The sequence below is a fragment of the Lycium barbarum genome, chromosome 1 (assembly GCF_019175385.1).
Source record: "Lycium barbarum isolate Lr01 chromosome 1, ASM1917538v2, whole genome shotgun sequence".
NCBI lineage: Eukaryota > Viridiplantae > Streptophyta > Magnoliopsida > Solanales > Solanaceae > Lycium > Lycium barbarum.
In genome coordinates, this window is record NC_083337.1 from 2,323,525 (window position 1) to 2,390,701 (window position 67,177).

The window sequence follows — 67,177 nt, forward strand, 5'->3', positions numbered from 1 at the left end:
TCTTTATTTCCACTAATGAAAAAAAAAGGACCAGAATGATCAAACTTGAAAATTGAATTGCCATCATCCATCTTCTTGATAGGATTATTTGTGTTGCACTTGTCATAATCATCCTTGTTTACCACTAACACTGAGTTTGATCCTTTCTTGTACTTGAACACTATCAAAAAAAAAACACACACACAATGAATAATAACCAATAAGATAGGTAACACATAAAAATCACTACTAGAAACATGCAAATTTTCGAGAGAACGCTTTCGTCAAAATAGCATCATAAACTTCAAATTTTCAAAAAGAAGTCATAGCTCCAACTAAAACGTCTGTCGAATGATATCAGAAATTCTAAATTTTCAATTAAAGGTCGAATTTCTTACAAAAACATCCCTTGGAACGATATCAACAATTCCAAATTTTCAACAAAAAGTCATATTTCTGACAAAAACGTCTGGCAGAATGACATCAGAAATCCAAATATTCAACCTATCTCGCAAAATGACATCTGAAATTCAATTTTTTTTATGAAAGGTCGAATTCCTAAAAAGACATCCCTTGGAACGATATCAGAAATCTCAAATTTTAGGTGGATAGTGGAAATCCCGACAAACGTCTTCGTCCGAATGACTTCAGAAATCCCGAATTTTCAACATAAAGAATGTTAGAACTTTTTCAAACAAGTATAACTTTGACAGATTTTGTTGAAAGTTACCGATCAAAGATAAGCATGTTTCTAGTAGTGAATACGATTACGTCTTTCAGATGAGATGATCATACGATTTAAGACAGTACTTACCAAGAGTGTCATTGACTTGGTATCTCATTCGTTCAGCCCAGTGGTTGTAATTTTCAGATGGATTAGGAACCCAACCAGCTCTTCCACCAACATAGAATTGATAAGCATAACAAGAGCTGATTAAACAAGCTAAGAGAATCACTAAAAGATGTTTCTGCAAAGCCATGGATAATTATAACACTTTTTTTTTTATATGATGTGCTGATATAAGAAGATTTATATTACAAAAAAGAGAAGATGAGTGATTGTGTAAACCGATGTTGAGGTTTATGGATGAGAATAGAGTTATATATATAGTCTACACCTCGGGGATGGCGTGGGCCTGGGGGTGGGGTTGAAGAGATTGCCGTTGCAAAGTAAAGAAGAAAATAGAAGACAACAATTTGGAAAAATGTGTTTGGTGAAAAAAATATGTTGGGAAAATGTGTTTGATTGTGGAAAAAAACAAGAGAAAAGTGTGAACGAATTATTATATATGTACACGTGGAGAAAGGTTATGGGCATAACGGTAAGTCAATTTAATTAACTAAACTAAATGGACTTAATATTTATTTAAGAAAAGAGACATCAATTTGGAAAAATGTGTTTGGTGAGAAAAAAATAATTGGTAAAATGTATTTTGATTAGGAGAGTAAAAAAGGACAAAACTATGTATGAATATATTGCAGACGTGGAGAAAGGTTAAGGACATAACGGTAAGTATATTTAATTAAATAATTAAATGGACTTAATGTTTGATTGCCATTTGGGGGGTGAGTTTGCTCAAATAGGATGATTTGTTGCCACAGTTTATATATATATATATTTTTTTAATAAAAGTCCACTAGGCTTTTGGCCTAGGGCTAATTTTATAAATTTTATCAAAAAATCCAGAAGTTTGTACAACTCTAGCCAAAAGGCTAATGAAAATACAAAATTTAAACTAATGATCAAATTAAGACTTATAACTTGTCTTAATTTGATATTACAAATTGTTAAAAAATTACTAATAGAATGAAATTTGAAATAATTGCTCCATAAAGAACTTCTGTTTCTATATCTCACATGCTCTATATTTGACCCTCTATATGCACCAAGGCAGTATATTTTCTATCTAATGACCAGTTCTCAGTAGGATGAGCATCCCGGGGTGCTAATACCATCAACTAAGAAACAACCACTAAATAGAAACTGTATGCCCCACAGTTTATATTGTGTTTCCATCTAAGGAAGTTTTGTGAAAATATCCTTGGCCCTACACAACTGGAACAAAAAAATATTACTGTTGTTTAGTTATTCACAAATTTTGTTGGAGGATTAAAATATAATATTATTTAATTGTTCACAAATTTTATCCGAGTTTTATTCAACAAAGGACTGACATACATTATTCAGTTAGCAATTTAAATTAACCAAAATGCGTGAAGAAAAAGGAGGAAGAAGGAGAACAAAAAGTGGTCATCGACCATTGATTATATATTTGCAAGAATATTTAAAACGAAGCCAAAATATAACATGCGGCTTAAAATTTTTTGCGTTGAATCTGATCATTGAGAATTGTTGAAATTTATATTAAAAGGTTCGATATCAAATTTAAAGTTGATTTAGACTTATTTGGATCAATTTTAAAGTAAAGTGTTGGTGAAATTTTTGTTCAAGTCAAGGTGATCTGCTGGACCTGCGAACAATTTATATTAAAGTCCCGGTGATACCCATAATTTGTGGCAAAGCATGTCTTTACTCATCCATCAGAAATTCCTGATAATTCGCAAGGATTTGTTAACAATTTGTTCTAAAATCACGATACAAATTTACTAAAGTCCTGGTAATCACCAGAACTTATCGTTAGACAAGCCTTTGCCCATCCATCAGCAAACCATTGCGATTCGGTAGGATTTGTCAACAATTTCTTCCAAAGTCGCAACACAATTTATACTAAATTCCTGGTGATTAGCTAGAATTTGTGATAATGCAAATCTTTGTCAATCCATCCGAAAATTCTGGTGATTAGTCAGGACTTGTAGCCAACTATTGACCCGCAAGTTATACTGGCAAGTAGGGGTGTTCACGGTTTGGTTAAAAACCGATCCAAATCGCAAATCAAAACCAAAACTAAACTGATTAAATAAACTGATATTTACTTAGGTTAAGTTTGGTTTGGTTTTGAATTTTTAAAAACAGATAATATTTAGTTTAGTTTTGGTTTGACTAAAAGCAAATCGAAGAAAAAACCGAACCGAACTGACAAATTTTATACATAGTTTTTATAATTATATATACACAATCTATTAATATTTATAAATAATTTCATACTTTTTAAGCAAAATTTTATTAATCTATAATAGGCTAATGAACTTTATACTTTAAGCCGATTTTAAAAATAAATCCATGAATTCAAACTCATTATTCAAAGAAACAACTATATGAGATTTACCTAGATTTATTTTTTGTATTTCTTATAAATTTTATTCACTTAATTAAAATAATAAATCCTAAGACAGTTTCTCCATAATGCAAGAAACTATAACTACCATAATAAAAGTCTAATAAAGGATTATAAGTTGAAAAATAATAGAAAATTCTCTCCTAATTGTAGGGAAAAAAACATGAAAGAGAGAAACACTTTTAATTTTCTTAAAAACCGAAAAACCGACCCAAACCGATGGATATGTATTATATTTGGTTTAGTTTGGTTTTAATAATTTTAAAAACCGACTAGATTAGTTTGATTTTGGTTTTAACCCAAAACCGGCTCATGAACCCCCTACTGGCAAGCAACCTATTCTGGTTAAACTCTTTAAAAGGGGGTCAAAACTTATGTTGCGACGCCATTTACGTAACTATGGGCCTAACTTGGGCTCCCAAATCGGTTGTTTCTTGTGGTTGGCCCAATAGGTACGGATTAGTGATGATACAAAAATGTAGCTTTCATCCTAATAATGTATTCTTCTTTCAATTGGAACTTGATAAATTTGTATAAATCTTGTTAGGTAAGATGTGATTTGGATAAGGAAAAGACCAAATCAACAAGCTTGCAATCAGGATGTTAACAATTCAGCAATGATAAGCTTAATGCTCTTTTTATTTTATTTTGGAGAATATTATTGTTACGGATAGAGTAAAACAATTATATTTCTTTATGAACCCGTTTTAAAGCAATAGTAGAATTACATAAAACGTATCTTAAGAAGACAACATTTTTATTGTAGAGAAAAGAACAAAAAGCCTTATAGTGAATTGATATCGCTCTCCTTACTCTAACTTGCTTTATCATGTCATTAGTGAGCAAGATATGATTGAATGAGGTAATCTTAATGGGTGGAAGAATGACCAATTTACGAAAATTTCAATTTAATCTGACACGTTCATTAAATAAACGATGAAGAGATGAAATTTTATTCATTATTAAATTTAGATTTTAGATTTTGAATTTAATCTTATTGGGCCGCACATAATAAGCCCACAATCAATAATGGCAAAAAGCACACTAGTGGTCTGTGGCCCATAAGCAAGTGATTCTCATGAACTCATGCTTAAGCTAAAAGTTCATTTTCTCTATTGCACTTTGTTGAGGCTTCCACTTTTCCCCATCTGATCAACAATGTCAATAGCAATAAGCCAGTGGCTTGGCAAGCTAGACCACATATCAAGCCCATCCATAAACCCTACATTATATATTTTTTTTCAAAACAACTAATACTTCGATCAATCAACTACAACTCAATTTCTAATTAGTTGCGATTAAATATACCGAAACTCAAAAATGATAATATTAAAGCAATTGAAAGTTTGTGAAAAATGTGATACGAGATACGTGGTATTCCAAGCCTTGATACGAAATAAGTTAAACTGAGCCCAATATTAAGTTATCTGACACGTAGTATCAAACCCCTAAGGTTTGTGAAAAAACATACAATACGAAATATGTTCAATTGAACCCAATATCAATATGATAAAGTAAAAATTTCATGGGGTATTCTATTAGGACACCGTTATTTAATCTGTATCTATTTTTTTTTTTTTTTTGCATGTCTATCCACTTTAGAATAAGTTCAGACATGCGGTGTCTGAAGTTGGCTTGATGTCTGAAGTTCAGGCAAAAATGACTGAAGTCCAGACAAAAATGAATGAATTCAGCCACATATAGCTGAAGTTCAGGCAATATGAAGTTAGGTTTTGTCAAACCTAATTAACTTCAAAACACCGCATGTCTGAAATTATTTTAAAGTAGGTAAACTTATAAACTTTTACGCACTGCAAATACAGCTTAAATTGTGGTACCAAAATTTTGTATGTGTACTTCAGCACATGACAAAAGCAAATAGCTAATTAAGAGAAAATGAGTTGAAATAAGAAATTGAAAGTCAGAAACATGTAAAAGAAATGAATGTAAATGGATGAGGAGAATTTAGAATTGAAGAGGGAATACTAACTAATGCTAGAGAAAAATTTACCCTTTTTTTGTTGCTCATATTTGCTACCTCAACCAAATAAGAAAACGTTAAAAATCTGGAAACACTAATTAATAGTAATAGTTATATAAATTACTCCATATGTTATATATAATAATATAGTATAGTATGTTTGGAGACCATGTGTATTTGGGACCTAAGGCAATTGACTTCAATAGTTTTATCGTTCAGTTGTCGTTGTGTAGCATAAATATATTACGTAAAAAACCACAAATTTTTAACAAATAATATTACGGATAATTGCCTAAATTTTACTGCATAATATGTATGATAACGGATGAAGTCAGCCTTGGTTCTCTCGGTGCACGTTAGCTAAAACTGCGCCATCCATGGGAAAGCGAACAAAGCAGACGAATCCGCCGGAAAATAGTCAACAAAGAGACGGTATGAAGGGATCTAAACAGAGCGAGAGTTCAATTAGTGGAACAGGACTGGTAACAACAAATATGAGAACGAGATCTATTGTTGCGCAAATAGGACCAGTTAAGGGAGCAGATGCGAAGGGTTTTCTGGTAGGGAATACAACAGAGAACACACCTAAGCAAGTAAACCCAACAAAGAGTAAAGCAGTACAAATGGGGGAGCAAATTAGGGCTTGGATGACAGCAACACAGACTCCGGTGAGGAGAGGAAATCAATCGTGGGCAGCAGAGGTGGAACAACACCACCAAGAGGAGAATGAAGTCACAGATCTGGGTAAGATGACTGAATGTAAGGCGTCTGTATGGGACAATTTTGATATCTCAAAGGTTACCAATGCCGGATTCAAACTTGAGTATGTGAATCCGGAGATACAGGGAGACCAATTGATTGTAGAAATTGAGGAGGAGGACTTTGTTACTGAATTGAGTTCTGGAAGCATGCGATTGTCTGCTACGTATTAGGTGCCCACCCTCCATTTACTGTACTTCATGGGTTTATCCAGAGAATGTGGGGGAAACATGGCATTAACAAAGTGGTAATGATGCAAAATGGAATAGTAATGGTAAGGTTTAATACAGCAGAAGGAAAAAATGAAGTCATTCAAGGGGATATCTACCTCTTTGATAATAAGCCTTTAATTGTGAAGTCATGGAGTCCAGATATGGAATTCACCAGAGATGAATTATACTCTGTTCCAATTTGGATTAAAATGCCCGGATTAGATTTCAAATATTGGAGTGCTAAGGGCTTGAGCAAACTTGGGAGTTTGGTGGGGGAAGCCACTGATGGTTGATAGAAATACAGAATGGAAAATAGGGTTGAATTTCGCTAGATTACTGGTGGAAGTGCAGATTGATACCCCATTACCTGATGTGGTCTTGTTAAAAAACGAAAGAGGTAAGGTTATTGAGCAAAGAGTTACATAGATTGGAAGCCATCGATATGCAAAGTGTTTCAAAAGTATGGTCATACTGAGGATATCTGTAGGAAGAATAAGAAAAATGTGCTAGAAGTTAATGAGGGAAGAGTTCATGAGGCAACACAAGTTGTAGAACAAGCACAAGAGGAAGGGGGAAACAAGGTATCGGGGGAAGATGTTAGAGAAGAGGATCCTGCAGTTGGGAAGGGAGGTGGCTGGAGAAGGCCATATAACCAAGGTGGGAGGGGTGGGGGCTGGAGAAGACCATATAATGGAGGTGCTTGGTAAGCTCAGAAATCAAACGCAGATGGCAGAGGGGCTAGTAGTAGTGTTGTACCAGCAGGGGCTACGGGGGAAGTTACGGTCCCGGTCACAAATAATTTTCAACCACTTGGGAGGGAGGGGGAAGTATCTAACAAGGAACAAGATGAAGTTGGGAGGGGTAGTCAAGAGGCTCCTCCGGGGGATGGTTAAAATTATGAGCTGGAATGTGAGGGGCCTGAATGGCCTCAAGAAGCAGAAGGAAGTCAAACTCCTCTGCAATGAATTAGAATTAGGATTAATGTGTTTTATTGAAACTAGAATAAAAATACATAAGGTGGGATCGGTGGTGGAAGGCATGTTTGGAGGATGGGAGTATAGGAGCAACCATGCTGCCTATTATAATGGGAGGTTGTTATTAGTTTGGAGGAAAAACTGGTTCGATGTGGTGATTGAGAGCGAAGCAGCTCAGGCCATGACATGCCAAATTACATGTATTTCAATGCAACTTAGATTTAATGCAACTTTCGTATATGCTTTTAACCAAAAAGAAGATAGGAAGGAATTGTGGAACTATTTAATGCAGCTGAATCTGAGGTCTAGCCCATGGGTGGTATTAGGGGACTTTAATGCGGTGTTGCATGCTGAGGACAGAATTGGTGGTACCCCGGTCACATATGCTGAAATTGTGGATTTTCAACTTTGCTTGGATGCGTGTGGACTAGTGGAGCTCCCAACTAATGGGGGCAAATACACATGGATGGATAATCAAGATGAAAGAATTTTTTCCCGAATCGACTGGGTGTTTGTAAACGGGGAGTGGATGGATGATATGCCGAATTGTAGAGCAAACATCCTCCCAGCAGGTGTAAGTGACCATTGTTCTGTAATGTTTGGTGAAGCAAATTAAAAAGAATAGAAGAGCATTTAAGTTTTGTAATGTTTGGTGTCAACATCCAGATTTTCACAAGGTTGTTGAAGATGGATGGTGCACAGATATTGCAGGGTATAAAATGTTTCAAATGGTTCAAAAATTAAAGATGTTGAAACAGAGCCTCTAACAGCTACATCGCCAACATTTCAGCAACATTGTTCAGGAGGCAAAAAATGATAGGATAGCCATGCTACAGTGCCAGGAGAGATTACTTGCGAATCCTACTGATGCTAACATACAGCAAGAGGATAAAAGCCTTAGATTGAAGTATAGGCAGTCGGCTAAGCTTTCAGAATTGTTGTTGATCCAAAGAAGTAAAGCTACCTGGATTAAGTTAGGAGACGACAACACACAATATTTTTTCACATTAATCAAACAAAGGAAACTGGTACAATCAGTGTGCCAAATTCAAAATGAGCAAAGCCAAGTCCAACATGAGCAAGACAAGATTGCAGGGGTATTTATTAGATACTACCAGCAGATGCTAGGGGAGCATGGGGGGCCGAGAAGAAAGGCATATCCAGGTTTCTTTAATCAGGGACCTAAATTGTCTATGGAACAACAATGCAGGCTGATGAGGGCTTTTACTGAGAAAAAGATAAAAGATGTTATGTTTAGCATTAATATTAATAAGAGACCAGGCCCTGATGGCTATGGGAGTGGTTTTTTCAGAGCGTCATGGCCTATGGTGGGACATGATGTGTGTGATGCAGTATGGGAACTTATGAGGACAGGTAAAATGCTAAAACAGTTAAATACCACCTTGATTTCCCTCATTCCTAAGGTGACTAACCCTGTCAATGCAAGTCAATTTCGACCCATAGCCTGTTGTAATGTGTTGTATAAATGCATTTCAAAATTACTATGTGTGTGACTATCAGCAGTGCTACCAAACCTGGTAAGTGCCACACAAGCGACATTTGTTAAAGGCAGGTCTCTGGTACACAACGTGTTAATATGCCATGACTTACTCAGCAGGCATTATAGTAGGAAGACATCAGCCAGATGTTTGATAAAGATTGACTTGAGGAAAGCGTACGATATGGTGCAGTGGGAGTTTTTGCAGGAAATGTTGGAAGGGTATGGGTTCCCGCAAAAATTTACTCAACTAGTGATGTTTTGTGGCACTACGACTAGTTTTTCTGTGAAGGTAAATGGGGACAGCTGTGGGTATTTTGATGGGAAAAGGGGGCTGCGTCAAGGTGACCCACTCTCACCTTTGTTATTTGTGTTAGTCATGGAGTATCTGAGTCGAGTTTTGAAACAAATGAGACAACTGACTGACTTTCGGTTCCTTTCGATGTACAAAGATATGCAGCTCACACATCTTACGTTTGCAGATGATCTCATGATCTTCTGTAAAGGTAATGAAGCATCAGTTCAAAGGATAATGGAGGCATTGCACCACTTCTCGGTTGTTACAGGTTTGAGTGCAAATTCTGACAAATCAAGCATCTACATGGTTGGTGTGGATGATAAGAAAAGAACAAAGTTGTTGGCAAGCACTGGTTTCAGGGAAGGGTCCTTCCCCATGAAGTATCTGGGCCTACCTCTGTCGCCAAAAAAGTGGACAAAACTTGATTGCCATCAACTTAGTATGAAAGTTACAGATAAAATCAGGTCTGTGGCATCACAACATCTTTCTTATGCAGGTAAATTACAAGTTGTTAATTCAATTCTTTTCTCTCTTCACAACTTTTTGGGGGCAGTATTCATCCTGCCCCAAAGTGTGTTAAAGGATGTCGACAGGAAATGCCGAGATTATCTATGGGGCAACAGTGAAAATGTTAAGAAAGTACCCCTGGTAGCATGGGAGAAGGTGTGTAAACCAAAGAAACAAGGTGGGTTGAATATTAGAAGTTGTAAGAAGTGGAACTTGGCATCGGTGGGTAAGTTAATATGGCTACTTGTGACTGATAACGAGGCTCTGTGGGTTAAATGGGTTCATGGCATCTATATGAAATCTGATGTGGATTTTTGGAGTCATACTCCACCTGGTGATTGTAGCTGGTACTGGAAGAACTTAAACAAAATTAAACTAGGGATGCAACAATGGTTTAGTCAGAGAAGGTACATGCTCACTAAGGATGGCAACTACTCTGTCACGCGGAGCTACCTCACACTGCTGACTAATACAGTAACACTTAAGACACATGATCTGATATGGTGTAAACTACTCCAACCCATGCATAGGTTCGTACTATGGCTAGTTGCGCAAAAGAAATTGCTGACAAAAGATAAGATGGCTGGTATGGGCATAGATGGACATAGGATATGATAAAGCAGCGTGTGTACTCTGTGATCAAGACGGACTGGAGGACCACACACATTTGTTTGTTGATTGCGAATGGTCAAAGGCAGTATGGAGGGGCATTGAACAGTGGCTGGGGGTTCAGGTTCCTCAAGTAGAGGCCAATATGGTGTTGCAGTTTATCCAAAACAAACACTGGTGCAGAATGAAGAAGGAAGTTATAGCTACTGTCCATGGTGCAAGAATATACTTCATTTGGCAAGCTAGGAATTGGAAGATATTCAAAGGAATTGCTGTGAATACGAGCTCAATAGTGCAACAAATACAATTTATAGTGCGAGGAAGAATAGAAATGTTTATAGATACAAAACAGGCAAGAAAATGTATAGGATATTTAGAGGCTCTATGTAACGAGTAGTGGCAGAGACATGGTGTTCTTGACAACCTTTCTGGCAAGGTGGTTAGGAATCCAAGTGCTCTTTTCTAGTTGTTTTGTTGATGGTTGATGGTTGGTGGTAATAAAATGCTTTACAGGTTATTACCAAAAAAAAATATTATATTAAAATTATTATTTCAAAATATAATAAGTTTAAGATAAAGAAAAAGTTTCAATTTTGAATGTGTTTCTTGATAGCTAAAACAAGACATACCAGCATGGCATGCACTTGATATACCTTACCATGTAGGTTGAACTTGAAAGCAAGAAGACCAACAATTGGCATGCCAATGAAATATAATGTAGCCAAGTTGATGCACATAGCCAAATGCTGCCATCCACATCCCCTAGCCACCCCTAATGATCAATTCAATTACAATTTATCCTTTAGCAAGGTCATGTATGTTGAATGCAAAAACTAATGAGTTAGGCCAAATATTTGTTTCCAATTAACCATCAACTCTTTTGTACAACAATATTTCAGTAGACATGAAATTTAAGAATCTAACCTGATAAAATTCCTTGAAAGAAATAGAATATGATGGATATTAAGAGCAGAGGCATCATCGCGGCAAACTTGTTTATTATTTCAGTGTTATCACTGAAGAGGCCAGCCCAGAAATTATGACAAAAAAATAGAGCCAAGTCATCAACTAAAAGAGCAAGAAAAATACATAGCTTGAGAGTAACAACCATAGCATGCTTAGCTTTGCCAGGATTTCCAGCTCCTAACTCATTGGCCACCCTGGTACTGCATATATTTTGAAATGCATGCACGTTAATTTGTTACCAGTAACAGTCAGTGACAGAATCAAGAATCCTGATAACAGAAGAGAAAAAATGAAAAAAAAAAGATATACTATAAAATTTCCTTTATGTTAAAGGGATTCAAAAATTTATATATGTAAAAATATTAAATTTTAGACAAAAGGGATTCTCTTAAAAATATTAAATTTTAGACAAAAGGGATTCTCTTAAACGCCCTTCTTTAAATGTAGCTCCGTCATGGGGTATGGCTTGAATAATTGTTATATTGTCTATGCAAGTCAAACCGTTCTAACAAGTCATTTACCTTATCTTCTAGTAACTAATCTACATTATCATAAACGGTACGGTTACCTGTAATTATTTCTTATGCGACTTAATAATGTAGACGTTCCTATGTTGTTAGACGTCAGTGTATAAGAGTTTATCTCATATTTTTACTCTATCAAGTTACCTAAAAGATATCTACACGTAACCTTCTATAAAAATTGAGATTTAAATAAGGCACATGACAAATCAGAATTTTCGATGGATGTTTTTGTTGAAATTTGGTATTTTTGACGGAAAAATAGTTAGAAACAATTGCAAAGAGTACAATTCGTCTAAAATTTTGATTTTTCTAATAGTGGCAGGTTACCTGCTACATTAGGTAAAGATAACCTGAAATGATATTAGTTGATTAAATTCATAATTTGTATTTCTTTATGTCACACTGTCAGTATATAAAAGTTAATGCTCATGCATGGTACATTACCTTGCAGCTGCACTCAGACCATACGACGCCATGTAGGCAATGGTTTAGTATTAACACTGTAAAGTCACAACCAAAAACAAATAGTGTCAGGTAGACTAAATTTTAGCCTCTAATAATGTGAAAATGCGATGGGTTAAAGTAGAAAAGCTTAATTAATTACCTCATTGCAATCACAGAAGTTGTTTCTGAGTTTGACATCAAACCAGCTAATAACACAACAATCTCCAAAGCCCAGTACTCCAAATTGTATAATCAAATTGCGAAATTATGGGTTCGAAACGCGAGAACACAGGATCAAGCCAAGTCCTGACATGCCTAAATAGAATTTGTATCTTATTCGTCTAGTAAAGAAAATGAGGGGAAATTGACTCTGCCTATTCTAGTACAATTACGTTGAAAGGGTAGACTAGAAATCTCTAGTAAAATGCTCACGCGTAATCCAACAGAAAGTATATTACATAGTCCATGGATTGACGACTTACCTTTTTAGTGGCTCACGCACTTACATTAATACACGAACTCTACGAACAAAGGGTTTAGGTTACGCGTAATTTCAATATAATCAAGTACATTTTACATAGTATAATTAAGGATTGATGACTACTCATTCAGTGACTTTGACAGTAGACATTCAAATCACTTACAATACATGACCTCTACGAAAGAAAGGGTCTAGATTAGGAGCCTTTTCAATATATTTCTTTTCCTACTACTGTGTAAAAATATGAAACGTGCTCCTAACCCCCTGTTTGGATGGTGGTTTCCCGTGGTTCATTAATGTATGATTTTGTACGAAATCATGTTTGTTTCTATTGTGATTAAAATTATGTGGTATGGTGTTGTAAACCCGTGGTTCATTCCATGGTTATATAACCGTGAAAAGTCCCAATTTTTGTAACCACGGATTTGGTGGTTTTTCCGTGGTTACGTATTTCATTTCTCCATTATATCCCACCCTACCCCCACCTTACCACTTAACCCCACCTCACCCTCCACCATCCATCCCACCACACCCAGCCCCACCCCCACCCTACCCCATCCCCGCCCTACCACCCACCCCACCCCCAACTATCCCACTTCTCTACCACCCACCCTAACCACCACCCACTACCCCTCACCACCGCCCAACCCCACCCCATAACAACTCACCCTCACCCTACCACCCACTACCCCCACCCTCATCCTACAACCACCCACCTCACACCACCCCCACCCACTACCCCTCACCACCACCCAACCCCACCCTCATCCCACGACCACCCACCTCACACCACGTACCCCCACCCACTACCTACTTATTTTTTAAAGTTACTATTTTATTCTTTACCTGGGTTTTATTAATATATATAAACTAATTTCTAATTAAGAGTTAGGGGTATTTTAGTAAACTTACAAGTTATTATACAGTACCATACAGTCAAACCAAACAATACAAATGTTATTAAACCACAACAAACGACACAGTCTATCCAAATATGGTGTTCATTAATACAGTACAATACAATATAACACCATACCGTACCATACCATACTGTACATTAATGAACCACGGGAAACAACCATCCAAACAGAGGGTAAATCAACCACAAAAGCTAACTCATGAGGCAAAGATGGTCCAAAATCATATAAGGAGACTCATTTCTTATCTCACCACAGATGTGGGACTTCTAACACCTCCCAGGACCGAACATCTGGAGCTAGCTTAGACTATATAACATGGGGGCCTAATTGAGATTAGTCTTTCTCTGATACCAGGTAAAATAATGGATATTGATTCTAGCTCAACTTCAAAAGCTAGCTCATGAGAAAATGATTGCTCAAGACCATAGAAGGATATCGCAGCTCATTCTCTCAACCGCTGTGAGACGTAAAAACTAGAATAACAAAAATTAACATATATGAGGTTACTCACCATATCATGGCAGCAGAGGGCAAAGCCAACTTCAAGTTTGTAAGGATATGATCAAATGACACGAACGAGAGACCATCCTCCATATGTGACTGAATCTCTTCAAAAAAAAAAACACGTACACTCCCAACATGAGGACCGAAATCCAAATTGAAAGCGAAGCTGCTAATGGTGCTCCTTTAAAACCAAGACTTGTCCAATGAACCAAGCCGTAGGCAATGCCAATGTGTATAACTAAAGATCCAACCGAACACACAACAAGAGGCATTATAATTGATTGTGCTTGAAGAAATGCCAAAACATTTTGCAAGAAGCCATATGCAAATAATCCTGTTATGAGGAATTTCAAGAACGCCCCTGCTTCTTATGCTATGTCAGGATCTTGATGAAGTAAAATGAGAATTTTATCAGAATACCACCAGATAATAGCAATTGTTGTAGAAAATAAGAATGATATGATGCATGATATTTGAAGATGTATCCCCATCATCTTGTACATTTAAGCTCCATACCCTTGGCCGCATAATGTCTCAAGTGCACCACTTAAGCCAACCTTATGTTAGAGATTTCATTAGTAGTGTCGACATCTAAGAAAGTCAATAAATAAATAAATTGAAATAATAATATTATTGTAATAAAATGAAACTCAAAAATATAATATGTCGATGAGATTTTTATGATCTTCGTCTAAGCCGTCATGCACTACTATAAATTGGAACTAGCTAATATCAGTCGCTAAATTCATCACCAAATATATAATCCGTTACAAATAACCAATATATGATATCTATCGCTAAATAGAATCAGTGGTAAATTTTTGTTGTTTAGCAATGAAATATGTCCGTCGCTGACCTTTTTTCAGTGAAAAGTGCAACCAAAAAAAAAAAAAGAGATAAAGAAAGTTCCTAAGGTAGTGCGCTGGCCATTTGTTAATATATGCAAGGGAAAAGGGTCAAATATACCCCTCTACTTTAGTTTATTGGTTAAATTTGTCCTTCGTTAGTCAAAGTAATCAAATATACTCTTCTGTTAGCCAAGTATAGACGTATACCCCTTGAATGGAAATCCCAAATCAGCCAAAATTACTCAATTTCAATTAAAATTATCCGACCCGTCTCTTATAACCCGACCCGCGACCCCATCTCCTCTCCCTCACTGTTGCTTGCTCCATAGCCATCATTGCCGGCGAGCTCGTGACACCGGAGCTCCGGCGAGCTCGTGACACCAGAGCTCCGGCCACTATCACATCAAAGCATAGGTAAGAAAGAGGCGGGCAAACAAATGGCTCCGAAGAACTTGACTTTCAAGGTTCATTTTTTCAACATTCAAGAGCACAATGTTCTGTTCTTATTTGAAAGTGAAAGCTTGTTTTCAACATTCTTTAATATACTGAATTTAGTAGTACTAACAGTTCCATATGTTGAATTTAGTAGTACTAACGGTTCCATATGTTGAAAGATAATCCTGGGTTCTTCCTCCATGGCACGTCGAAAAATTCTAGCTGACATGGGTTATGAATTTACACTTATGGTACGTTCATTCTAGGAGATTCTATATTTTTACTACAACTCGCATTTTCTGGCCAGTTTAGGTTTTGGACCTTGTTTAAGAAAATGTTCTGGTGAAGATGTGGCGTGTCATTTGCTAATCAAAGTAGGAGCAAATGATGTGATAGTGGCCGGAGCTTGCCGGAGCTCCGGTGTCACGAGTTGGCCGACAATGATGGCTATGGAGCAAGCAACAATGAGGGAGAGGAGATGGGGTCACGGGTCGGGTTATAAGAGACGGGTTGGATAATTTTAATTGCAATTGAGTAATTTTGACTGATTTGAGATTTTCATCCATTCAAGGGATATATGTGTATACTTTAGCTAATAGAGGAGTATATTTGACTACTTAACTAACGGAGGACAAATTTAACTAATAAACTAAAGTAGAGGGGTATATTTGACCCTTTTCCCTATATGCAATGCATGCTCCAGAAAAACTTGCAATCTCTTGTAATATTTTATAGGACCATAAGGTTAGCAAGTAAATATTGATCAACAACATATACATAATTATGGAAGTAATTATTGTTATTCTTAAGAGGAAAAAAGTAAGTCACATAGATTGAAACGGGGGAGTAACAATTAATGAAACTAATAGTTTTAGCAGCTTAAATCCTCATTATGTGTAGCAAAGTGCTAAACCAAAATGCACAGTAAACAGTTTTCTAAGGCACTCCTAGACATTTATTAAAGGATTTAAGTTATATAAATAAATAGTGTAAAGTATTTTGTATTATTACGACAATTTTATTGGTTATACTATATTATTGCAGGTAAATTTCATCCGATAATGTAAAAAATCTATAAACTTTCAGTGCACCAATCTTCAACTCTTATTGATATGCAATGCACCAAGAAAACTTGCAAACTCTTCCACATTTAGAACCTCTCTATAACAGTCATCCTTTGAAACAACATTTTACTATAATGGTCAAGTTTTCTCTTAAATCGATTTTAATTTTCATGTTATATTAAATTATATGTTTAGTATAACAACAAAAAATTATCCACACAAACAACGTCGTTATGGGAATGTTTAACTCAATGTATAAATAAATCATGTAATAAGAGGAAATAATATTTGGATGCATACCATGAAAGACAAACCAGAGACCTCAGCCCATGAATTACCAAGATTTGATGCAGCAAGTTCAAGTTTACCAAGATGACCGACAAACATGACAGAGACAAGGTTAACGAAGTAGAAACAACTAGTCACAATAATCATTGGCAAAGAGAACAATGTCTGTTTCTTGGCTTCTTCAACATCTATTGCCTTATTAATAATAGAAATAATCCACCATTTGTTTGTGTCCAATGATGCTTGAGGCAACATAGGACTTTTGAGACTACTTGTTGATGAGCTATCTATGGTCATATAAATATCTCTCTCTTATTATGATTGAAGGACTATTCTGTTTGCTTCCTTGTTCACCACTATCGTCTTTTATACTTATATAAAGGGTAGTCCGGTTCACAAGCATCCCGCGTTAGCATGGCCTGAGGAAGGGCGACATCCAAGGGGGTGTGAGACAGCCTAATCTAATGCAAGTATTAGTAGCTGGCTACTTCCACGATTCGAACCCGGTCACACAGAGACAACTTCACCTTTGCTCTAAGGCTCCCCTCCAATTTTTTATTATATATAATTAATGTAATTTAACTTGTTATAGAGTAGCACGTTACTTGTCATTTATTTTAGGTTATCACTCAATAATATTAAGAGCTTAACTTATTATATAATTTTTTTTATATATTTAATGTTGTAGTACGCAAATTGCTTTAATCTTAAGAGTATTATAAGACTCAGTTTTTATGGAAGGTCATATATAGATATGACAGTGTAGAATTTTTTTTACCCCTTTACTTGTCACAGCAAGTAACATATCTTATTTTCAAGATTACAAATCACACATTTTATATATGAAGCGTTATCGATACGCAGTACATAGAATTAAAACTCGATAGAATTACATGCAATTAGTTTTTAAGCAAACTGTTTATATATAGATTTTCTTATACCATCATGAAATTACATGCAATTATTTATTATTTGTTGTGGTAGTCATTGAAGACGTAAGAGGAAGCGAATTCATTAATGACATGATGGTAACGATTGTATGTATAAAGCCACGCGAAGAATTACCTAAACTGCCCGATTTTAGTTATATTTGTAGTGTATATTAAAATGCAAGTTTACCTATTTCGGAATAATTTCAGATACACAGTGTTTGAAATTTTATATGGCTGAAGCTTATTACATATAATTAAAATTCACTTATTTTTGCTTGAAGTTCTCACACATATGACAAAAGATTGTAAGGGATCGTTTGGTTCATGGCATAAGGTGGAATATTCCAGCATTAAGTTTGATGTTAAATTTATACTCTCTCTGTCTTAAATTATGGGCAGCGGATTTTGAGAGTCAAACAATTTAATTTTGGCCGTTAATTTGGGCATGAAATCTTTAAGTATTTTTCAAATAAATTTATACATTTGGAAACTACGTAAAAAATACTATAAGGCACAATAATTAACAATTCAAAATATTTAAAATACATATGAAAAAAAATACGGTAAAAAAAAGACTTGTTTAAATCTCTAAATCCGAAAGGTACTGCAACATATATATTGGGACGGATGGAGTACTTTGTTTGGTTGGAGGTATAAATAATTCAAGAATAAATTTATGCGGGGATATCCTACCTTACTCCATCAAACTTGTTGTTATTTTATTCCAACTCCTAGGTGGAATAAATTAGTCTGAAAATTATAATCTAAAGACTATAATTCCGGGATAACTTAGCCCACAAACCAAACGGCTCCTAAATAGTTTAGTCTGAGAATTATAATCTAAAGACTATAATTCCAGGATAACTTAGACCACAAACCAAATGGCTCCTAAATAGTATTACTAATAGTTACCAATATTTGGTATAGCAAAAATACAGAATGATCCTGGACTTAATGGCCAGGTAAATTTGCATCATCCATGTACATACAAGCACTATTTGATATATATCTGCCTTTACGTACAGTATCGTAAGCAAATACCCATTTGTTTCATTTTATTTTCAAGAAGTATAGTTTTGATTATACAATTATCTCGCAATGAGAAAGGGAAAATCAAAGACGTAATTGCAGTAGTAATTTCTGATCCCAATATTTTGCACATTTGTTAGGACATGTTAGGGAAATTGGTAGAAGGAGAAGGAGAAAATCCCTTATTTTTGGAGGTAGATTCAAAAAAATCTCTTAAAAGCTCATTTGACATGAATTTAAAATAGTAATTGGTTATACATTAGACTATTTTTTTTGAAATTAAGATGAGTTTCAAGTTTAAAAGAGTGATTTCGATCAATTTTTCAAGTGATTGTTTTTCCCGTCACTAAACTTGAACATGAGGATGCAATATAGACAGTCTATCCTGAAGCAAGCATCAGTAGCTGATTCCACGGCTCGAACCGGTAAAAAAAGTCGTAAGAAATTTTTTGTCAAAATTTCAGAAACCGCAACATAAAAAAACTACATCATACACAAAAAAATAGACCAAAATAACAGAATTCGCACCTGAAAAAGTTGCAACAGGCTCTTGAAATAGATCAAAAATAGCATAAACTACAAAATCTATACTTCAAAATGTAAGTTCCTGTTAGATATTTTCTATTTTCACAGTTCCGATTAATGACAATCAGAACTTAATAAATAGACGACAAATAAAAAATGCTCATTTTTGATAAACTTATAGGACCAAAACTGTTCGAGGAACACTTAAAAAGACGATTTTTAAACCTAAAACATTTTTGTCATTATTTCTCACAATAATGATATTACAGTTTTCTAGTTCACTTTTGGTAGGCAAGTAAACTCATTTTTTACATTTATCTGATGCAACTTTCCCCATCAACCGGCAGCAAATTGGACCAATCAGAATAAATAAATAGTACTCCAAAAATTCGTGTGCTCCTTTTACTAGTTCAAGTATTACCGATTTTCTTAAAAACCATTTGTAATAACCATCGTGTCCTCGTTTTACCAGTTCAAGTATATGTGTGTGTTGAAGATAAAACCCAATGCAACAAAGAAATGTTCGATCGGTAGCGATTCTTTTCATCTATGAACTATTCAGCTTGACTACTTCTTTGTTTTTAGATATTTCAACAACACAATTTAAATGTGAATACGAGCAATACTTGCTATGATTGCAAATATTTCACGGCTTAGTTAAGAAACTAAGGCCTCCTTCTTCCCACCACATATATATTAAGAAGTTATCGAATAGAAATAGTATTTTGTAGAAGCTTTATAGAAATTCGACCAATATATGCCTTCCTTAAGTAGTTATTTCATCTAGATCCAATACATTCATCAAGTAAAAGAATGAACGGACGACATTAATTCTGTTTTTTTTCTTGGGGAATTTTCACAAATAACTATACTTTGTGTGTTTTTTTTAGGGATAGCTACACTTTTGCTAATTACATTTCGTAGCTACAATAACATGTATTCAAATTCGGTTGTATTTCGCTGTATTCAATTCGGGTGTATTCAATTTGGATGTATTCATTCGTAGCTACTTTTACAATGTATTCAACTTATTGTATTTAAATTCGGTTGTATTCAAATAAACATAAGTGCAAAAAAATATAGGGATATTCAGTTGTATTCAAATTCACTATATTTATTTTTATACAAAAAAATCTCCTTCGAAATACAGGCGAAAAATACATAAAGAAACACTGAATTTTACACTAAAAAAATAACAAATACATTCAGATCTGAGATAGAAGAAAATAAGATATACTCATATCTGAGATACAAGAAATAAAATACGCTCAGATTTGAGATACAAGAAATAAAATACACTCTATGTAAAATACACCGCCGACAACGACAACAATCTGCTACAGCTATGTTGTCGCGTCTGCCCCTGCTTGTCATCGTCTCCGTCGTTCAGTAAGGATCCAACCAAAAACCATTTCTTTCTATATATTCAACACAAATACAAATACATCTCAAGCAACAACAATGATAATCTCTAGCAGGCAACTCCCAAACTTTTGATTCCGGCAAATACGTCACCGGAAAATACACTCAGATTTGAGAAATACACTCAGATCGCGTTTCCAGAGAATACACTCAAATCCTTCGTGGAGGGCAGTACCCAGGCTGGCGGCTGTGGTTGCGCAGAGACGGAAGTTGCGAAAATGGTGGAGGAGGAAGAGGCGGAAGCGCCACTTCGATTGATGAGGAGTAGAGGAATTGGGAATTATGGGTTTTGAATTTTGATGCAGGGAAAGGAACTGTATGTTGCTGTATTAGTTACCTTGTGTAATTGAAATACAATATTTAGCTACAAGATGTAATTAAAGTAAAGTTTAGTTACTAAATATAAATACCTCTTATATGTTCTCTACACCACATAAATTTCCCTTTTTTCTTTGACCTAACCTTATTGGGCCGCACATAATACGCCCACAATCAATAATGGCAACAAGCCCACCAATGGCCAATAAGCAAGTGATTCTCATTAACTCATGCTTAAGCTTGAAGTTCATTTTCTCTATTGCACTTTGTTGAGGCTTCCACTTTTTCCCATCTGATCAACAATGTCAATAGCAATAAGCCAGAAGCTTGGCAAGCTAGACCACATATCAAGCCCATCCATAAACCCTGCATTACATTTTTTTTTCAAAAAAAATTAATGCAAACTTACAGATATAACTACCTTCTATGAGGATCTTACCATTAGTAGCTACCATTTTTCAAATTACAATTCGTAGCTTACTTTTATACAAAAGGTATTTCGTGTGTATTTTGTGTATTCGCGTGTATTTGGGCGAGACTCTTCCCTTGCCCGCCCAGGTTCGAACCTAGCCAACAACATTAGGAGAAGAAGCTAGGGAAAATATGTAAGAAAAAAAATGCTATTGGCTAGGTTTGAACCTAGGCGGGCAAGGTGAAAGCCTCGCCCAATAACCACTTCAACTACTCCAACTTTATATATTTTGGTGTAGCTACGAATGGTAATTTACAAAATCACTGTAGCTACTAAATATAAATAAATTAAAAGGTAGTTATTATCAATAATTACCTCTTAGAAGAAGAAGCTACACCAAGTAAAAATTCCAAAAATTAATACTTCGATCAATTAACTACAACCCAATTTCTATTCAGTTAAGATTAGATATATTGAAACTCAAAAGGATACTATTAAAGCAATTGAAAGTTTGTGAAAAATATGATATGAGACACGTGATATCACAAGCCTTAATACGGAATAAGTTCAACTGAGCCCAATATTAATTTATCTAACACTTAGTATAAAACCGCCGAAGGCTTGTGAAAAAAACGTATGATACGAAATAAGTTCAACCGAACCCAATATTAACATGATAGTAAAAATATCAGGGACATCCTATTTGGACACCATTATTTAATTTGTACCTACTTTTTATTAGAACTTTTGCACGTCTATTCACTTCAGAATAACATCAGACATCGCGAAGTTGGCTTGATGCCTGAAGTTTCATATGGCTGAAGTTCAGACATTTTTGCCTAAAACTCAGGCAAAAATGACTGAAGTTCAGATAAAAATGACTGAAGTTCAGACAAAAATGAATGAATTTAGCCACATAGAGCTGAAGTTTAGGCAAAAATAATTGAACTACAGTAATATGTGTCTAAACTTCAGCCATATAAAATTAGGCATTGTCAACCCTAACTTTAAAACACCTCATGTCTGAAACTATTTCAAAGTGGATAGACTTGCAAACTTTTAGGCACCGCGGATATGACTTTGTGTTACCAAGATTGTAGCTATGTACTTCAGCCCATGATAAAAGCAAATATCTAATTAAGAGAAAATGAGTTGAAATCAGAAATTGGAAGTTAGAAACATGGAAAAGAACTGAATGTATATGGATGAGGAAAATTAGAATTGAAGACGGAATATTAACTAATTAATGCGAAAGAGAATTTTTCGTTATTTATTCGATCATCTGTACGACCTCAACCAAATAAGAAAATATTAAACTTCTGAAAACGTTTATTAATGACAATAGTTATATAAATTATATATTATACTACTCCTATATAATAATATAGTATAGTATTTTGGGACCTTGAGTATTTGGGACCTAAAGCAATGGCTTTAGTACTTTATTTATCGTTTAGTTTCACTGTGTAGCATAGATATATTACGTAAAAAACCACAAATGTTTTAACAAATACTATAATCTGAAATTATTAATTCAAAATATAATGAGTTTAATATAAATAAAAAGTTTAAATTTTAAATCCATTTCTTGAGAGGAAATAGAAAGCCTATCAGCATGGCATGCACTTAAATTACCTGAGCATGTAGGTTGAACTTGAAAGCAAGAAGGCCAGCTATTGGCATGCCAATGAAATATAATGTAGCCAAGTTGATGCACATAGCCAAATGCTGCCATCCACATCCCCTAGCCACCCCTAATGATCAATTCGATTACAATTTATCTTTTAGAAAGGTCATGTATATGTTGAATGCAAAAACTAATAGTACTCTCTGTCATTTTGTATAACAGTATTTGACTAGATATGAAATTTAAGAATCTGACCTGATAAAATTCCTTGAAAGAGATCGAATACAAAGGAGATCAAGAGAAGAGGTGTCATGGTGGCAAACTTTTTTATTATTTCTGGGCTATCAGTGAAGAGGCCAGCCCAAGCATTATGACCAAAAAATAGAGCCGAATCAACTATAAGAACAAGAAGAACAGATAGCTTGAGAGTCACAACCATAGCATGTTTAGCTTTGTCAGGATTTCCAGCTCCTAACTCATTTGCCACCCTGGTGCTGCATGTATTTTAGAATGCACATTAATTTGGTGTTAACAACAGCTGAGCCTGAAATTCTAATAAGGAGATTGAGAAAAACGAAAAAAATGATAGTACTTTGAAGCTTACTTTATATTAAAAGGATTCAACAATGTTTATCGATGTACGAGAAAAAATATTTTTACCTACTTATAAATTTGATTTCTGGACGAAGGATTCAATGAACACCCTTAATGGTTTACCTTTAGCTCCGCCATTGCATTCATCGTAAATAATTGCTACATTATTTATGCATGTTAATCAGTTGTAGTATGTCACCCACCTTATCTTTTAGTAAGTATCTAAAATTATGATATAGGGATACCTATCGTTATTTCTTATGCGACAAGACAACGTAAAAAGTTCTCTTATGCTGTCAGAGTATAATAGTCAAGCTCATTTTTACACTATTAGGTCACCCAAAAGATCATATAAATTGGGGTTTGCAATCATGAAATTAAGGCAAAGTCACCTGCTACAACATGTAAATGTGGTGTGGTAGTGTAAAAAAATCTTTATACAATCAGTGAATTATATGAGTTAAATTCATAATTGTTTTTAATACGACACTATCAACATATAAAATGACACTATCAACATTCATGGTCACATTACCTTGCAGCTGCACTCAGACCATATGACACCATGTAGGCAATGGCTTCAGTATTAACACTGTCAAGTCACAATCCAAAGAGATTGGTGTCAGGTAGACTAAATTTAGCCTCTTAGAATGTGAGAAAGTTATGGTCCAAAGCAAAGAAGCTTAATTACCTGATTGCAATTAGGGAAGTAGTTGTTTCTGAGTTTGGCATCAAACCAGCAAATAACACAAGAAGCTCAAGAGACCAGTACTCCAAACTGTATACATCAAATTGGGAAATTTTGGTTTCAACCCAAAAGAAAATAGTTAGAAGCACCTCTATTTTAAATAGAATTCATATTTCATTCATCTGGTTGAGAAGAAAGCGGAACTAGCTGCTTATTCTAGTGAAGGAGAATATTTTATTCAGAATCTCATAATGCTCTGAATATGTACTACACAATTATCCACTGCAAGAAAATAGGTAGAAGCCCCTTTAACTTATAATAAGGCGCATAATCTACTTTAGCTAAAAACTGGAAAATCTATTCTTATATTTAACTATACAAATCATATTGAGACATGAAATAAATAAACTAATAAGACATAACAAATTAAACGTAAACAATTTTGGTTTCCTACGACTTTGAATTGATCTTCCAACATCTAGTACATTTACATTAAATTAGAAATCATATATACAAGGATAGACTAGAAATCTCTGGTAAAATGCCCGTGTATAATCCAAGAAAAAGTACATTACATAGACCAATTAGGATTGACGACTTACCCTTCAGTGAGTTTGATAATAGACATGTGGATCATGCTGCACGTAAAATACATAAACTCACGAACGAAGGGGTTGGGTTAGGTGCGTTTTCAATATAATAAAGTACACTACATAGTCTGATTAAGGATTGACGACTTACCCATACAATGACTTTTGTAGTAGATATTTGGATCACTTCAAATACACGACCTAAGGAAGGGTTTGGATCGGATTAGGAGACTTTTAAATGTAATTCTTTTCTGTATTTGACTTGGATAGTGACAAGTTTTACTAGTGTAAAAATATGGATCGCGCGCTTAATTCAACCATAAAACCTAACTCATGAGGCAAGGATTGTCCAAAATCACATGAGCGACTAATTTCACATCTGACAACCAATATGGGGCTTCTAACACCACACACACACACCTCTAACTAAACATCTTGAGCATAGACAATATAACATGGGGACCCAACATAGAGGAGACCAAGAATTGAGATTAGTCTCTCTTTAATACAATGTGAAGGAATGAATTATATAGACCTAATTCAACTCTAAAAGCTAGCTTATGAGAGGAGGATTGCTCAAAACCATAGACCACAACCTATTCTCTCAACTGCTATGGGACTTAACAACTGGGATAACAAAATTAACTTATATGAGGTTACTTACCATATCATGGCAGCAGAGGGCAAAGCCAACTTCAAGTTTATGAGGATATCATGAAACGACACGAACAAGAGACCATCCCTCCAGATTTGACTGAATCTCTTTGAGAAAAACACGTATACACCCAACATGAGGATCGAAATCCAAATTGAAATTGAAGCTGCTAATGGTGCTCCTTTAAAACCAAGACTTGTCCAATGAACCAAGCCATAGGCAATGCCAATGTGTATAACTAAAGATCCAATTGAACACACAACCAGAGGCATTATAATTGATTGTGCTTGAAGAAACGCCAAAACATTTTGCAAGAAGCCATATGCAAATAATCCTGGTATGAGGAATTTCAAGAACACCCCTGCTTCTTTTGCTATGTCAGGATCTTGATGAAATAAAATGAGAATCTTATCAGAATACCACCAGATAATAGCAATTGTTGTAGAAAATAAGAATGATATGATGCATGATATTTGAAGATGTATCCCCATCATTTTGTACATTTTAGCTCCATACCCTTGGCCGCATAATGTCTCAAGTGCACCACTTAAGCCAACCTATGTTAGAGATTTCATTAGTAGTGTCGACATCTAAGAAAGTCAATAAATAAATAAATTAATATAATAATATTATTGTAATAAAATGAAACTCAAAAATATAGTATGTGTCGACGAGATTTTATAAGCTTTGTCTAAGCCGTCTGCACTACTATAAATTGGAATTAGCTAATATAAGTTGCTAAAAAAAATACTATTTAGTGGTATATAAATTTGTATCGCTAAATAGTATTTTTTTAATAATCCGTTACTAATAACCCCTGCTAGTCGGTAAATAAAATTGGGAAATCTACATAATGTAGCTAACATTAGACCTTATTTTTATCTAGTAGCTATACTTTAATTAATTTACACCTCATAGCTAAAAGGTGTATATCAATTACACTCCATAACTAAAACATACAAAATAAAAAAGCAACCCTTGTATCCACATTTTTCTTTCTCCTCCCTTCCTTCTCCCTCCATTCTGCTCTCTTCCATGAAAAATATTCAATGTTCTTCAAGTCCACTACTTCTCCCTCCCTTCTGCTCTCTCTTCCATTTTCTCTCTCCTTACCGCCACTCCACTGCCATTCCGCCACCACCATGGCCGACGTCACCACCATCCTCAGCTCCTTCCCCTTCTTATCGATCTCAAGAAATAAGGATGGAGGAAAAAGAAACAGAAGTTGGGGAAGCTTACCAGAACATGGAGAAGAGGAAAATGAGCCATTATGTATCAATTAAAAAGGGTCGAATTAAGACACACCACCTCATTTTTCCTCCAGATCTGTCGCCACCATCGGCACTGCTCATTCCCCTTCTTTCTTCGGTCATCATCTTCTCCTTCCTCCAGATCTATTGAATTTTATTTTTTATATTCAGTATTTGAGTGTATTCATTAATGTTTTTGGGAAAATTCAACTCAGTTGTGCAAGTTGAATACAATTTTTTTTGTATTTATGTTGTTTGAATACCACTGATTTTAAAATACAATAAAGTGAATACAATGTAAAAGTAGCTATAGATGAATAAAACTGAGTTGAATACATTTGACATGAATACAGCTGAGCTGAATACATATGACTTGAATAAAGTGAAAAGATTTTTTGAAATTTTTTTGTTCGCTGTATTCATGAATACAGCTAGGCCGTTTTATGAATACAGCTAGGCCGTTTTACGAATACAGCGAGAAAACCGTAGCTACGCAATGTAAATATTGAAACTGTAGCTATGGCAAATTTTAAACCCCCAAAGTGTAGTCATTTATGTAAAATTCCCAATAAAATTAGTGGTAAATTTTGCTGTTTAGAAATGAAATATATTCGACACTAGAGTGAATTTTTAGTGAAATGCAACCAAAAAGAGAAAAAAAAAAAGTTCCTAAGGTAGTGCTTTAGCGATTTGTTAATATATGCAGTTCTCCAATAAAACTTGAACACTCTCATACTTTAAGGGTATAACGGTTCCAATTCCAGAGTAATTCATGTACTATGTGGTACTAATGCACAGACGTACTCTACTCATGCCTTTCATATCCATATCATGCCTATGTTAGAGTTTTACACTCCACGCTTGAGATACAAGGATTAAGACTTCATATGATAGTAAGCTATGCAAGGGAATGTCCTTTCATATTTCGCACATCAGGTGTGCTCATGTCTAAAGTTAAAAACCGCATTCAGGTCTCACGTATCTATCATGCTTTTATACTCATCTCCATGTTCTAGCATCTAAGTGCTTTTCAAATCTGATAATGATCTTGACCCCTATGATTATGTTATCCATGTTACCACATACTCGTGCCCCAATCCATTTCGTTATGCATCCCATATATAGTGGTATCGTAACAATGATGTTGTTAGATGATAATGAAGGTGAACCAAGATGGATGTCCTACCCATAATTCTATGTAATTTACGCTTATGTTTCTTTGACTAATGTTTTAAACCATCTTGTAGCTTGGCACAAAGGATGCCCTTATCTTTTCCGAAGTGCCTATGCTATTTTTATGTTCAAAGTGACTTTCTACCCATGACTTAGATGCTCGAGGAACGAATTATTCATGCCTATCATCTATTTTTTCATGAGCCTTATTTATAACAAAGGCAATTACTCATGGTGATAAGAGTAAGCTATGTTGAATCATGTCCCATCATTTCAGTATATCTAAGTTCTAAAGGTAATACTTTATCCATGCCTTACGTCTATGAGTACCCAATAGTTAGCCTATAATTGTACTCCACGCAAGTCACACTTATGCCTTATTATTAGCTCAATACTCATGAAATTAGGTCTAGATCCCATGATATGCATCCATGATGTACTCATATAAACGCCATATTTTTCATGGTCCCATGCCCCATGTCATGCTATTCACGTTTCATGCCATATGAATCACGTTCCCATGTACGCATGTTCCACGTTACGTCCTCCATGTACAATGCACCATGTCATGTCTGTTCTCTAAAGCAAAGTATCTTATATGAATAGTACCAATAATTCCTTTTCTCTCAGTCCTCTATAATTCGCTCACGAGAATGAGAAAGATGAGCTAAGGTATTCATAATCATGATTAACAGCTAACAAGATAATCAGAAGTAAGGTGCATTCCTATATTAAAATAGATATATTTTCATGTACCCTATGGTACTTATCTCGAGAGTATTCTACTCAGATTCGACGTATTCATGTCATGCCTATGCTAGAGATTTATGAACACCTATGTTAGGATCATATTCTTGTTATATGACTCAAGTCTGTCGCATTCACATCGAGTTGCGCTTACATTCAAAGCCTAAGTCATACTCCTATCTCATATTACCATGGTGACATACGAACGTCTATGATCAAGTCTCTAAGTATTCAAATCCTACCCGTGCTTAGTATTCAACCCTCATGTTGTAACAATCATGTTTTCGACATTCAGATCCCATGTTACGATATCCATGTTTACACGTATTCGTATCTCATGACAGTTTAGCACTCATGTATTCATGTCATCTAGTTTCATGTATTTATGTTCCACGTCATGCGTCTCATGCCCAGGTAATCATGTCATGTTCGTGCTTATTTCCAGTACTCATGTCATTCATGCCTACGGATTTTCTTCCAAACCTCGTGTATAGTAATCATGTAATCATTCAGCCAATGTCCGTGTATTCAAGCCATGTCCAGCCATATTCTTAACCATGACCCATCATTCGAGGACGAATGATTCCAAGGGGGAGATATTGTAACACCCCGTACCTTTAACCTAAGCTTTGACCATGATCATAGACTTAGAAAACCAGATAAAGAATGTGGCAATTTGAAATTTCCTCTTCAGTTGTAAGATGGGGGTTTACACCCATGAACAGTAACCGTATTTCAGTATACGACCCGCATTTCAAGTCGTAAACTGGTACCAAAGATTTCTGAGCATTCTGGAATTTGACACTTAGAGGTTACATCATTAAATACGGACCGTATTTCAAAACATATTTGGAATTTGGGAAAACTTCCTTAATGAAAGTTGTAGAGCTTTGAAATACCTTTTCAACGGTATATTATGGGGGTCAAACGGACATCTGTACAAAATAGTTATGGCCATTTTACTGAAGAGACGCAGTGCAGTCCATATGGAATACAGACCGTATTTCAAAATACGGCCAGTCTTTCAAAATATGGCCAGTATTTAACTGGGCGTAAAAATCAATTTTCCAGAACAGTATATATTCATCCATATCGGTTCAAATAATTATTTTTCATTCCTTCAAGCCCTAGAACGACCTCCTACCCTCTTCCATCATCAAGAACACCAAGGTAAGCCTACGCTAATTATTCCAAGTCAATTCTAATACATATCCTTGTAATCTAAACAAGAAATCATCATTCCTAAAATAGGGTTTTCAAGAAAACCCACCTCGAAAATCAAGAATTCAAGATTTTGGAAATCTTCTTCAAAGTTAAAATCTTTAATTCAAGTTTGGAGTATCACCAGGTATGTAAAGTTACTATCTACGTGTGGGAACATCATTGTTCTTACCCACGCCTCATAACCCATAAATTATGATTCTCTACTAAAACTAGAGTTTCTACACCATGTTCATGACAACCCTAGGTCCATGTCCATGAATAAATTTTGTATGAGTTGCTATTATTCTATCAGTGTATTCTTAATAACTCCATATGATTATTGAGAATCAGTCCGTAATCCATGAAAACCCATATCTTGTATTCCATGGGTTCTTGCATGCATGTTTTTAACTAAGAATGATTATTTCATGAATATCCTACATGTCTACAAGTTTTCATGTAACTATATTATATAATTACTTTCATGCCATGATACAAGATACATATATGCTAAATACAAGGTATTTCATGAAACCATGTTACAAGTTATGTCGTGAAATCATGATTACAAGTCAAGTACAAGTTAATTCACGAAAATCATGGGCTTCTTAGCCAATTATATCATGTTCATGTTTTTGGGAGTTGCACGAATTACCGAGTAGGCTCAGATAGCCTGAAACTACGTAGCCACCGTAGGACAAGGATCGCTCCGCCCAGTTAGGACGATTTCTTAATTTTACACTGAATGGATCCATCACGCACGTTACCACCGTATACCCTGGCAAGGTATGGGGACTCTGCTGGTCCGGCGAGGTACCAGACTCCACGTACCCACGTGGTGATATCACGTGGTCGGTTTATGAAATGCTCTCCCTACTTATCATGTTTTACTTATGTTATATCTATATATATATATATATATATATATATATATGTACCTATGCTCGTGCTTGTGCTCATGCTCATGTTCATGTCCAGGTTTTCAGTTTCAATTCTTATCATGTTATTGCATGTCCCATGTTATTTCTTTCAGTTGCTTTACATACCAGTACATTCAATGTGCTGACGTCCCCTTTTATCGCCCGGGGGCCTGCATTTCACGATGCAGGTACGGATTTACAGGACGACGCCTCTACTCATTAGGATCTATACGTACTAGCTTATTGGTGAGCCCCATCTCATTCGGGGTTTAGACATTGTCTTTCTTTATTTAGTTTTGCATCTAAAGGTATGCTGGGGGCCTTGTCCCAACAAGTATGTTACGTGTTTTCAGACTCATGTTAGAGGTTTCATAGACAAGACAAGTGTCATGTTAGACTTCCAAAGTTGGTTAGCCGGTTTGGCTCATTTATCATATTGTCCGCATTCATGACTTAACCAAGTACTTATGTTTAATGTTATGACTTACTATGTTTTATAAAAGCTCATTATGCACTTCATGTTATATTTCCGCTTATGTATGCCTCATGATGATTCAGCAAGCCATGTGGTTCGCTCGGTCACATGCAGTCAGGCACCAAGTGCCGTGTTATGCCCAGGCCATGGTTCGGGGCGTGACACATACAGTCAGAACCTCTCTCTATAACAATAATCTTTTATAACCACATTTTATTATAACGCTCAAGTTTTATTTGAAATCGATTTTAATTTTCATGTTATGTTATATATGTGTTTGATATATATAACAACAATATTTCGCAATAACAACAAAAAAAAATACCCATACAAACGACGTTGTTATAGAGATATTTAACTCAATATATAAATTATGTATTAAGAGGAAATAATATTTGGATGCATACCATGAAAGACAAACCAGAGACCTCAGCCCATGAATTACCAAGATTTGAGGCAGCAAGTTCAAGTTTGCCAAGATGACCAGCAAACATGACTGAGACAAGGTTGATGAAGTAGAAACAACTTGTCACAACAATCATTGGCAAAGAGAAGAGTATTTGATCCTTGGCTTCTTCAACATCTATTACCTTATTAATAGTAATCCACCATTTGTTTGTGTCCCGGGATGCTGGAGGTAACATGGGACTTTTGGGATTGCTTGATGATGAGCTATCCATAGTCATCTCACTATATTACGATAGAAGTATACTATTCTTGTTTCCTTCTTTGTTCACCACTATTCCTCTTTATATATATTGAGGATGTAATAAATTTCTTATATATATATATATATATATATAGTATATATTATCAGACTATCAGTACGTAATTTAAGTTGTTATAGAATAAGATGTTACTTGTCATTTATTTTAGGTTCACTCAATATTGAAGACGTGCGAGGAAGCCAATTCATTGATGACATGATGGTAAGTGGTAACGAATTTATGTCTAAAGCCACGTGAAGAATTGGACCATCCAAGTTCGCCAAGTAACTTACAACTAAATGATAAGGGTTATGAAAATCCAAGAGAAGCCACATGGCGTATTGTATGTCGGCCAAAAGTGTACAGATTTTGTAACACCATTTAAATCATATTTATAAATCATATTCGTAGTGCGTGTAAATATTTACAAGTTTATCTCAATTTGAATGACTTATCTGAAGTTAGGCTTGACAAGACTAAAATTTAGGTAATATATATATGACTGAAGCTCAGATACATACAGCTGAAACTCATTTATTTTTGCTTGAACTTTAGGCACATATGGCTGTAGTTCCGTCATTTTTGTTTGAGCTTCAGCCAAATATGGCTGAACTCCGTCATTTTTGTCTAAACTTCATCCATTTTTTCCTAAAGTTCATGCACATATGACTGCAGTTCAGGTAGTTCTGCCTAAATTTAAGGCAGAAATGCATGAACTTCAGCCATATGAAACTTCAAATACCGCATAGTTGAAGTTATTTTGAAGTGGATAGACGTACACAAATATTAAAACTGGGTTCATGTTAAATAGCGGTGTCCAAATAAGATATCTCGTAAAAAATTTACAATGAAATCAGAAAGATATCTTGTTACTCTTCCATTCTCTTTTACAAGTTCAGCATACTAAAAATAATCTTTTTCTTTTTACTTGTTCCTTTTAACAAATAAAGAGAGATGTATCATTTTCTTTCAACATTGCCTTATTATTAAGTACACACACCTTTTTATTATTGCTTTGTTAATAGGATTTTAATTACCATTTGTAAGAATAATTTGGTCAGATAAATTCTTAAGAGAAGTACAAAGTTAATATTGGACTAGTAAAAGAAACGATCGACGAGATTAATAAGCAGTTTCGTTTCTCTATTCTTGACAAAAAAAAAAGAAGATTGTATAAATATTAAATTGCATAAGAGACAAAGATTCAGATTAAGTATATTATTTTCCTTTCTCATGTTAACATTTGCTGAGATAAAATCTAGAAAGTAATAGGGGTGTATATGGACCGGGTTGGTTCGGGTTTTCTAAAGACCAAACCAAATCAATTGCATCGGGTTTTTAAATCTATAAACCAAACTAAACCAACAAAAGTCGAGTTTTTCAACGTCTGATTTTCTCGGTTTTTTCGGGTTGCTCGGGTTTTTCGGGTTTTTTCCGGTAAAGTCTTCGTACAAAACATATAACTTATACTTCAAATATTTCTTTAGTCCTAGTAAGATACAACAATCTAATTAAGATATTTATTAAGAAAATAACACAAAATGTGATGAGAGATGATACTATACTAAAATATTCAACGAAAAAAATTAATGAAATTGCATAAAATAAAATTATCATAATCTAAAAGTACTAAGTCATGCTACAATAAATACAACTAATTTACAAGGCATGTAAAAAATTATCATAATCTAAAAGTACTAAGTCATGCTAAAATAAGTACGGCTACTAAGTATTAATTACATGACTAAAATATTAAAGAAAAAAATAAAATTAAGTTATGCATTTTCACTTTCTAAACTAATATAAAACTAAAGAAAAGATATCAAAATTATTGTCATTCCAGTGTTAGATATGAATTTCTTTTGTTAGCATTAGTATTGATTTGATTTTTGTTGAGTTTTATTTGAGTTACTAATATCATTGGGCTATAAAACTTATTAAACCATTCAAAAGTCTAATTTCAAGCTTGAAATAATATGTTAAAAGACAAAAAATTATGAAAAAGTTAAAGAAACATTTATAAATTACATTATAAATAAATATTTCTATGTATAAAATGTGTTTGAAATTTTATAAATGTAATGTCCGGTTGGTTTGATTCGGTTTGACTTTTTTTTAGTTAAAACCAAACCAAACCAATAGTGTTCGGGTTTTTCTTTTTAAAACCAAACCAAGTCAAACCAAACTACTAGTTGGGTTTTTTTCTCGGTTTAGTTCGGATTATCAGTTTGGTGCGGTTTGTCGGTTTGCTTTGTACACCCCTAGACAGTAATATTGTGAAAAATCCACGTAAAATAAGAATCCCAAGTCCAAGAAACAGACTCAAACACATTGTGGTCAATTGACTTGCTTATTTAGCTCCTTAATGGTTTTACTACATAGACTAGACAAATACATATCCAAATCTATGTTAGGTCGGTTTATCTAAGCATTATTAACACAACACAAATTTCCGATAGAAATTTCTGAGATAATTCATCGGAAATTGGCTTGTCGGAAATGTTTTCGATGAATTTTCCTTCGAAAATTCAATTTTCTTTTTATAGTGAATTTGGCTTTGCAAAAATAAACGTTGTCTCATTTATTTTTATTTTTTTAATTATTCAGAAGATAATTATAGTATATATTAATAACTAATACTCCTATGTCATAGCAAAATATAGGATGATCCTGGATTTTGTAGCCAGGTAAATTTACATACGAGCTATTTGATATATGTCTGCCTTCATAGTATCGTAAGCAAATATAAAAGGAACTGGTAAATAAAAATGTCACCAAAAAGCATAAGGAACAAGAGGGTAACCTGGAGGATTTCCTACACGTTTTTGTCATCTTTTTTATTTGTAAAAACTATATTAAACATCTCCCAATGGGAAAGAGAAAGTGAAAGAGGTAGGTAGTTGTACAAGTAATTAATTTTGATCCCCACATTTTTCACATTTTTATTTGGACCAGCTTCAGCCTTGAAGCACGTGTCATGTTCGTGAAATTGGTGGAAGGAGAAGGAGAAAATGATTATATTGGAAGGTAGCTTAAAGGCTCATTTGACGTGAATTATTTTCAAGAGGGGAATTTAAAATAACGTTTGATTAAACATTTGACTGAATTTTTGAACTTTTTTTTTTTTTTTTAAGATGAATCTCAAGTTTAAAAGAGTGGTTTTAACCAAAATTTTCAAGTGAACTGTTTTTGCACTCACAGAACTTGAAGATGAGGGTGTAATATTGCACTAGACTTGTCAAAATTTCAGAACGACAACATAAAAAACTACACCATGCACAAAAATAACATAATTACAACTCAAAAAGTTGCACTAGACTTTTGAAATAACATAAATTACAAAATCCGTACTATCAAATGTATAGTTCCGATTAAATTTAATAATTAGAGTTTGATAATTATCTAACAGAGACTAAAAATGCTTGCTTTTGGCAAATTTAAAGAATCAAAATTATCTAAGGGATACTTAGGGAACTATTTTAAATCTATTATCGGATATAAAAGACAATTTTTGTCATTTTTTCATAATAACAACATTTAATCGCGTGAAGTTTCAGTTTTCCAGTTCACTTTGTGTAGGCTCCTATAAACCCGTTTTTCACATTTATCAGATGCAACTTTCTCCATCAACATGCAGCAACTGGACCAATTAAAATAAATAAACAGTAAACCCTAAATGCGTGTCCCCTTTTTACTAGTTCAACTATCATCGATTTTTCTTTCATGCACACTATGTCTAATGATTTTATTTCGATAAAAGATTCACACCCAAGTTTCATAGCCTTTGGTTTGCTATTTCTATCATGATTTTTCTACCCCAAAGGGAGAGATACTTTCTTTTTGAGCCGGTTGTGGGTTAGGAGGGATTCGAACTCTCGACTCCGTGGTTCGTAGCTACGTGTTTTAATCCTTTGAGCTAAAGTCCCTAGCCCATCTCCACATGTTTTTTCGTTCCCAATAAGATTCGAATTTGAAATTTTTAATTAAGAGTAGGGAAATCTTATTCTAGTTAGTTTATTTCCATCAGCCGGCCGGTGGGAGCGAGAAGTTTGGAATATGTTTGGTGTTTCTTCCATCAATCATCCGGATCTACGCCGCACCAAGAAATGACCCGAAATTGGATCTCGATCTATTTGAGATTGTTCCTTTTATTCGTCATCAAAGATGTTTTCTTGTCTCTCGTTTCCCTCAAACTCCGTAGGTAATTCAAGACAATTCAAGAAGAATAAAATAAGCTAACACAATGAAATTGAACATTGGCAATAGAAAGTTGAATACTGCCATTCTTTCGCGTTGAATCTCATGATACACGTTGGTGATAACTAATTAACACGTTTAAGTGCATCAATTAATTTTAGATATGAAAGTTATAGTAGAGAGTTCAAATTGGATACTGCCACCTACCAAGTACACACGTTCGAATCCCCATGTTGTAATCTCCTCTCCCATTTTCCCTTCCCCTATCCCCTATGTAATAAAACAATTTTAAAGTAGGGATCTAGTAGTTCAGTTGGTTGGCTACTTAAACTTTCACTTTGTTAGTGAGGATTCAAATCCCCACATTGTAATCCCCTCCCCCATTTCCCCTTCTCCTACCCCCTATGTAATAAAAATAATTAAAAAAAAAAAACATTTTGCTGAATGCCCTTCGGACAAGATTCTATCCATCCATCCCGTACAAAGCATAACAAATCACAAATAAAGAGATTAGATACACCCATGCGAATTTAGAATAGATTCTGTTAATTTAACCGAACTCATTATTTCTGCTTAAATTATATATACATACCAACAACCACAAAAATTTACATGTAAATATATACATGTGATAAGATCACACATATTCTGAATTTATTAACTTTGTACTTGGGCTGGCCTATACTTAGACAGACCAACTAATTTGAAAATCACAAAATAACAATAAGAAGCTAGTTGGCTGTATGAATCTTCATAGATCATGTTTTTCCTTTTAAGCATAACAGTTAGTAGTAATTTCTATTAGGTTCCATATTTTCTCTTTCCATACTGTTCCATCTTGGTAGCTAGATCAAGAAAGAATTTTTGGATCGAGATCCACCACTATGAATACCAATTATTCCATAATAACAAGAAATCAAAATTAATTATTCGATGTCTGCTCGTTCCCCCTCTTCAATTCCCAATGAACAACATGATCTACTCAAGAAATTGCACAGTGAATTTCATTCCTAAAAAAAAATCTGCTTTGTTTTTTTTCCTTCCTCCATCTATTTCCTCCTTCGGGTCAGCAAGATACTTTAGGATCTGTTGGAAAGCCACCTAGTAATTACACATCCTAGTAATTACACAGTATAAAAATTACAATGACTTATGTGAAGTTGAAAAGATATTCAAGTCAATTTCTGCTCAAAAGCGGAAAGAAATAAAAGGATTAAGTTTTCTTGACACACTAACCAAAGATTATCCCAATGACCCCATGCAATGCTTTAAGCTTAGGAACATTTCATTAGAAGATAAAGCAAAAAATACCACCAACCACCCACACTTCATACCCATTACAACCGTAGATAAAACCAGACTCTACCAACCATGGACATCCTCTGTGATTATTAAACTAGTTGGAAAACATATGGGTTACAACCAATTAAAAAATACAGTCCAAAAGCTTTGGGGAAATTTTAACCTTAATCTAGTAGATTTAGGCAACGGTTTCTACCTTGTTAGACTACCTACGGAAGACCTTTCTAACAGAGCAGTCCACCAAGGACCTCGGTTCATTGGATCCCAACTTCTATTAGTAAGGAAATGGTGTCCAAAGTTCAACCCCCACCAGACAAACATAAATTATTCAACCATATGGGTTAGGTTATTAGATCTCCCAACTGAATATTATGCTACTGATATTCTCTCAAAGGATTGGGGTACAAATAGGAATTGTCCTAAAAATTGATAGCTGCACATCTGAAACCACCAGAGGACGTTATGTACGCTAGTGGCGGAGCCAGCATTTCCGCCGAGGAGGTTCAAAATATAAAAAAAGTAAACATATGAAGAAGCCTAAGAAAGTTCAACATCTATTATATATATATATATATATATAATAATTTTAACCTTGTAAAAACAGTGTTTTTTTTTCGCCGAGGAGGTTCGGATGAACACTCTCGGCTCTATGTGGCTCCGCCACTGATGCACGCCTGTATACAATGACCCCATTAGGGAAGAAATTACCCCAAAATGTTATGATAAGATACCATAGACAACTTATATATTATGAACCAACGAACCCTCTCTGTACCAAATGTGGGTGCTTGGGTCATGTCTCTTATCAGTGTATAACGCAAAAAGATGAGAGTCCTCAAACACCAAGGAAGAGGATGGATGGAGAACAGTGACATACAATAAAAGGAAAGCTACATCATCCCAGACCAACCTAGATAAGAGTCATCAATGCCATCAGGACCATTAAGCAAAGCAAAAACAAGAGAAAAAAAGAAAGAAAAGGATGAGGAGGAAAAAAAAAAAAGAAGAAAAGAATTATTAGGATGAGGAAAAAAAAAAAGGAAGAAAAAGAAAATGACAAACGTGGAAACTAAATTTACTCTAGGAAAACAAGAAAAGTTTTTTGCAGGTACATTGCAGGAAGGGCTGAGAGAGAAGGCCAACTCAAAGTCAAACAGAGGAAAGGCCAAGCTTTTGGCAACATCAGCTGGGAAAATACACTCCAAGAAAAATTAGACACATCAACGTTTAGTGTTACACATTTATCATCCCAGAAAACACATCACCAAAAAAACGTATCTCTTCCAATACCATTCATCCCAAAAGAGTAAGCCTGTTAAACGGTTAATCCGGAACTGGTTCCGGACCGACTGATTACTAGGTTCCGAACCGGTAAACAGTACCGGTTAGCCGGTCGGTTTGGCTCTAACCGGACCGGAACCGGTTAGCCTAAAAACGTATTTTATTTTATTTTGCTTAATTACGTATTTTACACATAAATTAACACTATAGTTTATTAGTTCATATATATATATATATATATATATATATATATATATATATATATATAAGTTTTATATATATCCAGGTTATAAATATTAAGAAACTCAAGATTGTATATTTTTAACTTAAGTAAATTTATATATGTTATGTTATGTTACTATATATATATATATATATATATTTAAGTTATATGTATTACTTAAGTTTATATATTTACTAACAAGTAACAACTTATGATTATTATAAAATTAATGATTGTTTTTTTTCTAAGTATATAACTTTCTATTTTATAACTTAAGTATATTATATTATAAGTATGTTCAAGTATGTTGTAGGTATATATGTTTAAGTTATATGTATTACTTAAATTTATACTAATAACTCATGAGTATTATAAAATTCAAGATTGTATATTTATAAATATATATAGTTATAACTTTCTATTTTTAATTTAAATAGATGTATATTATAAGTATATTCTAAGTATATTGTAGGTATTTGCTTAACTTAATATAAGTAAGAATATGAACACAAGTAAATAGAAGAAAACTCAATGAGCCATAATTTTTATTCATTAATGGATAACATTTATTTGAAAGTTGTAATTTTTTTTAACTTGCAAATAATACATGAGTTGTACAAGAATAAAATTACATTGTAAGCACCATTTCGCTAAGTTCTTCTATATTGTATTCATCCATTGGGATATCTTCCATGTCTTCAAATTGGTCCGCTTCACTTGTTATTAAAAATTCATCTCTTCCTCTTCGCCTTGCCTCGCCTCTAGCCTTTGGTTGCGCCGCTCCGATCGAATCCAATCGCGAATGCAAACTAGTACTTGCAAGCTAAATCCGGATAAGGAGTATCCTATGGTCTCTAATTTGTTGTCTTCCTTGGCTAAATGCACTTTCCGAGGCCACGGTTGATATTTGAACATTAAGTATATCCCAAGCCATTCTTGCAAGTACCGGATAATTCGCCTTGTATTTCTTCCACAATCCTAAGACGTCCACTACGGGCACGGTCATTTGCACCAATGGCTGCGTCAAATAAAAGTTAAGTTCATCAAAGTTTGCAGTAGTTTGAGTAGTAGAATAAGACATTCTCCGAAAAACATTTCCCTCCGTTTTCTTTCTTTCCCGAATTAATTTAAAACATTTCCCTCCGTTTTTCAACGGAATATTTCTAAAAGGTTGCAAACCTTTTCCCAAACAGGCTATATATTTCTGTTGATCCACAGAATTTTTACTTACGAAATTTTCTGATATTCTTCTTCTTTCTTCTCTGCACTTCATAAAAACTTTCGTGTGATATACTGCCTTTGAGTGGTTCGTAGTCATCAGAATTTGCTGTACCGCTTGGTGAGTAAATCGTTTTATGCTGGGAGGAAAGATTTCAATACCTCGTGTACATTGAGGGGAATAATTTCCTTAAGGACACACTGTGAATTCAGTGGGCTCGATTTCATTTTTCCATACAATTTAACACACTGTTCATAGTATTTTCCAGTTTCTGCTAATTTCGTTTTTCCAGTTTGCAGAATCTGTCCAGTTTCTGTTTTCCTGTTACTGTTTCAAAGTATTTGTTGCAATACAGATTTAATAACAACGAGGTCTACATAAAAGCTACTGGGTTCGTCCGAACCCCCACATTGCATTGTAGCTCCGCCCCTGTGCACAAGCAGTGGCGGAGCCAGAATTTTCGCCGAGGGGGTTCAAAATATAAAAAAGTAAACATATGAAGAAGCCTAAAGGGTTCAACATCTACTATATATACATAAAAAAATAATTTTAACCTTGTAAAAGAAGTTTTTTCTCCCACCGAGGGGTTCGGATGAACACCTTCAGCTCTATGTGGCTCCGCCACTGTGCACAAGCATCCTGCGTTAGCATGGCCTAAGGAAGGGCCGCACTCAAAGGGGAACCTAATGTAAGCATTAGTGGTTGCTTTCACGATTCGAACCTGGTCAAATAGAGCCAAGTACTTCACCATTGCTCCAACGCTCCCCTCCAACTTTTTATAATGGGTTTTGCTAACCTACAACATGAAGGTAGTAGGTTAACATTGTACCATTTTTTATTTCTCCAAAATACCCTTAATTTTTAATTCTCACTTCATTGATTAGATGGGGTTTTTCGTCTAATGCCAAAAAAGGGCTAAATCTGATTTCTCTCCCCTCTTTTCCTTTGTCCATCTCCTCTTTCGATTTGAGATTCCTCTTCCGCTGCTTTTGTTTCTTAGTGTGAGATTCAATTTGATTTGGCCTATCTTTCTTTTGTGCTTTTTTTTTCCCCTTTCTTTTTGTAAAAAATTAGTTTTTGGTCTTTAAATCTGAGTACCATGTCATCGCTATCAATCTATCGTTAGAAAGTACTCCCTCTATCCCAAATTGTTTAACGCTTTTGGCTTTTTGAAAATTAAACGAGTTGTTCTTTGATCGTAATTTTTTCATATGTGTTTTAAATGTTATAAATTATTAATTATGATAACTTACAGTACTTTTTACATAATTTTCAACTATGTAATTTTATTTTGAAATATTTAAAGATTCTATGTTCAAACACACAATCAAAATTAAAAAATTTGACTCTCAAAAAGTAAAAAGTGTCAGATAATTTAGGACGGAGGGAGTAATTTTCTTTTCTAGTCGAAGTTATCATGAAAGAAAGGTTATTCATGAAGTCGAATTAATATGGGTCTGATTCGAAGCTCAAATCAAATTGTTATCCAAGAGACTCATTGTCCATTTTGTCTCTATTTTCCATTCTTCAATCTTAAACCCCCAACATGGATTAGAAAAAATTATTGAAGTAAAGGACAATGAAGCAAACTAAAGAACATATCTACAAATGCTGATTTCATCTTCAATTTAAAGAAGAAGATGAATAATCATATAAAGAGATGTTCTAATCCTCTCTCACCTGCTCTTTTCCAATAAGTAACGAAAAGTAAAATTAACCACATTATATTCATGAATTATAATCAACATGGATCAGATTGAAAAGTAATTTTAACAAAATATCAACTATTTTTTTGCTTGTCCGATGGGGGAAAGGGCCAAAACAGAAAAGGTAAGCTTATGAGTTGGAATTTTCTTTTTGAGACAAAATGACAAAATTGTCCATAATTTAAAAAGAGCTTGAATAAGTGATGGGGTATTTAAGAGAAATAAAAAAGAATACATTGCTAACCTACATGGGTACGTTGCTACCACCTTCATGTTGTAGGTGAGCAAAACTCGTCTATAATCAATACTCTTTCCGTCCCATAATAAGTGTTACCTTAGGAAACCAACGCATAAATTGACTAGTTTTTTTCAACTCTATCCATGGACAAAAACTGACAAGTTAAAGTAACGTCCAAATGATGATTGAAAAAGCCACATAGTAACTCGGTATTGTTGGATTCCCAGTGCCAAAAGGATTACTACTTGTGCGTGACAGGAGAAGTAATTTATTTTTATTATAGAGGTAATTTAGTAAACGTCACATTGTATTATCTGTTTCTTAATATGCGTGTTTTTGGCTAAGGTAAAACTTATTATAAGGTGGAGGGAGTATAATATAGCTTATTATAGAGTAACATGTTACTTGTCATTTTTTTTTAGGTTATCACTCAATAATATTACTCTCTCAGTCTCAATTTATGTGATATAGTTTGATTGGGCACGGAGTTTAAAAAATAAAGGAAGACTTTTGAATCTTGCGGTCTAAAACAAAGCAAAAATATTTGTGTGATTATAAATCATCTCGTTAAGCGTAAAAGGTAAAGTTTAAAGTTAAATTATTAACAAATAAGGAAATGTATTATTCTTTTCAGGACGGACTAAAAAAAAAAGTGTATCACATAAATTGAGACAGAGAGAGTAAGAGCTTACCTTATTATATAATATCTTTTTTTATATTTAATGTTGTAGTACGCAACTTGCTTTAATCTTAAGATTATTATAAGACTCAGTTTTTATGGAAGGTCATAGATTACTACTATCTATATGGGGCAATGTAATGAGTTTTGTAGTACTTAGTTACATTGTAACCATTTGGTTGACCCAATCAAATTGGTTTGCTCTTTCAAATTGTCCTTAGAGTTGCTATTTATTACTTCATGTATCAAAGTATATTCCAATAAATCATGATACTTTGAAACTTTTTTGATAGCATATCTTTTTTCTGTCTTATTTTTGCCCCTACTTTATTTCATTTTTACTTAGGTTGACACAATCAATTTTGAGCCCTTTAAAAATGCTAATTTTTTTTAATAATAGTGATGATGTCATCTAATAAAAATAACTATGCACAAAGATAATCTAAAATGGTGATGATAATAACTTTGAAGAACTCATTTGGTACCGGAATAGTACTCTATCGATCAAATTTTCTTTAGCAATTCTTAAATTACCATTAAATTTCTCTTGGTCTTATTTTTAGAAAAAAAAAAAGGTTATTCTGAAAATATAAAGTTAGATTTAATGATTTAACAAAACTATACAATAGAAAATAAATTTTAACACTTTTTAACAATTAATAGATTAAAATCTTGGAAAATAAAATAAAAAGAACCTTTAAATTTTATTCAATTTGCTTAATTCAGTGGGATAGAAAAGAGAAAAGATGCTTACCAAGTGATCAACTCCTCAATCCCATAATTATTAAATATTGATAATCGCATCTTTGTTTTCTTGCAAATAATTTAATTTGTCAGAAATTATGTAAACTTTAATTGGTTGAGTAAGAAAATTTTCTTTTAAGAATAAAGCGTCAATGAATTAATTACAAACTAAATCAATTCTTAAACTTTGTTCCAAAGAATTCAATTTATTTTAACAAAAGGGATTCTCTTAAACGCCCTTCTTTAAATCTAGCTCCGTCGTGGGGTATGGCATAAATAATTGTTATATAGTCTATTCAAGTCAACCCGTTCTAACAAGTCACTTACCTTATCTTTTAGTAACTAACCTACTTTATTATTTATTTTATATACTAGACGGCCTATACTCATGCTGCGCATAGGTCAACACTTTAGATTATAATGCATCTATGTGTATGTAGTTGTTTTTTAATATTGATTATATATATATATATTATGTTCAAAACACAATTAATATAATATTATAATTGTGCTTCGTATCTAAAATTTTATTATATTAATGTTTGCTACGAATACAAAATCGGCAAATTTATTAATATTTTTTAAAAGAGAAGATTTGTTTAAAAGGAAACTATTTTCCTCTCTTTGAGATAAAACAATAGCAATATTTAAGCATCAGTTGATACTTTCAATTTTAATTCGATTAATTTAAAGGTGTAAAATACTTATTATTTTTTATCAAATTTTGATTTGGATAATTCTAATTCAAATTATTAAATTAATTTTACATGTTTAAAACGAAACAAAGTAGAAATTGATTTTCTATTTAAATGAAGAAATACTATTTTTTTAATTTTGGTAAATATTCTCGGTTTAGCTCATTTTACTTGTCATGTTGTCTTTTGCATGATTTTTTAAGAAAACGTCGATTACAATTATAATTTGACTAATTTACCTTATTCATTATTTGATCTCCATTTGATATTTTTTTTTTACGACATTAATCTTTTTTCACATTTATTAGAGTAAGAATAAAAATAAAAAAGTAATTAAATTCTATCTTATTTTAAAACATAAATATTTTAAGTACATTTATTTTAGTGAACATAACAAATAAATGACATGGCGGAATAGTAAATACAACAGTTTAATATCTAGATTAGATCTCATGCTAATATAAAAAAAAAAAAAAAAAAAAAAAAAAACTGTATGGTTTGACTACTTAACTTTTTTAAGAAAGCAATTTGATTTGCTCCCACTAATGGATTGATACGCACGTGGCAATGTATCCATCATTATTGACTTAATGAGATACTTTGGAAATTACATGAATATTGTTTGATTTTTTTATATGGAGTGCATTTTTTTTTACATTATTAATTTGCACTATATATATATATATATATATATATATATATACACACACACTATGTTCAAAACACGATTAATATAACATTGTAGTTTGTACTCCGTATCTAAAACTTTAGTATATTAGTGTTTACTATGAATACAAAGTCTGCACTTTTTTTTTACATTATTTTTTTTTAATATGGGGTTCACTTTTTTTTTTTTTTTGATATTGCTTGATTTTGTTAATATGGGGTCCACTTTTTTTTTACAGTGGGTTTGGAGATGGTGGGTTCCACTTTTTTTATTTTTTTATTTTTTTTATATTGCTTGATGTTGTTTAGTATGAGGTCCACCCTTTATGGGGTGCACTTTTTTTTTTTGGACATTATTAGTTTGTACTATTTTTATGTATATAATATATATACATATACTATGTTCAAAACACGATTAATATAACATTGTAGTTTGTACTCTATATCTAAAACTTTATTATATTAGTATTTGCTACGAATACAAAGCCAACACTTTTTGTTTTTAACATTATATTTTTTTTAATATGGGTTCACTTTTTTTTTTTTTTGGATATTGCTTGATTTTGATAATATAGGGTCCCCTTTTTTTTTCCCATGAGTTTGGAGATGGCGAGTTCCACCTTTTTTTGTTCCTTTTTTTTTATTGCTCGGTGTTATTTAGTATGGGGCCCACCCTTTTTTTTAAGGGACAACGGACGACGAAGCATGGGTCTAAACCCATCCTTTATATAGTTTCTTCCTTTTTTTATTTTTATTTTTTATATTGCTTGGTGTTGTTTAGTATGGGGCCCACCCTTTTGGACATTATTAGTTTGCACTATTTTTATTCATATAATATATATATATATACATATAGGTTCAAAACACGATTGATATAACATTGTAATTTGTGCTCCGTATCTAAAACTTTATTATATTAGTGTTTGCTAAGAATACAAAGTGTGCACTTTTTTTTTGACATTATTTTTTTTTTAATATGGGATTAACTTTTTTTATATATATATTGTTTGATTTTGTCAATATGGGATACTATGTTCAAAACACGATTAATATAATATTGTAGTTTGTCCTCCGTATTTAAAATTTTATTATATTAGTGTTTGTTACGAATAGGCACGTGGCAATGAATCCATCATTATTGACTTAATGAGATACTTTGGAAATTACATGAATATTGTTTGATTTTTTAATACGGGGTGCACTTTTTTTTTGACATTATTAATTTGCACTATTTTTTTAATATTAGTTATTGTTTAATATATATGGGGCCCACAACCTTTTTAAAAAAAAAGATTGGAACGGATATATATATGCCATAGAATTATGGGGCTCACAATTTTTTTTATTAGTTGTTATTTTTAATATATATGGGTGGGGCCCATAAGTTTTTTATTTATTAAATTGGAAATTGGAACGGATATATATATGCCATAGAATTATGGGGCCCATAATTTTTTTTTTATATTAGATATTGTTTTTTAATATATATGGATGGAGCCCACAAATTATTATTTTTAATTAAATTGAAAACGGACGACGAGAAAGTGAGTTAACTCACTATTCTTATATTTTACCTATTATAGAAGCATGAGTGATATCGTCGTCAATCGTCAATCAAAAAAAAAAATTCATGTACACCTGACGAGTATAGTACACACATACATGGGAAAGCAATAGAAAAAGGGACCCACATGTTTTGCCTTTTTAACTGTTCAACCATTTCTCCATGGACAGACACAACTCTAGAATAATGTGATATGAAATTGTGAATCCACCGATTGTTTTGAAATTATTAATTTTGTCTTTTAAGCTTACAATTTCATCCACATGTATGCTGTGGTCCTACCAAAACTTCCTCTCTCTAAAACTTCCTCACATTTTTTAGGCTCATTGTCACTTATGCCCTTATTTTGTGTTGCTGTTTAATTTTTGTCTCTCAAAAAAAATAATTGTGGAGTATAAATTTATATTTTTGCATCATAATATCTCACAAGTTATGTTCTGCACCATTAAAAACTTATGGCCACTAGGCATAAAATTTAGGAAAAATAACAGCCTAAGTCTATTTGGAAAAAATATTTACCTGAAATGACTCATATTTTTAATATTACCCAAAATGACCCTTTTATACATTATTATACACTTTTATATAAGATCGACACATTATTTACAGTAAGTGTATAATGCTGTATATCGTGTGTATAAACACTATTGTAAAAAAAGTTGGTTGTATAGATGTAAATTAAAAATATAACTACGTGGATGTAATATTTTATGCTGGATTGTATATTATTGAATTTATTACTAAAACTAATTACTAAAGGCAAAAATTAAATACCAGCCCATTTGAAGGACAATCCGTGCAATTTCTTCCATTTTTTAAGTTTTTAATTTGTAATAGACAAATTCCCATTTTTAAAACTAAATTCAATAGTGAGCTATAATGAAGAAAATTGTATTACACCCTATCTCAATCATGTTAATGACAAGAATCACCTCACTAATTTACCAATTTCAAATATTTGCTTATCAAATTTTATTTTAAGGTCAATTTTTTATGTCAATTTGATCAACTTCTAGAGCAAATGAGGAATCAATTTACCTTTATATGACTTAATAAATGTTTCATTAAAAACAAAATATCCTACAAACCTAATACCTTATAAACAGTACAACATATTTATTTTGAAAGATGGAATTTTTTCTTTCAACAATTTGTGAAAAATATAATGAATTAGGCCCATAATAGTAATATGAAAAATTGAAATGATTAGTAGTGTGCCTCAATATTTTTGCAATGATAGGATTCAAATATTTTATTAGGATAAAGTTTTAAATTTGTAGCAGACAAATTCCCTAATAGTTTAAAAGATAAGAGACAATTGCAAAAAAAAAAAAATGGACATTTAAATAATGATAATAAGTTCAGAAAATGATAAAGGTACACTTAGAGAAAATTTAAAGAAGAGAAATTCAGGAAAAAAAGAAATAACGATTTAAATTGAACACAAACACCGCTAAAGAAGTCATAAAACCAAAAGATTAAAAACTTATACCTTTGGGTAAGGATAAAAATGCACTAATTTTAGACACATATGTCTCACACAAATAATGAGGAATAACATCAAGAAGAAGAAATATAAATGGTCAAGAAATGTATACATATATTTTCTTAAAACGATAAAGTTGGTCTATATTTAAAAATTTAAGACTACAACAGATGCTAACACGTGAAAGCGCTTTTCAGTGTTGTTGAGTAGAAAGAGATGATGACATGAAACTCGGTAAGAGAAGGTGTATTTCAAATCTTTCAATTGGAGAACCAAACCAGGAAAGTCATATATGGGAGAAGCGGACTAAGTAAAATAATTTATTGATATTTTCAATTAATTGAATTAATACTTTCTATAATAAAAATTCCATAATTATATTACTAAAAGGTATTCTCTCGGTCCTAATTTATGTGACATAGTGAAAAGTCAAAAGTAACAAGTAAAAGTGCACGGAGGAAATAAATATGGTGTCGAAGAATTAAAATTGAAGTGCATATGTGTATACATGAAGAGAAAATAAATATTCAGTACTATGACATATATCCACTTGAGATAAAAAAAAATATTTTAGTAATGTGGCCAAGTAATATGGGACGGGAGAAGTATTTCATTTATTAATTCTTAAAGAACTTGAAAAGCCAAAAATTAACAAGTATAAGTACACCGAGAAAATAAATGTGTCGGAGAATTAAAATTGAAGTGCATAAGTCTATACATGAGAAGAGATAAATATTCAGTACTATGACATATGTCCACGTAGGATAAAAAAATAGTTGGTTATGAAATGAAAGATCTTTGAAACTTGTGGTCTAAAACAAGTCATAGATATTTGTGTGGATTTAAATCATTTCATTAAAGGTAAAAAAGGAAGTTTCAAGTTAAATGATTTCTAAACATAAAATATATCATTCTTTTTTAGACAGACTAAAAACAAAAAATATGGTACTATGTTTTTTGTTGGGCCCGTGCACAGCACGGACGTACGCTATCTAGTTAATAGTTGAAAAACGAGAACCACAAAGTGTTAGTCGTCCTCAGAGGGTCAACTTGGTAATTTTGTTTGGATGCTCTGAAGTTGGACACATGTTGTAGCTGAGCTTTGCCAAGGATTTTGCTTGTTTTGGAAAAGTAAAACATTTTAAGTTGTCAATTTTCACATTTACGCATGTAAACTTTTTCTATTCATCTAATTCAATTTTGGTAAGATTATTTATTTTTAATATTTGGTAATCGCTTGCTAAAAAGTCTAATTACTATTACCACCATTATTATGATTTAACTAAAGCTAATCTAAGACTCGAGATCATTACTATCTGTGTCTGATTATTGACAGAAGTTTAATGAAGAAATTTGCCTTTATAAATAGTTTTTTTTTTTATGATTTTCCACCTGGTGTACGGTACCCATATTAGAATCCGATTATATTGGGATTCACGCCGGATAAGGCCCATTACTGAGTGAAGCGCTCTCTATCAGGGATTTCTCCATACTCAAGGCTCGAAGCCGAAACCTCTGATTAAGGAGGTAATATTGCTTAATTCTAAAAAAGAATCTAATAGATAGCATAACTCAATAAATAATACTTTGTATTTTTTTTAATGCACATGAAAAAGCCAAATAATAATTAAAATGGAATGGAGAAGGTATTTTCTTAGCGGCGTAAAATAAGCATAAAAGTAAAATGAATTGAAAGGGGTACTTTATTAATGTACTTTAATTATTACTAATTAATATCCTTATAATATCATTAATAGGTAAATTTGAGCAAAGTCCCTAAACCAAGGTTATAAATATTGTCGTATAAACTTGAAGCCATTTAAATTTGTTGTTGTATCTGATGAAAAAATGAGTTTTGCAATAGCTCTTGCCACATGAAATTATGAGTGAAATTAAAACTTAATAAATATCAAAATATAGATTTATTTCTATCTAAAACTAAGAAATTACACGCTCACAAATTCATAAAAATGCCAATGTTAAATTTTAAATCATATTATTTTATAAAATATCGAATTACTTGCGGTCTTTTGGTATTTTTTAAATTCTTCAGCCAAAATTCCTTCATCATAAATAATTTCTTAATTTAAAATTATCCAAATGTAATTAAGAATTTTAATAATTATTAAGTCTTATTAACAAGACCTATTTAACGTGCCATACAAATTATATTCTTTATTTAAAATTATTATTTTTATTCCCCCCTTGTTTTCTTGTTTTCTTTTGAGCCGAGGGTCTTTCGAAAACAGCCTCCCTACCAAGGTGGGGGTAAGGTCTGCGTACATTTAACTCTCCCCAGACCCCCACACTGTGGGATTCAATTGGGTATGTTGTTGTTGTATTATTTTTATATCTTGAGTTTGGGCGCGGGCTTAGCACCGGCCTAATGAAAACTAGTTATCATATAAGGTACGTTACCTGTAATTATTTCTTATGCGACTTAATAATGTAGAAGTTCTTATGTTGCCAGACGTCAGTGTATAAGAGTTTACCTCATATTTTTACTCTATCAAGATATCTACATGTAACCTTCTATAAAAATTGAGATTTAAATAAGGCACATGACAAATCAGAATTTTCGGCAGATGTTTTTGTTGAAATTTGGTATTTTTGATGGAAAAACGGTTAGAAACAACGGAAAGGCTCAAATATGTCATCCAACTACCGGAAATGGCTCATTTATGCTACTCGTCAATAGTTTGGCTCACTTATGCCATCGAACTATAGGAAATGGCTCATTTATGCCACTCATCAATAGTTTGACTCATTTATGTCATCGCCTATTACCAAAATGACTCCTCCATGTCATTTTTCATTAATGTCGGTTTTATAATACCAGATATGACACTTGACCTCCAATTAGAGGTCTACGTCATTTAATTAAACCAGCCCAATTTTAAATACCAAGTTAATAAAAAATCCGACCCATACACCTTACCCACTCACAACTATAATCTAGTTGGAGGCCACGTGTCATATATGGTATTGAAAAAGCAGCTTTAATGAAATATGGCATGGATGAGTCATTTTGATAACAGACGATGACATAAATGAGTCAAACTATTGATGAGTGGCATAAATGAGCCATTTTTTTATAGTTAGATGGCATAAATGAGTGATTTCCTATAGTTCGATGGCATAAATGAGCCAAACTATTGACGAATGGCATAAATGAATCATTTATGATAGTTGAATGACATATTTGAGCCTTTTCCGTAGAAACAATTGCCAAGAGTACAATCCGTCTAAAATTTTAATTTTTCTAATAGTGATAGGTTACCTGCTATATTAGATAAAGAGAAATGATATTAGTTGATTAAATTCATAATTATTGTTTCTTTATGTCACACTGTGAGTATATAAAAGTTAATACTCATGCACTCAGACCATCTGACACCATGGAGGCAATGGTTTCAGTATTAACACTATATAGTGACAACCAAAAACAATTAGTGTCAGGTAGACTAAAATTAGCCTTTAATAATGTGAAAATGCGATGGTTTAGGGCAAAAAAGCACAAAAATAGGTAAAAGTCAAAAGTTGGATATTCCAACTTATGACTTTTAGCTTAAAAGTTATATTTTAAAAAGCAAATCCAAACACCCTCTAAATTCCTGTCCATGTTAGATATGCTGGACTCAGACCACCTTTAGGACTCTAATAAAAGTTGTCATTTTTTTCAATAAACTAATTTTTCGGCACGTCCATTACGTATACCGAGCCTTGTAGTATAAGGTATTATAAAATGATAGCAATGTCATTAAAGAAATTTGTAAGCAAATAAATAATTAATTATACATAAAAGAATAAAGTATAATTTTTTATGAGCGAACGATGTGAATCGTCATATGGTGAATTGTTTATTGAGGTCAAAATGAGTGTATATTGTCTAAACTTAGAAAGATGAATAATCAAACTATAAATATAGAGAGAGAGAAATTATTCTTTTATAGTATTATTTTCCACTTTAGTCAGCATTATAGTTTGTAGTAGTACACAATCAACTGAGTTGGTATTACATTCCTTACTATAGTATTATTTTCCACTTTAGTCAGCATTATAGTTTGTAGTAGTACACAATCAACTGAGTTGGTTTACCAGTATGTGTTGTCCTATATATATTATGTTGTTACATTTGGTGTAGAAGATATACTCAATGCAACAAGGAAATGTTCGACTGATAACTATTCTCTTAATCTAATCAAATATTCAGCCTAACTACTTCCTTGTCTTTAGATATTTCAACAATACAGTTTAATGTGAATATGAGCAATTTCATGGGTATGACCTCCTTACCACCACATACTTATTAAGAAGTTGTTATCGAATAAAAATAGACTTCGTAGAAGCTTTATAGAAATTCGACCAACATATATCTTTCTCAGGAAGAAGTAGTAATTATTTCAACTCGATCCAATATATTCATCAAGTAAATTACTGAACGGACAAAATTTCTTCATTTTTTTTTTTTTTAATTTGGACTTAAAACTTATAAGACCATACACATAATAAAGAGTGTGGCCCAATAAGAAAGTGATTTTCATGAACTCATGCCTAAGCTGGAAGTTCATTTTCTCTATTACTCTTTGTTGAGTCCTCTACTTTTTCCCATCTGATCCACAATGTCAGTAGCAATAAGCCAGAACCTTGGCAAGCTAGACCACATATCAAGCCCATCCATAAACCCTGCATCATATTTTTTCGAAAAAAACAACACTAGCATTTGACACATGATAATTTTACGGTGAAACATTATGAAGAAAACATATTAGCATGTAAAAGATCATATCATAGAGAAAAGAACAAGAAGCCTAATAGTAAATTGATTTCAGTCCCTTTACTCTAACTTGGGCTTACTACGGCGTTAAACATAGTTGCAAATAAATATATTGAAATCCAAAGGATATGTTAAATCAACTAGTTAAAGTTTGCCCTATGTTCAACTGTACTCACTATCAACTTTCGATATGCAACATAGATATATATGTTAAAACTACAAAATTTTCAACAAATTTTAAATTCTTAACTCATAGTTTCAAAACACAAGGAGTTTAATGTAGAAAAATTTAAATTCTGCAGTCCTTTTAGTACGAGGGCAATAACAAAATATGGCATGCACTTGAATTACCTGAGCAAGTAGGTTGAACTTGAAAGCAAGGAGGCCAGCTATTGGCATGCCAATGAAATAGAATGTTGCCAAGTTGATGCACATAGCCCAATGTTGCCATCCACATCCCCTAGCCACCCCTAATGATCAATTCATTTACAATATCTCTTTTAGAAAGGTCATGTTGAATGCAAAATTAATACTCTTGTTATTTTATTTTACATAGCGGTGTTTAATTGACTGAACACGAAATTTAAGAATGACACATTTTTAGAACTTGCGATTTTAATCTTGCCATGGTAATTGAGTGGCCATAAAATCATGTCACTACATGTAAAATGAAAAATATATTAGTTTTTTTCTTCTAAATTTATAATTCTTTATAAAATAAAACAAACAAAAAAATGTCACATAAAGGGTGTGTTTGGTATGAGGAAAAATATTTTCCACGGAACATTTTTCCAGAAAAATAATTTGCTAGAAAATAAGTTATTCAGCAAATAAAAAATATTGTCCTGAAAGTATTTATACATAATCTAGGCAGACTCTACGGGGTGGGGATGAGGAGCGGTGTGTGGGTGGTGGATGTGGGGACTATAGGGTGGGGTGGGGCGTGTTGGGAGGAGTGAAATGTCATTTATGAAACTTGTTTCCCCTAATGTCATTTATGAAACTTGTTTCCCCTACTTCAATCGAGAAGTTTTCCTCATTTTAAGGAACTTGTTTTTCTAGAGAAAATATTTTTCAAAAGTTTAAACCAACCAAACTTAAAAAAAATTGGAAAACAATTTTTACTGGAAGATATTTCTCCATACCAAACACATCCAAAATGGAATGAGAGTACATGATATGTGCAAGATATCATGCATTACAACAACAAAAATCTGACCTGATAAAATTCCTTGAAAGAAATCGAGTGCAAATGAGACTAGGAGAAGTGGCATCATTGTGGCAAACTTGTTTATTATTTCTGTGTTATCACTGAAGAGGCCAGCCCAGAAATTATGGCCAAATCAACTACAAGAGCAAGAAGAATACATAGCTTGAGAGTAACAACCATAGCATGCTTAGCTTTGCCAGGATTTCCAGCTCCTAACTCATTTGCTACCCTAGTGCTGCACATAAATATTAAATTGTACATTTCGTATTAGTAAAAAACTGAGGGATAATAAAATAAAATAAAATTGGCGTAAGTAATATATATTGATAGTGCGAAAAATCTATACTTTCATTGCAATTTAACTGGTCATTACTAAATTTCTCAAGTTATCATATTGGACTTGATATACAACGTGACCTACTATTGTAAATCAACTTAAAACAATAATAACATACCCAGTGTAATACCACAAGTGGAGATTATTGTAAATCAACTTGATAATGTATAAGTACTTTACACTGTTAGTAGTGACAGAGCCACATGTAAGACTAGGATTCAATTAAATTCCCTTCATTCCCAAATTACACCCTGCAGTAGGGTAAAATCAAATTCTTTTGTGTACAAATAAATTTTAGAATCCTTTTGAAATAAACAAAACTTTTAGGTGTGGTTTGGCTAAACAGTAAGTTATCCTGAGACTATAATACGAGAATATATAAAATAATGATGTGATTATTTAGTGGATATATTTTTAATGGTAGATGTTTGGTTTATTGAACTAAAAATGGGATATATAGCATATAATATAAAATATGTGTTTGGTTTAAACTAAAATAATTTAGGATAAAACTATTATTTCCAATTGTAACCATGTCTTTCTTGAAAAACTTTGGGAGAAAAGATTGGAGAATTGTAACCGTGTTATTTTGTTGTTTTATTCCGAAATGAATATTCCAGGATTGTTATCCTGCATAGAGTGTGGTACAAAAATAATACTCCCTCCGGATAAAAAAAATAATCTACTTAGTCTTTTTTTCTTGGGTAAAAAAAAGTGTCCACTTATTAAATCAAGAAACAATTAACCTTATCTTTTCAGATTTGCCCCTATTAAGTGTTATGTGATCAAATTCTAATGCCTATTTAATTAGGAGTAGTTTGGTCAATTTACATATTTTTTTCTTGGAGTGAGTAGTTTATTAAGGGGTGTGCAAATGACTAAATGGACTCTTTTTTTGATCTGGAGGGAGTACCATAATTGTGGTGTTCCATAAACAATCCCGGGATTAATAATCCCGAGATGCTATAATTTAGCCTGTAAGTATAATCTCTTATCCCACCAACCAAACAACCCTTAGAGTAGTGACATTACCTTGCAGCAGCACTCAGACCATAAGACATAGTGTAGGCAATAGCTGAAGTATTAACGCTGTAAAGTCACAACCCAAAATAATTAGTGTCATTTAGCATTTAAGAATGTGAAAATGTGATGGTTTAAAGCAAAGAAGTTTAATTACCTAATTGCAATCAGAGAAGTAGTTGTTGTCGAATTTGGCATCAAACCAGCCAATAACACAAGAAGCTCAAAAGCCCAGTACTCTAAACTGTATACATCAAATTGGGAAAATAAGGGTTTGAACCGGGAGAACAGGATCAAGCCACACCTTGATCTGCCTAAATAGAATTCATATCTCATTCGTCTAGTCAAGAAAGAAGGGGAAATAGACTCTGCCTATTCTCATACTTAGAAATCTTTGGTAAATGCTCACACGTAATCCAAGAAAAAGTAGATGACATAGTCCAAAGATTGATGAGTAACCCATTCAATGACTTTGAAAATAGACATTCTGATCACTTACAATACACGAACTCCACGAAGGAAGAGGTTAAGGTAGGAGCATTTTCAATATAATAAAGTGCATTACATAGTCTAAGGATTGATAACTTACCAATGCAGGAACTTTGGTTGTAGACATTTAGATCACTTATAATACACAAACTCTAAGATGGAAGGGGTGGGTGAGGAGCGTTTCAACATAATTGTTTTCTTGAATTTGAATTGGATTGCAATGAGTGCATTTGTTAACATTAAGATCTAAGCACTTATTAGGTCTTAATCATTAAAATCTTGAACCAAGTCTTAATTCCATTAAGAGGTATTTTTGTTTGAATAATTTATACCACTAGCTCCACCCCAACCCCAAACCCCACCCACCGCCACTCCCCACCACCCACCCCACACCCCACCTTTACCCCTACCACCTTCACCCCACCCCCACCCCCACTTCCCATCACCCTCCCACACCCCAACCTTCCATCACCACCCACCCCACCCCACCCCCAACCCCACCCACCACCACTCCCCACTACCCCACCTTCACCCCATCACTAGCCCCACCTCCAATCCGCCCCTCCCAAAACCACTCGCCCATCCCCACCCACCACCACTACAACACATCTCTTTTTTATCAAATAATATTTTATTTTATTAAATTATTAGTTACTTTTTTATTTGAATTATATATTTATTGTGTGCAAATAAATACATTATACACATTCAGATATGGAAAACAAACAGTCTTAATCATTTAGTGTTAAGACCTAGAGACAATATCTTAATCATTCAGATGTGTATTCAGATTCAGACGTCTTAATCTTAATAAAAACAAATGAGGCCTAACTCAACAATCCAAAGTCTAGTTCATGATGTGAGGATTGACCAATACCATAAATAGAAACTAATTTTCCATCCCACAAAAGATGTGGGACTTCTACCACCTCTTGCGTGCTCCGAACATATGGAGCATGGATCGGACAATATAACATGTGAACCCAACATCGGGTAAACCAAGAATTGGGATTAGTCTGATTCTAATACCATGTGAAGAAATGGACGTTGGGCCAAACTCAACCCCAAAAGCTAGCTAGTGAGAAGAGAATTTTTCAAAATCGTATAATGAGACCACAACTCATTTCCTCAATTTATTGGAACTTAATTAACAAATAGAACAACAAAATTAAGAGATATATGAGGTTACTCACCACACCATGGCAGCAGAGGGCAATGCCAACTTCAAGTTTGTAACGACATAATGAAACGGCTCGAACGAGAGACCGTCCCTCCAGATATGCCTAAATCTCTCCGAAAAAAGCACGTATATACCCAACATGAGGACCGATATCCAAATTGAAATCGAAGCAGCTAATGGTGCTCCTTTAAAACCAAGACTTGTCCAATGAACCAAGCCATAGGCAATGCCAATGTGAACAACTAAAGTGGCAACTGAACACACAACAAGAGGCATAATAATTGACTGAGCTTGAAGAAACCTCAAAATATCTTGTAAAAAACCTTGTCCAAACAATCCTGGTATTAGGAACTTCAAGAACACCCCCGCTTCTTTAGCTATTTCAGGATCTTGATGAAGTAAAATCAGAATTCTATCAGAATACCACCAAATTATAGCAATTACTGTAGAAAAGAAGAATGATATGATGCATGATGTTTGAAGATGTATCCCCAGCATCCTGTACATTTTTGCTCCATAACCTTGGCCACATAATGTCTCAAGTGCACCGCTTAGGCCAACCTATATTAATTGATAATTATTGTATGCATCAGCATGATGGAGTAAAATACTCAAATGTTATATGTTAGTGTAAAGAATTTCTCACACTATCAGATCATCCAAAAGATATCTAAAAATAAGCCTCCTTAAAAATAAAAAAAATAAAAAGCATCACGTTTAGCAGGGTCCGGAAAAGGGCCGCACTTGAAGGGGTGTGATGTAGATAACCTCCTTAAATTGTGGGATTATTATTCTTAAGAAAAAGACAAGCTACCTATCACAACATGTTAAAATGACCCCATGGGGTAAAAGTCCTTAAATTGTAAAGAATTTCACACTATCATGTCACCCAAATGACCTCTACAGTTAAGTCTCCTTAAGATGTGAGATTTGTAATCTTGAAAATAAGTGATGGTATATATAACAATGAAATTCATAATATACAATTTACACCCCTAACGTATGTCTTCTTTTGCAATTCACACCCTATCCTAATTTTTTTTTTATGATTCGCATCCTATCTTTATGCTTTTGCAAAACAATGAAAACGCTCTTTTTTAAAAATTTCCACATGGGCAAAATTGGAAATACAAAAATAAACGCACAAAACTAAGAAAAAGCTAAATAAGAAAATGAAGTCGCCTTGCTCTTAGCTTACACAGACTTTGACACCTTGACATTAATTAGAGCATATGGACCAAACTTTCAATGGCCTTTATCAGTACATTGATTGGTGTCTCTCTAATTGCCTAATGTGACATAGATCAAACTCTGGTGTATTCCTCGATAAATCAATTATCTAATTGTCTCATTCTTCCCAAACAAGAAAGAAATATCACCTTCAAGCTTGTTCCTTGAGAAATGAAAGTTTTAGCTTTTTTTTTTTTTTTTTTTTAAAGTTAAGATCAATGGGAGGACCCACCAACTATTTTATTAATTTATGATTAAACAAAAACAGATAGTCTCAAAAGAAAGCAAAAAGGCAAGAAAATGAGAAATGAAAGTTTGGTAAAGTTCAACTCACCTAAAGATGTTGGCACTGGTCCAGTGAGGTTGTTATGGGAAAGGTAAAAATCTGGGATTTCTCCTCTGAATTTCCCAAATGATTTTGTTGCGGTCTAAAGTGATGGAGGGATTGTTCAAAAGAAAAATGGTGAGATTGTTCCAGTCAATTTGATTTGAACCATAATCAGAGACCATCATTTTCTTATTCTTTCTTAATTTTGTGCCATTTATTTTTTTATTATTTGTATTTCCAATTTTGCCCTTGTGAATTTTTTTAAAAAAGAGCGTTTTCCTTGTTTTGCAAAAGCCTCCGAATCAGAAAAAAAAAATTAGGATAGGGTTTGAAGGGCAAATTAGTGGTGCAAAACGTAACGGACTCGATGAAACTAGGTACATACCATGAAAGAGATACCAGTGACCACAGCCCAAGAATTACCAAGATTTGAGGCAGCAAGTTCAAGTTTGCCAAGATGACCAGCAAACATAACAGAGACAATGTTGATGAAGTAGAAACAAGTAGTCACCACAATCATTGGCAAAGAGAACAATATCTGATTCTTGGCTTCTTCAACATCTATTACCTTATTAATCAAACAACACCTTTTTGTGTCCGATGATGCTGGTGGCAACATGGGACTTCTGAGACTGCTTGATCTTGAGCTATCCATAGCCATATTCTAACTCTACTATGATCTCTCCTGTTAGTACTGTTATTGTTCGCTTCTTTCTCTACCAACTGTATTAAAGAAAGCTTATCTCTATATATTGACTGTATGCATACAATAACATACATGTAGTCTCACAAGTTGGGTCCAGGGAGGATGGGATGAATGCAGACCTTAACCTATAGGGATAGAGAGGTTGTATCCGATAGACCGTCGGATAAAAAAAAAAATCCGATAGACCCTCGGATAAAAAAAAAAATCGTGTTTCAGAACAGGTTGGAAAAAGATACACGAGTAAAAAGCTGTGATGATATACTAAAGAAAGAAAAGTACAAACAGTAAAAGTAGTCCAGATAACCAAAATAATAGAAACATGAGTAGTAATAAAATTGAAAAATAAGCTAATGCTAGCATAATAATAATAATAATAATAATAATACTCGCGTAAAATGTTTTACACAATTGTATAACAATCATCTGTTGTAACTTGTCTAATCGTGTAAAAAAAAAAAAGTTATACCATTGGTGCAGATAAGTTAAACTATACTATATATACACTAATGGGATAAGTAATTTAGCCCGGTCATTTTCACTTGTCACGTCAAGTAATATATCTTATTTTTGTGATTATAAATTTCATATTTATGGAGGCTTACCTGCAAATATCTTTTGAATGATCTGATAGTGGTATCATATCGTCGATGCATATATATAAGGTAAAACTCACTATAAATATAAGAATTGAATTTAAGGATTAATTTTTACACAATCAATGTTGTTTGCTGTAACAAGTTAGTTATCAATTTTATCAGGTTACCAATTAATGTTTATTATAAAGATATATTTATAATTACTGTATAAATGCCCCGATTAAAATAATCCGTATATCATTAGTGCATAGAATTAAAACTCAACAAAATTACATGCGATTAGTTCATACCACCATAAAAATTATATAATTAGTTTTCAAGTAAATTAATTGTAAAATACACCATGCACAGAATTAAACTCATCCTCTTAATGAGGCCCAACGATGTTGTTGTGGTATTTATTGAAGGCGTGAAGTCCTGACATTTTTTCCAAAATGAGAGAGAGGCGTATGAGGTTTGCCACTTTATTATATTGCCAAATTGATTATTGATGGAAGGGGAAGTATGGTGAAATCACGTGAAGACGTATGGTGGACAAGCAGAGGCGGAATCACGATTTGAGGTTTGTGGGTTCGAAATTTTAAGACAGAACAACGATCTCAAGCTAACGTATAACAACCGCAAAACTAATGAACAAGTACGGGTGGGCGTCTGATTCTTCAGTTCGATTTTTTAAAACTTCGGTTCGATTCTTCGGTTTTTGGTTATTCGAATGTGTGTATCGAACACCGAACCGAAGCAGTTCGGTTCAGTTCAATTTTTCTAATTCGAACTTCTCGGTAAGAGCTTAATTAATGAGCTATTTTTCTACTTGTAAAATGAACTACTTGTTAAATTAAAAATGGATTGATTATGAATTACAAATGAACCAGAGAATTTATTACCGGAGACAGAACTTATGTTGGCATCTGTGTTCTCCATGTCCACTTTTTTGTGGGGCGTGCTCTTTTTGATTTTTCACTCAGCAAATTTGTATTCCTTGTTTTATTAAACAAAAAAAAAAAATCTATGTTATAGGGAAAAGCAAATAACTTACCCACTGGCCACTGATGCAGGAGTGAGTAGTAATCGAGTAAGCTGAGCACTGAGGATTCTATATCATTTTCAAAAAAAAAAAAGAGCACATACCAAAAACTATTTCATTATCAAAAAAAATGAGAGCACATAGCAAAAAAACAAAAAAGAAATGCTGGAGCTGCGTTTCGATCCCACCTCTCATGGAAAGAGTAGGGGGTTTGCACGTAATATTACTACTATATATAAGGGACAATCAAGGGGTATTTGTAGTCCTCACAAAAGTTTTCAATTTAATGTCAAACTTTTTTCAATTAATTACTTCTAGGTCCAAAATTTATTTTTTAAGGTCAAATTTAATTTTAATTTTATTGTCTACTTTTTATTACTTTACTACTATATATAAAGGAGAATACCCATTTTTTTTGTAGTTTTCACATGAATTTGTTTTGACACTTTTACCCCTAATTAAAATTTCAATGGCTTTGTGAATCTTCACACATTTTGATAAATTTTGAGAACTTTAAGGACTTTATTCATGCCCCTAAAAATGATGATGTTATGAAAAGGTTATAGAGGCCTACAAAGCATATTCATACATATTTGAATCTTTTATGTAGAAAATAATATTAAACTTATTTCAAATTATGTTCTTATTTCAAATTATGTTTTTCCTTAAGAATTTATTATAGATACATAAAGAGTTATCATGTCATTCAATTCTATCTTAATATGGGCTTAATTATTGGACTAAAATATTATTCTTATAATACTCGTTATTATTTATTAATGTTATTTATCATTTATCATTTGCTATTTTAATTTTTATTCGTCCATTTAGTAATTTCTATTTAATTTTCTCCTATAATCTTATGCCGTACATGCTGACGAACATAAGTAATTTATAAGGAGTTCACTTAAGTTTGAATTAAGTTTTAAATTAAGAAAATGAATATAAATAACTTATATCATTGTTAAGTACTTCAAAATGTATCAAAAATGTAAATTACTGATTTGATTAAGAAATTGTAAGTATTTATTTTGTATGTTATTTTTCTGTGATTGCTATGATTCTAATTAAATGCCACAATTATGTTCTAATTATTGGTTTTTTGAGGAAATTTTTTATGGCAGCAATTCTTTTTTTTTTTTTTTTACAATTTTGGTTACTTCCAGTTTTGTTTTCTTTTACTCGGAACTTTTTTGCAAAGGAAGTACAAGATATTGCTCATATCATTACCAGTGTGAAGATTTTTTTAAAAGAGAGTGTTGTCTGTTGTCACTCAGAGTCACGTGTTAAATCTATAATCTATAATTTATGAGAGAATTTTTTCTACGCCGCACGAAGCGCAAACAAATACACTAATTTTAATATATGGAGCGTTATTGATACGCAATACATATGATTAAAACTCAATAGAATTACATGCAATTAGTTTTTAAGCAACCTGTTTATATAAAGACTAGCAAACTATGCCGGTGCAATGCACGAGATCTAACATGATTAATTTGGTTACTCAATTTAGTTAGTCTTTATGGTTTGTATATTTTGCAAAGGATACTGCGATTCTCCTTAGTGAGTCTCATTTTTTTTCTTTTCCTCTTATATTTCCCCTTAATTTCTCAATTGTTGTTAAAATTTGTCTTATTTTGGTTATGTCCACCTTTTTTTATATTTAGTAAGTTGACAATTTAAATATCCTACATGTCATGTTTATAATCACAAGATTCAAAGGATATTTTATTTTATTATACACATTTTTAATTTAGAACCACAAGATTTGAAAGTCTATCTTTATTTCTTAAACTCCGTATCTAGTCAAACCCAGACACTTAAATTGAGACAGAGGGAATATATGCCAAATGAAAGGACAATTGAGACACTGCGGACCCGTGGGGACTTAAAAAGTAAACACAGAAGAGGTAGAAGTAATGTTCAACTTCTGAAATGTACACACGTTAGTCCCTGCTTAGAGTACAATTTCAGTTGCTTTTTGTACAACTTATTATTGATGTGTTCGTCCACCTTGGGCGTTTATATATAATAGAAATATAAAAAAAAACAAGAAAAATATAGAATAGTAAAATAGACATATATTTTTAGTAATATGTCCACGTAATATGGGACGAAGGAAGTACTTCATTTATTAATTCTTAAAGAACGTGAAAAGACAAGTATAGTAATGTGGCCAAGTAATATGGGATGAAGAGAGTACTTCATTTATTAATTCTTCAAGAACGTGAAAAGTCAAGTAATATGGGACGGAGGGAGTACTTCATTTATTAATTCTTAAAGAACGTGAAAAGTCAAAAGTGAACAAGTAAAAATGCATGAAGGAAATAAATATGTGTAGGAGAATTAAAATTGAAGTGCATACATGTATACATAAGAAGAGAATAAATATTCAACAAGAACGTGAAAAGTCAAAATGAACAAGTAAAAGTGCACGGAGGAAATAAATATGTGTCGGAGAATTAAAATTGAAGTGCATACGTGTATACATAAGAAGAGAATAAATATTTAGTATTATGACATATGTCCACGTGAAATTTATTTCTTTAATTCTTAAAGAACGTGAAAAGTCAAAAGTGAATAAGTAAAAGTGCACGGAGGAAATAAATTTGTGTTGGAGAATTAAAATTGAACTGCATTCGTCTATACATAAGAAGAGAATAAATATTCAGCAAGAACGTGAAAAGTCAAAAGTGAACAAGTAAAAGTGCACGGAGGAAATAAATGTGTCAAAAATTAAAATTGAAGTGCATACGTCTATACATGAGAAGAGAATAAATATTAAGTAATATGACATATGTCCAAGTGGGATAAAAAAGCAGTTGGTTAAAGTGTACAAGTTATATAGCTTTTGGTACAAGCATTCATTGCATGTACAATTTATAAAACTTTTGGTACAATAAGGTATTGCGGTGTTTGTCCCTCTTAGCCACTTATATATGTGAAAAATAAATATTAAGTACTACGACATATATTCACGTGGGATAAAAAATAGTTGGTTAAAGTATACACGTTATATAGCTTTTGGTACAAGCATTCATTGCATGTACAATTTATAAAGCTTTTGGTAAAATAAGTGTCACGCCCCAAAACCCACCCTAGACGTGATCGGCATCCGACGTCATGAACAACATCGGAAGAACCTAAACGATACAATAATAACACTTGAACCCGCCAGGTTCAACATTCTCCTCCAACAGTTTATAAAACAAAGGTAAACAAATCATGCATATAAGAATTAAATCAGCGGAAGTCTTTAGTTATCTATACTTGTCAAATATAACAACGTGCCCAAGAGTTAATCAATAACTCAACGACTACCCACAAATGTATACTAGGGAGCTTCTAAGATAAAGGAATAATAGTCTGACTCCTCGGGACGCAACCCGGAAAACTAATGTAATGAATAAATAAATCAATCGGGTGTCCCACGAACGAATGTGTGGGCTCACCAAATTAGCTGCAACAACAAGTCCTTCCTAAACGCCTGGAGTATCAAGAATCTGCTCTTTTCCGTTACCTAACATACCATAAAAAACAACAATGGTATGCCTGAGTACTTCGTACTCAGTGAGTGCCTCGGGGACAATAAGTAATATGAAAATAAAGTAAAATAATACATAAAGAAATCAGTTCTGAAAATCACGTGAAACCAATGTAAGAGCAGTTATTCACTTTGTGTATCTCAATAAGAATTATTAAAACCGATTATAAGGCTTCTTGTCAAGGTACAACTTCAAATATGCCTTTCAATTGATCATAATTAACGACAACAAATTCATGAGAAAATAAGGATGTCACACATGCCAATACAGGCCGAAGAATCAAGCACATCGAAGGGGTGACCGTAGAGGTTCCCTTGTCACAGCGCACCACACTGAATATGGAATTCTCACGGGCTGAATGTGTTTATTCGCTTTAATTAACCAGTCTTTAAGGTTTGTATTTTGTAAATAATTTTAAAAATTTGTCATTATCATGACAAAGAAAGTTGTTCACCGATGTGAAAAAGAAAACTAGTAAGAAGGCGAGGGAAAATTAATATTTTGATCTTAGATTTTTTCTTTTAAATTCTTTAATATCTCAAATGTATACCGACAAGTTAATATCCATCTCAATTAATTAACTGTTCAGATCCAAACATAAGAACCATTGTGTTGTATATATTGGATTTTTTAAAAGCAAAACTAATAATTTTTTTTATTAAATTAATTAAAAAATATGTTAATAAGGGGTAAATTAGTTACATTATAATTTTTTATATTAACAATTATAGATAAAAAGAATTGTTATAGAGAAATCAAAATAAGAAATATATATGCTATATCGTAAATCACCAAATTAATTCTTAAATAACATGAAAAGTCAGAAGTAATTGTCCACGTTAACATATCAAGAGAAAGAAATTTTTCTTCTTCTAGTCTCAGTAGCCTTAGAAAATGATTTGAGAACATGAGAAGAGAATAAATATTAAGTATTATGACATATGTCCACGTGAAATAAAAAAGTAATTGGTTAAAGAGTACAAAGCCAAGTAATATGGGACGGAGGGAGTATTTCATTTATTAATTCTTAAAAAACGTGAAAAGGCAAGTATAGTAATGTGGCTAAGTAATATGGGACGAAGGGAGTACTTCATTTACTAATTCTTCAAGAACGTGAAAAGTCAAGTAATATGGGATGGAGGGAATACTTCATTTATTAATTCTTAAAGAACGTGAAAAGTCAAAAGTGAATAAGTAAAAGTGTACGAAGGAAATAAATATGTGTCGGAGAATTAGAATTGAAGTGCATACATGTATACATGAGAAGAGAATAAATATTCAGCAAGAACGTGAAAAGTCAAAAGTAAACAAGTAAAAGTGCACGGAGGAAATAAATATGTGTCGGAGAATTAAAATTGAAGTGCATACGTGTATACATGAGAAGAGAATAAATATTTAGTACCATGACATATGTCCCCGTGGGATTTATTAATTCTTAAAGAACGTAAAAAGTCAAAAGTGAACAAGTAAAAGTGCACGGGAAAAATAAATTTGTGTAGGAGAATTAAACTTGAACTTCATACGTCTATACATGAGAAGAGAATAAATATTCAGCAAGAATGTGAAAATTCAAAAGTGAACAAGTAGAAGTACAAGGAGAAAATAAATGTGTCAGAGAATTAAAATTGAAGTGCATATAGAATAGAAAAATAGACATATATTTTTAGTAATGTAGCCAAGTAATATGGGACGAAGGGAGTACTCCATTTATTAATTCTTAAAGAATGTGAAAAGTCGAGTATAGGAATGTAACCAAGTAATATGGGATGAAGGGAGTACTTCATTTATTAATTAATTCTTAAAGAACAAGTATAGTAATGTGGCCAAGTAATATGGGACGAAGGAAGTACTTCATTTATTAATTCTTAAAGAACGTGAAAAGTCAAGTAATTTGCCCAAGTAAAGAAGAGAATAAATATTCAGTACTATAACATATGTCTACGTGGAATTTATTAATTCTTAAAGAACGTGAAAAGTTAAAAGTGAACAAGTAAAAGTGTACGGAGAAAATAAATAAGTGCATACATGTATACATGAGAAGATAATAAATATTAGGTACTATGAAATATATCCACGTGAGATGAAAAAGTAGTTGGTTAAAAAGTACAAGTTATATAGCTTTTAGTATAAGTATTCATTGAATGTACAATTTTAAAGCCGTTGGTACAAACATGGGAAGCTATGTTCGTCCTCCTTCCATGCTTATAAAGAATGTGAAAAGTCGAGTATAGTAATGTGACCAAATAGTATGGGACGAAGGGAGTACTTCATTTATTAATTAATTCTTAAAGAACAAGTATAGTAATGTGACCAAGTAAGATGGGACGAAGGGAGTACTTCATTTATTAATTCTTAAAGAACGTGAAAAGTTAAGTAATTTACCCAAGTAAAAAAAGAATAAATATTCAGTACTATAACATATGTCTACGTGAGATTTATTAATTCTTAAAGAACGTGAAAAGTCAAAAGCGAACAAGTAAAAGTGCACAGAGAAAATAAATAAGTGCATACGTGTATACATGAGAGAGAATAAATAGTAGGTACTATAAAATATGTCCACGTGAGATAAAAAAATTAGTTGATTAAAAAGTACAAGTTATATAGCTTTTAGTATAAGCATTCATTGAATGTACAATTTTATAGCCGTTGATACAAACATGGGAAGATGTGTTCGTCCTCCTTCCATGCTTATATATAATACTAGATTAAATATGCACGGGCCCAACGCATGGTGCATGTATTTAAAGTGAACTATATGACAAGTTAAATCTTTTTTATTTGAAGTCTAACTCTTAATTAGTGTGTTCATTTTTTTTTTTTAATGTTTTTAAAATACATGCGCTCCTCCTCAACTCTTCTAATCAAATTCTTTTTTTCTTCAGATATTCAAATGTGATCCAAACACACTTCTCACTAATTCATCATTTTATATGCAAAA

General features: G+C 33.1%; 2 protein-coding genes and 2 pseudogenes across 2 annotated transcripts in view; all 4 read right to left on the reverse strand.

Annotated features, from left to right (window-relative positions):
- LOC132628852 (early nodulin-like protein 3) overlaps positions 1 to 1,068 on the reverse strand; it is a 1,943-nt gene extending 875 nt beyond the window's left edge. Inside the window, exons 1-2 of the mRNA XM_060344612.1 lie at positions 794 to 1,068; positions 1 to 160 (exon numbers count right to left, since the gene is read on the reverse strand). The exon at positions 1 to 160 is cut by the window's left edge and continues 875 nt beyond it. Of these exons, the coding sequence (XP_060200595.1) occupies positions 1 to 160; positions 794 to 959 (326 nt within the window). The 5' untranslated portion in view covers positions 960 to 1,068. The remainder of the gene's footprint in view (positions 161 to 793) is intronic.
- A 3,237-nt stretch (positions 1,069 to 4,305) lies between these two features.
- LOC132627051 (protein DETOXIFICATION 18-like) lies at positions 4,306 to 16,824 on the reverse strand (annotated as a pseudogene).
- A 3,891-nt stretch (positions 16,825 to 20,715) lies between these two features.
- LOC132640969 (protein DETOXIFICATION 18-like) lies at positions 20,716 to 31,807 on the reverse strand. Its single transcript, XM_060358075.1, has 7 exons — positions 31,495 to 31,807; positions 25,329 to 25,876; positions 24,078 to 24,164; positions 23,922 to 23,978; positions 23,048 to 23,286; positions 22,801 to 22,919; positions 20,716 to 21,119 (listed from the first exon to the last, which is right to left on the reverse strand). The coding sequence occupies exons 1-7, from the start codon at positions 31,771 to 31,773 to the stop codon at positions 20,988 to 20,990; spliced, it is 1,461 nt and encodes a 486-aa protein (XP_060214058.1). The 5' UTR covers positions 31,774 to 31,807; the 3' UTR covers positions 20,716 to 20,987.
- Positions 31,808 to 52,192: 20,385 nt separating this feature from the next.
- On the reverse strand, positions 52,193 to 59,317 carry LOC132628858 (protein DETOXIFICATION 19-like; annotated as a pseudogene).
- Positions 59,318 to 67,177: the final 7,860 nt, after the last annotated feature.

Bases quoted from the DNA above. Each gene is read 5' to 3' on its own strand.
- LOC132640969 (XM_060358075.1), bottom strand. From the start codon at position 31,773: ATGACTATGGATAGCTCATCATCAAGCAATCCCAAAAGTCCCATGTTA. The intron at 25,877-31,494 runs GTATGCATCCAA...TCTCTAACATAG, and splicing joins TCTCTGGTTTGTCTTTCATG to GTTGGCTTAAGTGGTGCACT. The intron at 23,979-24,077 runs GTAATTAAGCTT...GTGACTTGACAG, and splicing joins ACTTCCCTAATTGCAATCAG to TGTTAATACTGAAGCCATTG.